Raw genomic sequence first — 65,115 nt, forward strand, 5'->3', positions numbered from 1 at the left:
GGGCAGGCAACGCATAAGATGGTTGATATCCCATCATGTTCGCATTGGTAAATATATCTACAAGGTGCCAGTGTCATATCATGACATGGTCGATCTGTAGTCACGATTTAGCTCTGAATTTGGGCTATGTACAGTCTGCTTTTAACCCCCCCGGCGAAATCGAGGCAATCAGTGGTCTACGTTTAACGGCTTGGCTATAGCCCTGATTTAGACCAGCGATTAGTATAGCCAAAATAAAATCTTAAAATTGTTTACTTGTTTTTCACCCACGCAGCTTCATGTTTGCTGTCACAGTCACACATTAATGAAAAAATCTACGGTTTTATTTGACTGTCTTTCATTTTAAATTAAATAAAAATGCAATTACATTTCTCAACCGCTAGATGGCAACATCCCTACTGAGACATGATGACAACGCGAGACTTGATAGCACAGATCACCGGTCACGCGATCGACCATTTTCAAATATTTTAAACGAGGCAGAGCATTGCATGCATTCAGCTGACGGTCGACAACAACAGGTAAAATACATTCCCACTTTTGTCTTGTAAGCATCTGTGTTTTCATTTTTGACGTGTTAATTTTTTAGATAAATTATTTGTTATCATGTTGTTGCAATCGTGACATTTTAGCGGGTAACAGTGTATCATGGTATGCACGTGTAACTTAGGCCTAACGTTAAGGCCAATTTATACTTCTGCGTCGAGGGTACGCCGTAGTGCACGGCGTTGGCTACGCACGTAGGCGACGCCGTTGTGAGCATTTATACTTCTGCGTTCAGGTCTTGGTTGCACTGCAGTACTGCTCCGAAACGCTAGTTGGCGGCGGAGGGTTTTAATGTTCCACTGTGTTTAGATTCCTCACGGCTAGGTTACTACAAGCAATATCGACTGAAAGAGAGCTGATCATGTTGGAGTTGGAGCTTATTGAGGTGGAAAAACAGTTCACTTTAGTGAAATTACTAAAACTGAAAGGCAGAAATGACAGAAGACGTCGGAGGAGATGGTACGTGTGGAAATCATAAACAGTGGTGGAAATGCGTGAGAAGGTACGTGCGGAAATGCGTAGGCGGAAATGCAATGCTACCAAGCCGACCAATCACCGATCTTGCGGCCCGCGTCGTCGCGACGTGTAGTTACATTTTTGAAGAGGTGCGCGTCAGGCGACGGCGAAGGGTACGCGGTATGGGACGCGTCTGTGCGTATGCTACGCCGTCCCTACTGCGCGCACCCTACGCAGAAGTATAAATTGGCCTTTACTGAATCCAAAGCTGTAGCTAAACATAAGACACATGCAACCTATTATAAAGTGTTATGAAAACCACAATTATATTTGACTCTTTTCTTTAGATCATTGTGATATGAAAATAGCATTTCCTCACTAAATCTCTCATCTTTGACAAAGTCCATCATTGATATAAATTATAAAATTGAATTTGTCTGAACATTGGCTTGTTAGAGAGCATAAGCTAATAGAGTAGAATAATGTTTGTTATTGTACAAGCCCAATAAGATGAGGTTTCATTCAAAATGCCCTCATTAATTCAAGTTTGAAACTTTCAAATTAATTTTATAATACAGCATAAAAATACAAATGATTGGCTATAAAATAAGCAAATCTAAAAAGTATCCGGCAGTATATCAATAATGCAAATAGCTCAGATGTGCATTAAAACCTAAACAGAACACACACACACACACACACACAAAAAAACGTACAGGTACTTTCAACAATGCTTTTCTTGTGCTAATTATTTTATTCTTATTTGGCAGATGCTGTGATGACCAACTTCCCAGCAGCAACAGAGTTTTCTATTTTATTATCTTAAGTTGTTCATGTTAAAATAATTTTATATTTTTAATTTTAATATTCGGTTTGGTAATTTTTATGTCTTGAAGTTACGTAATGTTGTTCTTTTGCTAAATAAAGCCTTTTATAGCCTATCATTTTATATATGTATATTTTTTTGGATGGCTTGTCATTTATGAGAATATTTGAGTGAAAAGAATCGTTTAATAGTTGTCTAAGTGATGACTAGTCTATTATTGGGCTATATTTAGACGTCTATTAGATTTTCACTGACAGCCCAAATTTAGCCTTGTTTTAGCCTAGACCCATATGCACTGTCTATTAGACGTATAAATGTAGTCGTTCAATAGCCGTCTAATTGTTGACTATAGTCTATTCTTGGGCTATGGTTAGACGTCTATTCTTGGGCTATGGTTAGACGTCTATTCTTGGGCTATGGTTAGACGTCTATTAGATTTTCACTGACAGCCCAAATTTTGACGCAAAATTGCTTGCTGGGAAGTTACTGAAAAACTAAGACGACCATATCGTTTAAACAGCCTGTGGATATAAAATTGTTCTAACAACCCCCCCCCCCCCCCCTATCTGCTGTCCTATCATCAAGTGTTTTATTTTGTGAAAACTGTACATCATGTCTAATATCAGCAGTGAATATGAACACATTTCTTTTTTCCTGACAAAAGTTATAGTGGGATACAGATTTTTTCAGACCGTATTTTCGACCTGTCAAAATATGTATCCCCCCCTAAAATCTACAGATGACGGCCTATCATCAAGTGTTTTATTTTGTGAATACTGTACATCATGTCTAATAACAGCAGTGAATATGGACACATTTCTTGTTTCCTGACAAAAGTTATAGTGGGATACAGATTTTTTCAGACCGTATTTTCGACCTGCCAAAATATGTATCCCCCCCTAAAATCTACAGATGATGGCCTATCATTAAGTGTTTTATTTTGTGAATACTGTACATCATGTCTAATAACAGCATTGAATATGGACACATTTCTTGTTTCCTGACAAAAGTTATAGTGGGATACAGATTTTTTCAGACCGTATTTTCGACCTGCCAAAATATGTATCCCCCCCCTAAAATCTACAGATGATGGCCTATCATTAAGTGTTTTATTTTGTGAATACTGTTCAAATATGTCTAATAACAGCATTGAATATGGACACATTTCTTGTTTCCTGACAAAAGTTATAGTGGGATACAGATTTTTTCAGACCGTATTTTCGACCTGCCAAAATATGTATCCCCTCCTAAAATCTACAGATGATGGCCTATCATTAAGTGTTTTATTTTGTGAATACTGTACATCATGTCTAATAACAGCAGTGAATATGGACACATTTCTTGTTTCCTGACAAAAGTTATAGTGGGATACAGATTTTTTCAGACCGTATTTTCGACCTGCCAAAATATGTATCCCCCCCTAAAATCTACAGATGATGGCCTATCATTAAGTGTTTTATTTTGTGAATACTGTTCAAATATGTCTAATAACAGCAGTGAATATGTACACATTTCTTGTTTCCTGACAAAAGTTATAGTGGGATACAGATTTTTTCAGACCGTATTTTCGACCTGCCAAAATATGTACCCCCCCCCTCCTAAAATCTACAAATGATGGCCTATCATTAAGTGTTTTATTTTGTGAATACTGTACATCAAGAAATGTGTTCATATTCACTGCTGTTATTACACATGACTTACAGTATTCTGTATACAGTATTCAAGTGGTGTTCAGTTATTGGACTTCTCTGCTAGTTACTAGGGATGTCCCGATCCGATCCACGGCATCGGTATCGCGCCGATACCGGCCCAGAACGCTAGATCGGAGATCGGAGGGGAGAAAAAAATATGAGCGATATCCAGTTTAGCGGCGCAGCCAGTCACGTGATGATTGTTGTGTTTACGCACACGCGCGCAGAGAATCACTCTCGCTTTGCGCACGGATTCTAATGTAATCGGATGATTCCACCCACAAAAGCTGCATTTCAGGCTTTTCAGAAATTCATTGGCTATCAGAAAATAGCGTCATTTCATTCTCTATTGCAACTGGATAGATAAACTGTCACTCAAAGAGAGGTAGGTACCGATCTTCACCAGGCACGCTCGTTGGCTGTTGGAGTTTAGAAGACACCCCTAACACTCGCCGATTGGCTAAAATTACCTGTCAATCAATAGTTCATGGGTCAGCGGCCATTTTGACATTCTTTTTTCTCCAATGTTTACGTTTCAACTGAAGTGACGGATCAATAGTGTTATGCTACGTTCACATCACACCGGACGCGAATCGCGCGTCAAATTCGCGCCTGACGCGTCTAGTTTGACGCTTGACCACTAGTGTTAATTCGCGTGTCAAGAGCGAAACTGGCGCGCGTAAAGTTTGAAGCGAAATTTACGCGCGTGACGCGCGTCAGAATCAAAATCCGTTGGCGGTCATTGTTTTTATGTCGACCGAGCATTCATCAAGAGAGTTACCGCTCTGTATTTACTCTGGATAGCAGAACAGCGGCGTGGGGATCATCGTCGCCGTATATTTGTGTCCACCGGACCCTTCGGAATCGAACCGTTTGGCGAGTTTCACCATTTGCTCGCTCCAGGAGCTGCGCTGGATGACGGCCGCTGTCAGCGGTACTTCCGCCTGTCACGCGCCCAGTTTGATGACCTGTTGTCCCGCATCTGAGCGAGGATCACCCTCGCCCGGCCCCTCATCCATCTAATCTAGCTGTCATTTATTTTTGTTTTGATAATAAATAGAGCCAGCCTTCAAAAGTTATTAACCTGTCCTGTGATTTTTTTCTCTCTCTCACGTCCAGACACGAATTTATGCACATATGTTGATTGTCTTTACAACATAATACTATTTCTAGATATGGAATGAATAACATTCAATACAAAATGAACATGTCTCCATATAGAGATAATGTTTTAAGTGATGAAACATTTGCTTTGTTGTGCATAATCCCACCATGCATTTAGTCATATTAACAAAATAATTTATTGAAGCATCCAGACACTTCACCACGTGAGCAAGCAGCTAGGCTCCTGATTGGTTAACGCGGCGCGATTTTTCAACTCGGGCGGCAGACGCGAATTCGCGTCAAACGCGTGAATGCACAACGCTCAATTCGCGCCAACTTGACGCGCGAATGAGGCGTATTCGCGTGTGTTGGTTTGTTTTGGCTGTTGGTGGTCTGACAAAGAGACAGATTGTGCCCGCTGTGTTGATTGTATCTTAAAATGGTTTACGTCGTGCGAATCACGAGTTTCTCAGCTTTCCAAAGATATGTATTATGTTTACTTTTGTGTTTGTTTTGTTTTGTCTTTCACAAAGTTAAACCTATAAACCACCCTGTGGGCCGTATACGGCACGTCGGACCACGAAAAAAAAAATATCGGACTAATATCGGTATCGGCAAAAGCCAAAGGTGCGGCATCGGTATCGGTATCGGAAGTGAAAAAGTGGTATCGGGACATCCCTACTAGTTACAGTTTGTCCATAACGAACACCTTGTTCAAGTATAAGGGTGTTCACCAGTGCACGTGGCACCAGGACACCCTAAGTCGTAGGTCGATTATCGACTTTGTGGTCGTTTCATCTGACCCGCGGCCGTATGTCTTGGACACTCGGGTGAAGAGAGCGGTGGAGCTGTCAACTGATCACAACCTGGTGGTGAGTTGGATCCGATGGCGGGGGAGGAGGCTGGACAGACTCGGCAGACCCAAGCGTACTGTAAGGGTTCGCTGGGAACGTTTGGCCGAATCTCCTGTCAGAAAGATCTTCAACTCTCACCTCCGGCAGAGCTACGACCAGATCCCGAGGGAGGCTGGAGATATTGAGTCTGAGTGGACTATGTTCTCCACCTCCATTGTCGAAGCAGCTGCTCGAAGCTGTGGCCGTAAGGTCTCCGGTGCCTGTCGAGGCGGCAATCCTCGAACCCGGTGGTGGACACCGGAAGTAAAGGATGCCGTCAAGCTGAAGAAGGAGTCCTATCGGGCCTGGTTGGCTTGTGGGACTCCGGAGGCAGCTGACAGGTACCGGCAGGCCAAGCGGACTGCGGCCCGGGTGGTCGTGGAGGCAAAAACTCGGGCCTGGGAGGAGTTCGGTGAGGCCATGGAGAAGGACTATCGGCTGGCCTCGAAGAGATTCTGGCAAACTGTCCGGCGCCTCAGGGGGGGAAGTAGTCCCCCACCAATGCTGTTTACAGTAGGGGTGGGCGGCTGTTGACCTCGACTGGGGATGTCGTCAGACGGTGGAAGGAATATTTCGAGGACCTCCTCAATCCCGCAGTCACGTCTTCCATTGAGGAAGCAGAGGCTGAGGGCTCAGGGGTGGACTCGTACATCACCCTAGCTGAGGTCACCGAGGTAGTCAAGAAACTCCTCGGTGGCAAGGCACCGGTGGTGGATGAGATCCGCCCCGAATACCTCAAGTCTCTGGATGTTGTGGGGCTGTCTTGGTTGACACGCCTCTGCAACATCGCGTGGACAGTGCCTCTGGGATGGCAGACCGGGGTGGTGGTTCCTCTTTTTAAGAAGGGGGACCGGAGGGTGTGTTCCAACTATAGGGGGATCACACTTCTCAGCCTCCCTGGGAAAGTCTATGCCAGGGTACTGGAGAGGAGAATACGGCCGATAGTGGAACCTCGGATTCAGGAGGTTTTCGTCCAGGCCGTGGAACACTGGACCAACTCTATACTCTCTACAGGGTGCTGGAGGGTTCATGGGAGTTTGCCCATCCAGTCCATATGTGTTTTGTGGATTTGGAGAGGGCATTCGACTGTGTCCCCCGAGGCGGCCTGTGGAGGGTGCTCCGGGAATATGGGGTCCGGGGTCCTTTGCTAAGGGCTGTCCGGTCCCTGTATGACCGAAGCAGGAGCTTGGTTCGCATTGCCGGTAGTAAGTCAGACTTCTTCCCGGTGCATGTTGGACTCCGGCAGGGCTGCCCTTTGTCGCCGGTTCTGTTGGAAGGATGGAACGGGAGATTGACAGACGGATCGGTAGAGCTTCAGCAGAATTGAACCACCAACCTTTCAGTTCGTAGACAACCCCCATGAACCACTGAGCCACTGCCGCCCAGTGGCTCGGTATCCCCCGATACTGGCCAAGAGCTGGAGGAAGTGTCTAGGGAGAGGGAAGCCTGGGCATCTCTGCTTAGACTGCTGACCCCCCGACCTGGCCCCGGATGAGCGGAAGAATACTGTAAGTCATGTGTAATAACAGCAGTGAATATGAACACATTTCTTGATGTACAGTATTCACAAAATAAAACACTTAATGATAGGCCATCATCTGAAGATTTTAGGGGGGGATACATATTTTGGCAGTTCGATACGGTCTGAAAAAATCTGTATCCCACTATAACTTTTGTCAGGAAACAAGAAATGTGTCCACATTCACTGCTGTTATTAGACATGATGTACAGTATTCACAAAATAAAACACTTAATGATAGGCCATCATCTGTAGATTTTAGGGGGGGGGGGGTACATATTTTGGCAGGTCGAAAATACGGTCTGAAAAAATCTGTATCCCACTATAACTTTTGTCAGGAAACAAGAAATGTGTCCATATTCACTGCTGTTATTAGACATGATGTACAGTATTCACAAAATAAAACACTTAATGATAGGCCATCATCTGTAGATTTTAGGGGGGGATACATATTTTGGCAGGTCGAAAATACGGTCTGAAAAAATCTGTATCCCACTATAACTTTTGTCAGGAAACAGGAAATGTGTCCATATTCACTGCTGTTATTAGACATGATGTACAGTATTCACAAAATAAAACACTTAATGATAGGCCATCATCTGTAGATTTGAGGGGGGGGGGGGGGGTACATATTTTGGCAGGTCGAAAATACGGTCTGAAAAAATCTGTATCCCACTATAACTTTTGTCAGGAAACAAGAAATGTGTCCATATTCACTGCTGTTATTAGACATATTTGAACAGTATTCACAAAATAAAACACTTAATGATAGGCCATCATCTGTAGATTTTAGGGGGGGGGGGGGGGGTACATATTTTGGCAGGTCGAAAATATGGTCTGAAAAAATCTGTATCCCACTATAACTTTTGTCAGGAAACAAGAAATGTGTCCATATTAAATGCTGTTATTAGACATATTTGAACAGTATTCACAAAATAAAACACTTAATGATAGGCCATCATCTGTAGATTTTAGGGGGGGGGATACATATTTTGGCAGGTCGAAAATACGGTCTGAAAAAATCTGTATCCCACTATAACTTTTGTCAGGAAACAATAAATGTGTCCATATTCAATGCTGTTATTAGACATGATGGACAGTATTCACAAAATAAAACACTTAATGGTAGGCCATCATCTGTAGATTTTAGGGGGGGATACATATTTTGGCAGGTCGAAAATACGGTCTGAAAAAATCTGTATCCCACTATAACTTTTGTCAGAAAACAAGAAATGTGTCCATATTCAATGCTGTTATTAGACATGATGTACAGTATTCACAAAATAAAAATAGAACAATTTTATATCCACAGGCTGTTTGCTATTCGTGAGAATTTTTCCATTCCGTGCATGAAGCTCGATCGTTTGCCCACAGAAGAATAAAATAATTTGTTTGTGATGGGCCACGTGATATCTGTCTTTGCTAAACCTCGTCGATTAAAAAAACAACAACAGTAAAACGATAACTTAAACAATTCACGTGTTATAGTTTAATTCACCTTGGACAAAGCAATGACACACCTCCTGCTGAATGCGAGCGCGCTCCCGCGACCGGGGATACACTTTCTATCAGGGGTAAGTACCTTGGCACGACCCTTGTCCTGTTAATAACAGCAGATTGTTGTTGATTGCCTGTCTACTTATGTCTGCTTCAAAAATACTTTCGATTTCACACATCACAAAAACAACAGCCTAACACGGAAGAGGAAATGGGAGAAAACTTTTTAGAAACATATTCGTGTTGAATAAACCTTTCTCAATAAAACATCTTGTGTTTTTACTTCAAAAGATTGTAATTTCTGGCAGATTCTTCTTCGATCTGTTCGGAGCTAGCAGAAGAACAGCCTTCTGTAACTTCACATGATTTTAATCTCGCTTAATACAATATGAAGTTAATAATACAAAATGACTGTAATGGAGAATGTAATAAACTTACTTGCAGTCTTGTCCACTAAGAAGAGAATTTATCAGTATTTTATACTCAGTAACGCTTGTTGTCAGTCCGCGCGCGTCGTTCTCAGAATCTCTTGCTGGTCTCGATGGATTGAGGATTAAACATGTCCGCGAGTGTTATTAGACTTGGTAGGCATTGTGCTAAATTGACATCAGTAGAAATGTTTTCTGAATCATAAATGAAATCAAATCCAGTGAGCGACAGGTTTAGGTGCGGACAGCTGTCCCTTTCGTTTTGCTGTTCTTCCTGTGTTGAGTTGTGACGTTCGCGAACGAACCGATTCTTTTGAACGGCTTATAAACATGAACGATGGGAGCCGAGTCGCGGCTGGAGGGGAGCCGTTCTTTCTGTCCTTCTTTTTTTCCTATGCGTGTTTTACACAGATGCACGCAAATTAGCTCCTCAGTTAAAGGCGAAGGGGCGCACCCAGCGCAGGGGTGATAGTTGTGATAGTTGTGCACGCGCGTGCATCATTACTCTTACGTTATCTTTTACCCTACGTGCCTATGTCATTGGGTAGGAGGAGCGGAGCCAAAACTCGTGGACGCTGCCATCAAAAGCCATAAAGTAAGGAACTGCTTGTATTTATTTACATTGCATTTTGTGTTCATGTTCATGTTATTTTGTATCTACAGTATATTTACAACTTTAAATATTTTTTGTTTTTTATCAAAATGTTCTTGTGGTATTGTATGAATAACATAAGTCAACAGTTTTACACATACACACACTTTGTACTAAAGGTAAATCCAAAATAGTGATGTCACTTTCTAAGCAGAGGGATGTTGTGCAACCCTATGGAATATAGTCCACACATGACAAATGAGGTAATAATCAATATTTCAGAATAATTCAAACTCAGATATTGATGTGTGATATCTGAGTTTGAATTATTTGACTACAAATCTCACCTCATCATTCCTCCCAGTGATTACACTAAATATTTAAAAAGAGCAAAAAGAGCCATTCTTTTGAACGGCTCTTTGAAAGGAACGGATCGCCGGCGGCGGCGGCTGGCAAACGGGCACGGTACGGTGAATGGAGGGACAAACAGGCTGATTCAATGGGAAGGAGGTAACCATGGGACAGAAGAACGTTGTGAGAGCTATTGAGTGATCTAAATCAATTTCCATCTTCCTCTCTGGTGACAGTGAGACCTTTGATGTGAGAGCCAGGTCAGAAGATGGGCAACGGCCATACATTGTGTATTTTCCACTGAGTGCTGAATTGTTGAGATGAAGTGATGTGATGCACTGTCTGCTGTGTGAAGTGTGAACCTAAACCCGCTGGATGTCCATGTCTTACCTGAGTTTTCTATCACATTCTGACTGCATGAGAAGAGGCTAACACTGTTGTATCCCACAGACCATTGAATGTGTTTGTCTGGCAGCCCACAGTGAAGAGAAGTACGTCTGCTTTGCAGTGAAACGCCAGCCGCTCTGTGCCTGCTGACCCCGCCAGTGAAGAGAAGTACGTACTTGCATGCTCACCTGTCTGCTTTGCAGTGAGACGCCAGCCGCTCTGTGCCTGCTGACCCCGCCAGTGAAGAGAAGTACGTACTTGCATGCTCACCTGTCTGCTTTGCAGTGAAACGCCAGCCGCTCTGTGCCTGCTGACCCCGCCAGTGAAGAGAAGTACGTACTTGCATGCTCACCTGTCTGCTTTGCAGTGAGACGCCAGCCGCTCTGTGCCTGCTGACCCCGCCAGTGAAGAGAAGTACATACTTGCATGCTCACCTGTCTGCTTTGCAGTGAAACGCCAGCCGCTCTGTGCCTGCTGACCCCGCCAGTGAAGAGAAGTACGTACTTGCATGCTCACCTGTCTGCTTTGCAGTGAGACGCCAGCCGCTCTGTGCCTGCTGACCCCGCCAGTGAAGAGAAGTACGTACTTGCATGCTCACCTGTCTGCTTTGCAGTGAAACGCCAGCCGCTCTGTGCCTGATGACCCCGCCAGTGAAGAGAAGTACGTACTTGCATGCTCACCTGTCTGCTTTGCAGTGAAACGCCAGCCGCTCTGTGCCTGCTGACCCCGCCAGTGAAGAGAAGTACGTACTTGCATGCTCACCTGTCTGCTTTGCAGTGAAACGCCAGCCGCTCTGTGCCTGCTGACCCCGCCAGTGAAGAGAAGTACGTACTTGCATGCTCACCTGTCTGCTTTGCAGTGAGACGCCAGCCGCTCTGTGCCTGCTGACCCCGCCAGTGAAGAGAAGTACGTACTTGCATGCTCACCTGTCTGCTTTGCAGTGAAACGCCAGCCGCTCTGTGCCTGCTGACCCCGCCAGTGAAGAGAAGTACGTACTTGCATGCTCACCTGTCTGCTTTGCAGTGAGACGCCAGCCGCTCTGTGCCTGCTGACCCCGCCAGTGAAGAGAAGTACGTACTTGCATGCTCACCTGTCTGCTTTGCAGTGAAACGCCAGCCGCTCTGTGCCTGCTGACCCCGCCAGTGAAGAGAAGTACATACTTGCATGCTCACCTGTCTGCTTTGCAGTGAAACGCCAGCCGCTCTGTGCCTGCTGACCCCGCCAGTGAAGAGAAGTACGTACTTGCATGCTCACCTGTCTGCTTTGCAGTGAGACGCCAGCCGCTCTGTGCCTGCTGACCCCGCCAGTGAAGAGAAGTACGTACTTGCATGCTCACCTGTCTGCTTTGCAGTGAGACGCCAGCCGCTCTGTGCCTGCTGACCCCGCCAGTGAGGAGAAGTACGTACTTGCATGCTCACCTGTCTGCTTTGCAGTGAGACGCCAGCCGCTCTGTGCCTGCTGACCCCGCCAGTGAAGAGAAGTACGTACTTGCATGCTCACCTGTCTGCTTTGCAGTGAAACGCCAGCCGCTCTGTGCCTGCTGACCCCGCCAGTGAAGAGAAGTACGTACTTGCATGCACACCTGTCTGCTTTGCAGTGAAACGCCAGCCGCTCTGTGCCTGCTGACCCCGCCAGTGAAGAGAAGCCCGAAGTTCCTGCACTTTTAAAGACTCTGCTTTTTCTAAATAAAAACTGGTTTTAAATTGATCCCCTCCCTGTCTGTCCTCCTTGCTCCGTCCTCCGTCAGGCTCCCCAGGGGTGGTGCGGGTCTCGAGGGGCGGGTGCAGGTCAGTTTTGGCCTACCCCGACCTGTGACATAAACAACACTGGTCCAGAATCTGTTTCCTGTTTCAGTTTGTAACTGTTTTCTTTATTTCACATGTAAAGAAAACATCTATAATATGTTTGTTTAACTTTTTGATTAAGTTTTATATGTTCTGTTGGTTGTATTTTATCCCAGTTTTTATGTAGTGTTAAACTGAAACAGGAAGTGCTTCTGGACCAGTGTTTACATCTTGCAAAATGGTCTTTGTAGGCTATTCCAGGGTACACCATACATCGATGGAGTTGCCCCTGCCGAACCCAGCAACATATCATTTTATGATTATGCAAAGCGACTTATAAATGAGTTTTTTAATGCAATTAAAGACGAAAAGTAAAGTCACGAACACAGCTTTTTTCTTCCTTTTTTTCTTTACAGCAAGATGATGTTTAGGTGATCATTAAATAAAGTACAGAATTGTTTATTATTGGTGTTTTGTCTATTCGGATTTGTTTTGCTTCGCATTCAAAATATATATATATAAAAAACGATTTTGTAATGTTAGCATGGTAATGTTAATTAGACCATTATAGGTTGAACTGAAAGAAAAATTGGAATTTGAATAAAAAAAATAAATAAATAAAAAACATTGTAATATAATATCACATACTATTTTTTAGAAGATAGTTCAATCTGTAATTGTATCCCCTCCATCAGTAACAATGAGGTTTTTTTGACACATGCATTAAGCAGGGAACGCAAATATTTATTGGATAATTTATTTGGAGACCGTAATATTGCATCCTATATTGTTTTCAATTGCATTTGGATAAGCGTGCTCTGTACTCTGTGTGCGGGTGTTTTACGATCTTTCGAACAGCAGGAGGCGCTGTGTTTGACAAACGAGGGGTCTGAGAATGCGGGACTCTTGGTGGGGGACTGTAGATGCAGGCTCCGAGTCTGCAGCTTCATAATATTATAATATTGGGGTTTTACAGGAGGGTTTGGAACAGCTGAACAGTGTCACACCGACACCTACTGCACTGGAGCGGGATATTATACCACATATATATCTAAATCCTGTTTAAAACCTCTTAAAGCTGCAGTAGGTAACTTTTGTAAACAAATATATTTTTTACATATTTGTTAAGTTTAATTATATCCAGAGTAGAATATGAGACAGATAATCTGTGAAAAAAATCAACCTCCTCTGGCTCCTCCCAGTGGTCCTATTGCCATTTGCAGAAATACACCACTTCCAGTCAGAAACAACCAATCAGAGCCAGGAGGAATGTCTCCAGTGTCAATCATGCTCGTGTACGCGCTGATCACACCCCTCTCTTGCGCAGTGCATACCGTCGTTCAATCCAAACTCAAGATTGCCAGTGTGCCGCAGCTGTGCTAATGGCGGAGAAACAACATAAACTGCCAATTTCTCGAGTGGCACCTGCTCATAAAACAAAGACAGGTAAAAGGAAAAAGACAGAGGACGATAAACAAGTGAAAAAGAAAGAATTAGATCCCATTGACTTGATGTCAAAACTCTAGTCATGTGACATGTAGATAGACATGATGTCAACCAAGGGGGTAATCCATCAACCGGAAGTTGAAGCCTCGCGGGAGCTGCCATCTTGTAGCAGAACTTCACTTGCGTTAGCATTTCCATTGACTCCCATTCATTTTGGCGTCACTTTGACAGCAAATAATTTTAAAATGAATCCGCCTTTGTAATTGTTATGCTTGAAGTTAACGCAAGCATTTCTATTTTTGTATTTTTTTTATCGAAGACATTAGCAAAGAAGAAAAGTCACAATATAGAACAAATAAATGGAAAGAAAAAAAGACACAATTACAGGGGTACATAACTTATCAGAAAAAATTACATATCAAACGAAAAGATTAAAAGACTTACATATTTCAATTGTTTTTAAAGCTTTCTTGGTATACGAGTTAGAGATAATCCGAAAGTAATAGGCTTGTTTGAGATGCGCCGCGCCTCGCCTGAAATGTATAGTCGAGAGTAGGCGGTTGCAGTGAGAGGAGGAGTGAAAAAAGCGCAGTCAAACCGGACAAATCTCGGTTCTCGCAGTGGATCAGACACCTGTGAGATCAAAGTCTGATATCGCGCGATTAACGGGATTCACGCACGTGCACGTGTTGCTAATAAACTGGGTGTGATTTAAGTTATGTTGTTCCTTTTATATGAAAATAAATATAGCTAATGAACAAGACACCCAAAGTACTTGTTTTAATTACATTCCAAATATGTGTTTATCAATCATTTTTTCTTTAATACAGATGAGTTTTTATATATTGTTTTAATAAAAATGACATCTCATAATAACCCATATGGCACTGTCAGAGATATGGATACACATAAAACATGATATCAGTTTTAAAATCAAACATTTTAAAAGAGAACGATTCATCACTGTTGTTTAAACCAATGAGCATTAAGCTGTTTGGTCAGCAAGTCGTTTCCCATCATGCTTTTGATCAGCGCTGTCGGTGCAGAACAACTGCGCGCGACTGCAGAATCCGACAGGTGCGCCTTGCGCTCGCGAGTTTTTTGACATACACTGTTAGACCATACCAGGTTTTTTTACAGTAAAATACTGGCAACACTGTTGCCAGTAATTTACTGTAAAAATGCACTAAAACTAATAAGTTGTATTGTTTAATTAACTTGAGTTTTAGTGCATTTTTACAGTAAATTACTGGCAACAGTGTTGTAAAAATGCACTAAAACTATTAAGTTGTATTTTTTAGTTAACTTGAGTTTTAGTGCATTTTTACAGTAAATTACTGGCAACAGTGTTGCCAGTATTTTACTGTAAAAAACCTGGTAAGGTCTAACAGTGTACGTCAGCATGACATCAGAGCCAGGCGGACCGCTCTGGGACACATTAGGCTTGTTTGAGATGAGCAAAATCTGCGCAGAATCGATCACCGCAAATAACAGATACAGTAACTCAAAATGTATCTCAGCCAAATATTCAGTTAGTTAGACCATAAAAATAAAATTCTCAATCTGACACAGCATGTTCAACATAAGTTAACCTGAATGTAAGAGCTAGTGGTGCACGTGTGTGTTAAACACACACTGTTTGTGCACTGATGTTACATTAGACACCGAAGCATATCGAGAAACACGTGATCAACGAGAAATGGCCTGCTTTCTTTCCAGTCACGTGAATGCTTCACTCTGCGTGTTGGAATGTTTGAACTCACTCTACAGGTTTTTGGAAGTTTAATAACATGTATACATAGGCTATATGCTTATTTATTTATGTTATGATATATATTCTGACACATAAACAGCATAGAAAGCATAAACTAATTAGACCAACATTTACATCAAGCGCAAGTCTGTTTGTATTTTTGTAATTAGTTTTTAAGTATTAAATTTAATTTATTGCCATACTTTAATATGTGAATTATTATCAGAAAACTGGACATTTAGCGTTGTCAGGCTTTTATTTGTGCTTAAAGTATAAAACAACGGCTCTGCGCGCGCTGCTCATAAACACGGCTGCTGTAACTTTAAACTGCCACAAGATGGCGCTGTTTTACATTTACATTTAGTCATTTAGCAGACGCTTTTATCCAAAGCGACAGACAACTGAGGACTAAGCAAGCGAGTCATCGTGAGGAGGCAAAAACAACGCCAGAAGTGGTAAAATACAAAGTTCAGGCATTGATTAAACAGCCAGACTGTTTTCGACACTCTTGATTTGTGTTTTATTCCAGATCACATTTGTTACAATTGAACTTGTCATAAAAAAATCATTTAGTTAACAGTTCACGCTTTCATAAAGAATAAAAAAAAAATACAAAGTAACAAATAATCTGTATAAAAATTATAAACAACATAAAAGTACACAGCCAGATCAGACAAATATCAGTTAAATTAATTATAAAGTTCAATTAGATCAATATTGCATACATTCTGATACTGGTTTAATCCAAAAACAGTTTATAATTTAAGTCAAGTTTAAAAACATTGAACAGAGGGTTGTTCTTCATAAATTTTGATTCATGAATAAAGAATTTTCCAAGCAAATGTTGACTATATATTGTACAGAGGAGTTAGAGTCAGAAAAGTGAAAGATGTCAAAACTATATAAATGTAAGTTTGAGGCAAAGTGTCCATTAATAAAACATTGTATATCATTCCCCAGAGAAGAGCATGTGAACAGCGGTAGAATAAATGCTCTAACGTTTCTGTTTCCAGAGAGCAAAAGCTGCATTTCTCGTCTACAGTTGGGATACATTTCCAAATAATCTTGTTACAGGGGTAATAGTGATGAAGAAGTTTAAATGATATTTCTTTTACTTTGTTAATTTCTTTTCCATGCTCTATTCCCATTAATATTTCCATACAAGGGGACCATTAATTTGTACCTGGAAGGAGGGATAGATTTCGAGATGGTTCTCACTGAAGAACATGAAATCCACGGGGAGGAGTCGGATCCAGATCCAGATCCAACTCCTCCCACCTTACATACGCCTAAACCTAACCAACTCCACCCCCTAATCCATGAACCCAACCCTTATCCTACCCATCTCCACCCCTTGGATCTTGATCCAACTCCTCCCCGTGGATCTCATGTACTGCATTGAGATGTTACTGTATAGATTTCGCACATAAAAGGTTTTTATTACTTTGTTGTTGATTTTTCTGTCTAGAAAATATAGACTATTTACTGAAACACTGCTGGAGAAAAATACATTAATTTGATCCAAATCTGTCCCATCTCTAAGTAGGGTGATGATCCCATGGGGTTTAGCTCTGGTTACAATATCAAACTCTTTTCTTGCAGGATGGAAATTAAGTTCATCATAAGTTCAAATTTGATTTGAGTTATTTAATAATTGGGATGCAGAATATAATGTTTAAAGCAGTTTTCTATAAAGAGAGTCTTGTTTCTACAGTATGTAAGATGTTCATGTTGGCAGTCTGTTGATGGAGGATGGGCACTGAAGCAAGAACGGGATTTTAACAATTTTTCCAAAGATAAAGTTTGGAATATTATTCCAGAAACTGTTTGGATTTTCCACAAATCTTTGAATCCAGTTGATTTTTAATATCTCGTTGAAAAGCGAGAAGTCAATTACCGATAAACCCGCCTCCTCAATTTTATTAGTCAAGATGTTTCTCCAGATTTTATGATTTTATGACTTCTTCCTCCATATAAAGTTATATAATAATTTGTCTAGATTGGCACATTGTAACTTATGAATTTCTATTGATGTAAATAAATCTGCAGCTCGTGAGAGACCTTCTGCTTTAGAAAGGAGAACGCTGCCATACGTGGACATATCTCTTGATCCAAGAGTCAAACTTTTTATGAATAGAATTGTGTAGTAAAGAGATATTACTCTCTGTCACTCTCTCTTTTGATTAGGACTGATTTTTTATTCCAAGATAAGTTACGGAATTCTTGAATGCCACATATTTGACCTAAATGCTTATTTTTAACAGAAAACTGCTCACATTTAGAAAGATTTAGATTTAAGCCTGAGCTTTCAGAAAATTGGTTGACAACATTTAGTGCAACTCCTATTTGGGATTCATTTTTTAGAAACAGAGTTGTATCATCAGCCAGCGGTCAGATTTGTATTTCTCTTTCATTTAATGTAATTCCTTTGAATGAACTCTTGTGAATTAAATTACAGAGTTTGAGCTACAATCCCCAATAGAAGAGGCAAGGTGGGGCAGTCTTGGCAGAGACCTTTGTGTGTGTGAAATCTAGATGAGCTTCCATTAGCCGATCTAACACAACTGTTTTCTCATGTACAGAGTTTATACAGCATTAATACAATTCTTACCAAAACTAAAACAGTTTAATGTGTCAAACTTGTGGCTTACCGTGTCAAATAGGGGTGTGCAAAAAAATCGATTCATATTTGAATCGCGATTCAATCTTTACCGATTCAGAATCGATTCATAGAATTTCAAAAATCGATTCTTATCCACAAGTTTCCGAGGGGCGCTCCTGTAAAAAATAAAGTGGGTGAAACTTCCGGTGACGCGGCGGAAGTAGCATTCCAATGGTATTTTGTGTGTTAGTTAGCGAAGAGGCTAGCTGTTTTTCGGAGAATTATTTTACTATTTAAAGACGCAAATCTTTATGAGAGATGTCGTTACGGAGCTCAGGGACAACATGTGCTGTTTGCGGTTGTATGTATAACCGGACTAAACTAATTTAGTGGCTTAAACGGGATTGTTTTGAACATAAGCTGAAAACGAAATCAGAGTGTTCCTGCCAACGACTGTAGTTTCCATCACCTCCCAAAAGACGACGAATCTTCCTGTGTACATTTGTTTAAATTCTTAATATTCTATAAACTCTCTCAGCACGTGTTTGCCTGTTTTCTACTGATGTTACAGCTAAACTCAGGATCAAAGCCTGTGTTGACAGAATACCAAATGTGCCAGTTAATGTATTCCAGTAGCACATTCATTTATAATTTTGAATAAACTCCAAAGCACAATGACTAAGTGTGTATTTTTTATTTTAATTGTTTGTCAGCTCACACAACTGTCTGTCACCATGCCTTGATGAGTATTGATTATTAATAATGTTATTATAATACTCCCAATCAACTACTGCGGAGGGTAAAGGTACTGTTATTTCACCCTTTTTAGTTTCGTTGAGGTTGTGTTCCCACATCGTTAGCTAGTTTGGATCGCTATAACTTGAATGACTGTCAACTGTTGAATGAACGAGTGTCAAGCATGTCAAATCGCGCTTTGTTTACTTCCAACCGGAAGTCGCGCCCACTTTTGACGCAAGGCCTCATGGGGCGTAGGAAACTTGTGGATAGGCTATATTTTTTAATGGCGTGCAGGGGCGGAGTGGCAATCGGGTGAGTCGGGACTTTTACCGGTGGTCCGGTAGTTTCTATGGTTTCGAGGCTGCGAGGGCCGGTCTGATAAATAGTTATTGCAAGTTCTTGCCGCCCGCTGGTCAAACTGTGCAGCCACTCTGCTCAACCCGTAAATAAATGCATCGATCCGCAGATCTTATGTTTGAGTTCTGTAGATCTTTTGCCAAGCGTGTCAGAGGTGACGGGTTCTAAACCGCACTCGTATAGTTTTTTCTCTCTCTCATCAAAACCGAATATGTTCATCACGTTTGTGTGCATTTCATTTTGTGATTTCACCGGAGTCTCCACAACGGCGATAGATTGAAGCGCGCGTCCGAGAGAAGACTGCGCGAGCCCCAGAGAACACTGTATCCATGACACTGATCGCAGCGGACACGAGCGCTCAGCTTGATTTCAAAAACGACAGGTCTCTTATTTAATAGCGACCTAAATGAATGCTCTGCTAGTTAACTGGAGATACCCGCAAATTACGCGCCTATGAACGACTTCACTGGATCTAAACAAATCAATCTAACCATGTTACCAGTAGCGGTGGCTTTTTAAAATCTGTTTAAAATATTTTCGCAAGGGTTCTATGAAATTAGTATATATTTTTAGGAAGTTCAATGTGCCCAGTCGAGTTCACATTTCAACAGTCAACCAGGTAGCTGAAGTAGGCCTACTCCTTAAACCACATTTAGCATAATTGTTTGTTTGATCTGACTACAGCACTTTAAAGCTAAATGTAAAAGCGTTTTATTTAAGTTTTATTTTAAACTTGAATTAAATGTATTTGAAAGCTGGCCAAAGCTTGGCACTTCGCACTTTTTAGTTGCAAAAGTTTTTATTTTTGTATGAAGACATATAAAGTAATATCAAACTTTTCTTTTAAATTATGTCTACTGCAATCACATAGGAAAAAGTAAACTACATTTATATAGACCTGCGAATCGTTTTTTGAATCGAGAATCGTTTTTGAATCGAAAATCGATTTTGAATCGAATCTCAAGACAAAAAATCGGTATCGAATCGAATCGTGACATTTTCTGAATCGTGCACCCCTAGTGTCAAAGGCTTTTTGAAAGTCTAAGAATAAAACAAGGTGTTGTTCATCATCTCTAGAAAGTCTTTGTATCCAATCAGATCCTAAACTATGTGAATGTTATTGGTTATGTGACGATCTTTCATGAAACCAGATCGGCATTCATCAATTAAAGTGTGTAATTTAGATTTGAGACGTTTAGCTAAGATAGATGCTAAAATATTACAGTCATTATTTAGCAATGTAATGGGTCGCCAATTGTCAATGAACAGGGAGTGTGTGTGAGGTTATGATGCCTCAAAGAAGGAGGAAGATCCCTCTGTCAAGAGATTCTCTGAAGACAGCCAGAAGAAATTTACCTCAGAGAAACATTTCTACATCTCAGAGCTCAGACCATCACAGCCTGGGGATTTATTGTTCTTTAATTGAGTTATTCCTCAAATAATCTCCTCAAGAGTTATGTCCTGACAGCAGATTTGATTATATTCTGCATCCACACAGTTAGGTGACTTAATCAAGCTAAAGATTTCCTTTGGATCTTTGAGATTAATATATTTTGAGTAAAGTTTTTCATAAAAAGCACTTTTATAGTTTGATATTTCTTTACTATCCTCACTAATCTTTTCCCCAATGTCAAGTTTTCTTATAGAATTGATTTAATTTCTTCTTTTTCCATGTTAAAGAAATAAAAGCTCCTTTTGCTTTGTTCTCATATAAAATCTTCTTGGCTCAAATGCTCTTTTTCAGCAAGTTTGTTAATATTGTTGATTAGTGTGTATGTTACACTTTTCTTTGTGTGCGCCAATATCTTGACATAACCTGAGCTGACGCCTCTAATTTTATATTTGAGAAGTTTATATCCACGATGTCCCAAAATGATTCCCTTTTCTCGGCGCCTCCCATTACACAGTCTCATCCCAAAACGTCAACTAACTGACGCTTTTGACCATACGTCAACATCCGCCGTTTTAGGGTACCCTTTAACGTCAGTTAGATGACGATCCTGGGGCGCTTTACCTTTAACGTCAGTTAGATGACGCGGGTAGGTTTGGGTCTGGGGTAGGGTTAGGATTAGATAGCATCATCTAACCGACGTTAAAGGGTACCCTAAAACGGCAGATGTTGACGTGGTCAAAAGCGTCAGTTGTATGATGTCTTGAGATGAGACTGCGCTGCTTCCCACTGAGTGTTGCAAACACATGTGAAGTGGCCCACATCCGTCTGCTATCTGAGGAGCGAGTGAAACACACACAAATGCTGTTAACTGGGGAAAATGTTTAGTCGGTCTGAAGAGGAGAAGAGACTTCATCCACAGAACAAACACAATATACTGTACATCTGTGCAACACACACACACACACACACACACACACACACACACACACACACACACACAAACTAACTTCATATACAATAAAACAATAACAATAAACATATTCTGTGTATAAAATGTTAGAGAGATAATGTAAATGTTTAAAAGTTCCATGTAAACTTTATATCTTTTGAAACATTATGTGCTATACTTGAGAATCACGTTCATGATTAGAAATATATGAATAATTATGAGTTTAGTCTAAACATTATTATATTTGCAGGCCTGAAGATTTCTGCTGACACTCATCTGAGCTTCTTCCTCTGTTCCACCTTTAATTACAACTAAACCATCATTTGGCTGAATAATAAACCAACATTAATCATTCAATATCACATGTTTCTAATACGCATGCTAACACACACGCTGCTTTATTTAATAGTGAAGTCTGAGTCTCTTCCACCTGTATGAAACACATTTACACATGTATTTCTCCTCATAGACAGCAGTGAGACTCTTCTGTGGATCACCTGATGGTTTCTGCTCTGCTCCTCTCATCTCCGTTTCACAGATTTAAACCATGATGTAAATTCACTGACGTTTGGTGATCGATCTTAATGTACACTGTGAAGTGGAACAGAAGAGAAAACAATCAGTGTTCAGAGGAACAAAGTGCAAATTATTATATTTCAATTATTGTTTTTTGAGTAAAAATAAGTTAAATTGAATTCACATGATCTTGGATAGAGATATTTGTGTTTTTAAATATAATAGATGTAAAGCCTGAATCATGTTCATATGTGTGTGTGTGTGTGTGTGTGTGTGTGTGTGTGTGTGTGCGACTCCTATTGAGTCTCTGTAAAGGAGAAACTAATGGAATAAACCACAGCGAGCAAATACTAATGTTATTTTGAGTTACACACAAACCTTTAGTTAAAGCCGTTTGTCCTCTAGTTTAAACATGTTTTTCGGCTCTTAGTAAATAACTGAGAGTAAAGTAAGTGTAGCGTAGTGTGACGTGTTGCTTGTCACAGTAAAAACACACTAGAGACAGAGACATTGCTCATGTGAGCTGGACGCTGTGAGCTGAAGCTGGAACTGCACTGATTTTAGCAGGAGTGCAGCGTTTCCTACAATCTGACCAAGTCTGTTTCACACTCAAATGATTCACTTCTACTGACACAGTTCATAAAGCAGGTGTTGATGTATAAAGCTGTGACGGTGAGCTTTTCTTCTCTTGTGTTCAACATTTCAATGACTTCACATTTTGTTCCCACACAAACCCTTTGCTGCAATAAATCTTAATGATAATTTCCTTTCACGAATGTTTGAAAGGTTTGTTCACATATCAGAGGTAAATGAAGATGTCTTTAATATCTCAGTGATGTTTCCTCACCTCAGGACACAGTTTGAGTCTCGTAGCTCGTCTCTGAGCCGCCGCTTTGAGTCTCCGATCTTATTGTCACTCAGATCAAGCTCTTTTAAAAACTGCAGTGCTTTTGAGTTAGTCAAAGACTGAGTTAAAGATGAAACATCTGTAATGCCACAGTACTGTAGACTAGAGAGACACAAACAGAGGAAGAGAGATTATCTTACAAACAAATCATTAATGTGAAGAATCTTACACAAATATAATGTGAACTCAGACTCACTGTCAGATATTGAGTATAACGTGTTTTCTTTTAAACAAATGAAGTGATTTTAAGCATTTTAATTCTTGTATGTGAATGTGACTGACCTCAATCTCTCCAGTTTACAGTGTGAATCCTTCAGTACGGCACATAAGTGCTTCACTCCTGTGTTTCCTAGATTATTCTCGCTCAGGTCCAGCTCTCTCAGGTGTGACAGGTTTGATTTCAGAGCTGAAGTCAGGATGAGACTCTGTTTCTCTGTAATTCTGCAATCACTCAGACTGAAGACAGAGAAATAACAATAGTTCACATCTATGATGGTCATCTTATTGAAGAGCTACAGCAGCATTTAGTTTCCAATAGTCTGTTTTAAAACCCAGTCACACTAGTTCTGTGCGCTGGAAGACACTGTTTCTTCTCTTTCATTTTTAAAAAGACGTCTCTCTTCTTTATTCTCTGTTGAAAAGACAGATTTCTGTGTGTACACAATCAGTACATTGTATCATTTGTTGGGAATTAAACAATTACTATCTACACTCTACTAACTAGATTAAAAACATAAAACGTGAGCAATTGGGAAACCCAGAAAGTGCACTGCTATAACCAATGAAACATAAGCCCTGCTGTCTTCAAATAAATAAACTTCAGTCACACTGTAATTGCTGTACAGTATAATGACACTAACTGTAGTTTCTCCAGCTTGAATTGTGGGTTCATCAGTAGATCATTGAGGTTTTTCACTCCAGAGTCTCCTAGATTATTCACGCTCAGGTCCAGCTCTCTCAGGTGTGACGGGTTTGATTTCAGAGCTGAAGTCACATCAGAACAACCTTCATCTGTCATATCACAGTATCTTAACCTACATTAGCAGAGAGAGAGAGAGAGAGAGAGAGAGAGAGAGAGAGAGAGAGAGAGAGAGAGATTTGATTTTTAGAAAAAACTTTATTTAACAAGACAGTTTAATCAAATCATCTATACAAACAACTTCAAATTAATAACATATAAAAAATAAGTTCTCCTTCAATTACAGTACAGATGGTATTATTATAACACCACTGTAATTTAAAAGACTCTATGTCATTCATTGCTTTATAATACTTATATTCAACACCAACCCTAACTTTTAAAAAAGCTTTAAAGAGAAGTACATCTTGACAACGACTATTCTCCATTCTATTTCTCCTTGTGATGTAGATTGCAAGTTTAGCTTGTCCAACAATAAAATTAATTAACTGCCATTTTATTCTCTGTTTTTGACCATATTTCGATCCCAAAATAAACACATTAAATGTGAAAACCTCCTGAAATCTTAAAAACAGATCCTTCAATAAAGCAAAAAGCATTTCCAATCTAATACATTCTGTAAAACAATGAAAGACCGTTTCTCTTGTGCCACAAAAAGAACATTTGTCAACAACATCTGCATTTATAACAAAAACAAAAGCATTAATAGCTATAGCCCCATGCAATATACGCCACTGCAAATCCCCGGTTTTCTTATTCAATGGTGGTTTGTATATCACCCTCCAAACTGGCTTATCCTCTTCTTGTAACCCAAACTTTTCTCGCCACACAGTGTCTTTCTTCTCATTTAATGCCACTTTATTTAAAATTTTAACAAAACATCTATACAACAATTTTCCTGCAACCAAACCCAACTCCAAATCATGCAACCCATCTAAATCCAGCAAAATACCAGACATACCCCTTAAATCTGGTGAAATAACAATTTTCGGAAATGGATCTCTCATATTTGGAACCAAGTTTCCATTACCAAAGTTTTGCAACATGATTAATTCTTCCTCTGTTAATCTTTCTTTCCATGTTTTTAAAATAATCTCAGTTTGACGGGAAGACCTCTGGCCTAATGCCATGGCCAATGCAGATACATCACTTAAGTCAGGTCCAACAACATCGATTAAGTTTTTTAATTTGACCATTCCAGAGTCACAAAGCCTTAGCGTAAGACCTGGAAAACACTCATTTGATAAAGCAAAACGAGCTCCTTTGACCAACGGCTCCTCGAGCAGCCAGAATAAGGAATTTGTCTCTCCATTCCTGGTAACAACAAAATGTCCCCACATTTTAAAAAGTCCATGGTAGAAAGAAGGTAAGTCCTTTAAGTTCAGCTGTTTATGATCCATAAGCATCAGAGTGCTGTCGAGACCAAGTCTATCAGTCTTCTGTAGGATAATCTGGGCAGCTTTTCTCCACATCAGATCTGCAGGACCAGTCTCTGGATAAATTGTAAGCGAAAAGTTGCTAGTCTACTTGGAAAGTGCATCATTCCTTGGCCGCCTACTTCTACAGGCAGAAAAAGTACGCTTTGAGGAACCCAATGAAGCCGATCCCCAAAAAAAATTAACAAACATTACTTGCAACCTGGAAAGCAAACCAGGAGGAGGGTCCACACATGACAGTCTATGCCACATTGATGAGGCAGTCAAATTATTAACTATCAAAACCCTTCCTCTAAAGGATAGTTGTGGATGTATCCACTTCCATCTCTTTAATCTACCCTCTATTTTTTCAACCACCCCATCCCAATTTTTTCCTTGTGTGACATTATCCCCGATATAGACTCCCAGGTATTTAATTCCTCCTTTTTTCCAAATTAACCCACCAGGTAATAATGGTGGACTCTTCTCCCATTTCCCAACAACCAATGCATCACTTTTACTCCAGTTTATTTTGGCAGCAGATATGTTCTTCTTCAACAATTCTTCAACAATTTTAACCAAAGTATTTATATCATTCTGTCCATTAACCATAATCATTACATCATCAGCATAAGCTGATATCTGATGCCTCAAGTTGTTGTGAGGTGATACTAAACCTTCTATTTTAAGGCGCAACTTATTCAACAATGGTTCAATTGCTAAAGAGTACAGCATTCCAGAAAGTGCACACCCCTGTCTAATTCCTCTATTAACTTTAAAAGGGGCGCTCAAACCACCATTGATTTTTAGCATACTTTCAATATCTCTGTACAGCACTTTAATTACTCCAATAAAACCTGGGCCAAAACCAAAAGCATCAAGAGTTTTCCAAAGGTACTGGTGCTCAACTCTATCAAATGCTTTTTCTTGATCAATGGAAATGAGTCCTAGATTGATACCCAAAAGACCAGCAACTTCCATTATGTCCCGAACAAGAAAAATATTATCTAACATAGACCTAGTAGGCACACAGTACGTTTGGTCAGGATGTATGACCTGCCCCATCACCTCTCTCAATCTATTGGCCAGAGCCTTAGAGAAGACTTTCAAATCAGAGCACAACAAGCTCACTGGTCTACAGTTTTTAATTTCTTGCAAATCGCCTTTCTTTGGTAGAAGAGTAATCACAGCTCTCCCACAACTCAAAGGTAGAGAACCCTCGGCTATGCTCTCATTGAGAACACCCAAGAAATCCTCACCCATCACGTCCCAAAAGGCTTTGTAAAATTCAACTGGAAGACCATCGATACCAGGCGCTTTTCCGCCCTCCATGTTCTGCATTGCATTCCAAAGCTCTTGTTCACACAAAGGTCTCTCAAGCGCTGCCTTTGACTTCTCCTGTAGCTTTGGTAGACCTGCATAAAAGCTAGCAGACATTTCTTCATCTTCCTCATATTCACTCTCATATAGTTCCTTATAAAACCTCACAGCCCGCTGTCTTATTTCAGACGGCGCTGTCAGCTCTTGACCATTTTCTGAACGTAGTGAGTGAATATATCGACTCTGGCCATTTTTTCTTTCTAAGTTAAAAAAGAATTTGGACGGGGCATCCATTTGCGTAAGATTTTGATAACGTGACCTGACCAAAGCTCCCTTTGCCTTCGTGCCTAAAAGGTCCGCAATACATAACTTTTTGGACTTCAGGTCATCAATACCACTCTGCTCTCCAGTGACCTCTATTAAAGATTGTAACTCCACAATTTCAGCTTCAAGTTTTTCCATTTTTTTGTGCTATATTTTTAGAGACATTAAAAGTATACTGTTGACATAACAATCTAATTTCAACTTTCCCATAATCCCACCACTGGCGTAAGTTTACAAAACAGTCTTTTTTGATTTTAACCACTTAACTGTCACTGTCCCACAGGTGGGACGTTTGCCACTATATTTTTAAAACAATAATATCTTAGTAAATACCTTAAATAATATTGACAAACTATATATCATTTGAAAGCTTACAATCTCTAGTTTCCATATTTGGTGACTGATTTTCAAAATATATTACAGAGGAGCCATAATTTATCAATATAAAACAAGACTATTGTCATACTCATAAGGCGTGTTCAGACCTTTATTTTAAAATAGCAGTAAACATGAAAAATCATGAAAAAATGGTAGATACCTCAGTTTGTTTTCATGCCAAAAGTTCAAAAGATAGAATCCATTCAATTATTTTGGAAAAAAAAGGTCTGAAAAGTTTGAAATATCAAGAAAAAAATAATAAATTCACCATTTGTGACGTGGCAGCTAGCTATGACTTTCATGCGTGTTCTTTGTATGCGTTTCTTAGAGGTTCAATTCATATCAAAATCTGCCAAACTTCCCATGCTACTTCTGAATAGGATCTCTACTTCAGAAATTGTATGAAAATTGTGAAAATAATGGTTCATATCAATCAAAACACGAATAGAAATGCAGGCGCCCTTATATGGGCAGTAATGGAGTCTGATTGTGCCCTAGTGAAAAAGTTTGGTACTGCGCTCAAACAAAATCTCACTGAAAGCTCATTTTTTGAGATATCAACCTAAAATTTGAAACACAACTTGTTCAGATTTTTGGCTTTGATCTTTCTGACATTTTAGAGTAGCCCAGGTTTTGAAAATATATATTTTATGTAAAATATGAATAATTAATATTTTTGCATTGTACATTTCCATAAACTCAAACTTCTATAACTTTTTTTCTGTTTTACTTTCTTAATTTATTTCACTTCTACAAAAATCTGCCAAATGTCTTCTTTAAAACAAGACCAATCATATGTCTATATTCCAAAGCATTCTTGAATTACAACCATTTAAGCTCGAAATGTGCATTTTCATGTCTATTCAAAAAAGGGGGGGTGACAGTTAACAGGTTAAATTCTTTCCAAAAAAAGACAAAAACCTCTTTAAACTTTAAATCACACAGCAGAGAAACATTAAAATGCCAATAGGCACTCTTTGACCTAATGTTTGCTATAAAGAAATTACATATAACAAAAGCATGATCAGGCGTAAAAAAAAAAAATTGTTTGTTTCCGGTTTCCGACCGACCCTGTCAATTTATGTGCGACCCAAAATTATTTTATGAGCTTGGGGAAGAAATAATAAAAATTAAAAATAAAAATAAAAACACAAATAAAAAACTCTGAGGCGAACTATTAATTTACGTTTTTGTACAGCTCCGTCTTTTTATAGCACGCGATGTAAGATGCATCTTGTCCTCCAGCAATCTATTAACAAACGGCAGATATCGTTCGTCAAACTGAACTATAATACATTATACAAGTCTTTTTTTGTAATTTAGGATATTTTATTCATATTCGCACACATACAACTACATGCATTCATAGGCATGCACACACCACATACTAATACCTCCATCCGCCTAGTTTTATTAAAAAATCATCCTATCATGATCCCAATCCCATCTTCTGCTGTCTAGCACTTCTTTCGCCATGTATTTGTTCGTTTCTTTCATTATTTTATGCAATCCAAAACACTCTAACCTGCCGCGGTTCGTATCTCTAGAGCCCGTCTAACTGTCCGCTTTTCCGGGACAAATGGATTTTTGAAGGATTTTACTCGCCCCAACGGACAAGTAGCCTGATTAGAACATCAATAACAAACAAAAAAATAACTAGGGAATCACTAAACCGAGAGAATGATTCTGATTTTATTACATTTATTGCAAGTTGCGATCGATTGTGGATAATAAATGTAGCAGGCCTACTGTATTACTGATGGTAAGGTTGCGCTGTTGACGCTCGCGCAGAGAAATCTACACACATGAGCGGAGCACACACACACACACACAGTTAACAACATACTCTGCCTATAAAAAATCTAAATGTGGAGTTTTTATATTTTAACATATGTTAAGCACTAAGCAGCCTCAATTATGTTTCCTGAATACCATCACGATTGAAAAAGTGACATTGATTTCCTACAACAGTTCAATAAACAGTTAAGATTAAGTCACTTACTGTTTATAAGCAATATTGGGTGTTTTTGTTCCATTTCAGCAGCGAAAATAGTTCCAAAGAAAAGTCACAGCAGAACCACGACGCATCTCACAGGAACTCATCCTGTTTTTACTGAATGATTCAGCATTTTGAACGAATCGGTTGAGTCAAGGATTCAATGACCCATTCATAAACATCAACATCTGTCTCATTCTTGAATGAATCAACCGTTTGAACGAATCGTTTGAATTAATGAATCAATAACTCACTCATTTATACGGCCGCCTGCCGCCACCTATTGGCAGTTTAGTGTTATGTTTATAAGTAGCCTAGTATAATTATTTCCAATATTTCTTATTTGCACATTTAAATCAATTTCATAACATTATTTTATGAAATTGTAATTTTTCAGTGTAAATGATTTAATTTGATCAGCCCTATGCTTCATCTTTCATTTTAAATTCCTAAATTTGATCAATAAATTCAATTATTTAGAATAATAAGACACTATAGGGCATTTAATAATATTGGTGGAGGGGATGCCCTTAAAGGTGCAGATATTACAATTTGCCTTTTTAAATATCAAAGCTGATTGAACACTGATGAGAATATTGCTTCAGAATAAAAAATAAATAAATTTTAAAAATCCGGACAAGCAACTTTTTTACTCGGACAAGTGATTGACAGATTTACTTACTTGTCCGGAGGACAAGCACGTGAAAAGGCTTAAGGGGATAGTTCACTTTGAAATTAATTTTTGATATGTTTTAGCTTAACTCAAGGGCATCCAAGATGTAGGTGTCTTTGTTTCCACAGTAGTTTCAATTTTGATATTTTTAGGTTTGACTATCCCTTTAATGTCGAGCCCTGAATAATTTCCTACCCATCCCTTGCTGCCACTGAAAAAAAAAAAAAAAAAAAATTCCCTACCGACCCATGACCTCAACTGACAACCAACCGGAACCAAACTTTTTTTTTTTTTAGGCCTCAGAAAAACCAGATGGAATAATTACACAACTTTTCATAACATTAAAATGGTGTTTAAAACAGTATAATCTATCTAATCTGGCCAAAGAAATTAGATTATCTCGAGTATGTGCCCACGTATATTGTTTCTCATTTTTATTCAAACGTCTCCATATATCACACAATTTATGAGTCTCAATCAATGTTCGCATAGCATGGCTTGAGGCTCCATGAGGCTCAACATGATTTCGATCTAGTACATAATTCTCTGTGCAGTTGAAATCACCACCTAAAAACAAATACTCATCTGAATTACAGTTCTGCAAGACTCCATTGAGATTGTGAAAAAACAAACTCTCTCAGGGCCATTTGTAGGGGCGTACACATTAATAAACACAACATTGAATTTTTCAAATTGTGCCCATATCGCAATAAGTCTACCAGGAACTTCTTGTTTCACCTCAAATAAAACAGGAGTAAAATGCTTAGCAAATAAAACAGCCACCCCTCCTCTAGTAGAACTCATATGAGAGCACAACACCACTCCTTCCCATTCTTTTCTCCATTCAATTTCATTTAGAGCATCACTGTGTGTCTTCTGAATGAACACAACATCTAATTGTTTTTGTTTTATTAATTCGAATAACAGTGCTCTTTTATACGGATCTCGTGCTCCATTCACATTAAGAGTGGCTACCCTCACTATACTCATTAAAAAAATAAATGAGAGAAGGACTCGAAATAAGACACACTTCAGTGTATAGGAGCACACACAAAAAAAAAAAAAAAAAACTACATTGTTTCAAACCTATCCTCTGCTTGAAGCTCTGATCTCAACTTTGCAACAAATTTCTTTAATCTATATATTTCTTGCACAGTAAACTGTTCTTCACCCTCACCTCGCATTAACATCCCCACAGAGTCAATGAACATTTTTCGGTCTGGGAAGAAATCTGTCACTTGCACATTTTTCATGTTTTTTGTATTTTGTAAAAAGGACCTAACTTTTCCAAAAGAGTAAGCACTACGCTTACTCCTTTTGTTCAAAGTATCACCATCAGACTCCTCAGCAGTACTACTTTCAATATCCGTATGTGCCTCAACTTGAGTTTCTGGCAGTTGTTTTGACTTTGCATCCCCTTTTTTCGTTTTGTTCCTTTTCCTCTTAATAGAAGAAGGCTTCTTAAAAATTGCACCATCACTCACACACTCGTCACTAGCCCCATCATCCATCACCAGATCAACTGTTTTGTCAATAACATTTGATGTTTCCCCCTCTATCATTTATAAACCTCCCATCCCTGCATCACTTGTTTCAGCCTCTGCTGTATCCCTCAAAGCTCCAGTTTGCTCGTGCTCGTCTGTTCTGACAGCATTATTCTCCATGTTCACCACTGCATCTACAATGTTCTCAGTCTGTCCCGGGCACAAACTTCTAATATGCCCCTCCCCTCCACATTTAAAACATTTCATTGTCTCAGAGCTTGCAAACACAACATAATTAACGCCATCGAGTCTAAATTTGAATGCCACATTTATTTCCTCGACTTCACTTTTTAGAACCATATAAACTTGCCGTCTGAATGACACTACATGTTTAAGTAAGGGGGATTTACAGCCCAACGGGACTTTTCTCATCGGTGACACAATTTTTCCATGCCTAGACAATTCTGTGATCAGCAGATCATCTTTTATAAATGGGGGGACATTGGACAAAATAATCTTTTTTGCCGGTTGAACTAAAGGCATTACTGGCGTAAAAGTCTCCTGTACAACAATTCCTTTTTGCACCACGCTATTCACTTTCTCAACGTTGTCTAAAAAAATCACTACCGCACTGTTCATATGAGACGCTGACATTATGCTATCGTGACCGACAACATTCCCAACCGCCAAACTACATTCTTCTACCGAACAATTCATTGCAGGTGCAATCTTAATACCATTCCGGCGTGAAAGCCGATCATAACTGAGGCGTTCAGAGGACGCCATCGCCAAACAGCAGTTTGCTGGAAAATTGCGCTCCTCTGTTTACCTCAGTCAGAAAAAAAAAAGGTGTCGCAGGTGTCGCTCATTATCAATCACGACCCCTCGCCCTCGTCCTGCTCGCCACAATAATGTGAATGTGTTTTAGTTTAAACAGTTGAAGTGATTTTAAGTATTTTGATTCTTGTATGTGAATGTGACTGACCTCAATCTCTCCAGTTTACAGTGTGAATCCTTCAGTACGGCACATAAGTGCTTCACTCCTGTGTTTCCTAGATTATTCTCGCTCAGGTCCAGCTCTCTCAGGTGTGACGGGTTTGATTTCAGAGCTGAAGTCAGGATAAGACTCTGTTTCTCTGTAATACTGCAATCACTCAGACTGAAGACAGAGAAATAACAATAGTTCACATCTATGATGGTCATCTTATTGAAGAGCTACAGCAGCATTTAGTTTCCAATAGTCTGTTTTAAAACCCAGTCACACTAGTTCTGTGCGCTGGAAGACACTGTTTCTTCTCTTTCATTTTTAAAAAGACGTCTCTTATTTTTTTTCTGTTGAAAAGGCAGATTTCTGTGTGTACACATTCAGTACATTGTATCATTTGTTGGGAATTAAACAATTACTATCTACACTCTACTAACTAGATTAAAACACATAAAAATGTGAGAAATAGGAAACCCAGAAAGTGCACTGCTATAACCAATGAAACATAAGCCCTGCTGTCTTCAAATAAATAAACTTCAGTCACACTGTAATTGCTGTACAGTATAATGACACTAACTGTAGTTTCTCCAGGTTGAATTGTGGGTTCATCAGTAGATCACTGAGGTTTTTCACTCCAGAGTCTCCTAGTTTATTCCCGCTCAGGTTCAGCTCTCTCAGGTGTGACGGGTTTGATTTCAGAGCTGAAGTCACATCAGAACAACCTTCATCTGTCATATCACACGAGCTTAACCTACATTAGCAGAGAGAGAGAGAGAGAGAGAGAGAGAGAGAGAGAGAATGAAGAAAATAAGAGACTCTTTATTCTGTAAAGTCACATCATCTTCATCAGCAAATAAAACAGACAGAGGAAGAGAGATCTTCATCTTTATTTCACCAGATCACTAAATACTAAGGTGAAAATGTTTGTACAAATATAATTGTGGCGAGTAGGACGAGGCAGAGGGACGTAAGATATATACGAGACCGGTGAGTCGTGCAGGTGTCGCTCATTATCTTATATCATATAAGACATATCTTATCTTATATCTTTTTAATGACGTATAGTTTGTCAAGAAAATAACATCAAATATGACAGTAACTTTTAACTATTTGGAAAAAAACGCTTCAGTGCGCGGGCACTCTGGCAATGGTTAAGAGGTTAATATGCTGGACATGTTGCTTGCAAATAAATACACAGATATTGTTGTTAAATATAGTTTAATAAGTAATGCTACATGATAAATAGAAGTCTTCAAATAAACCCTGTAATCGGTGATCGGTATCTGGTGATCCAGCTTCAAGGAATCGGGGATCGGCCACAAAAATCCTGATCGGAGCACCCCTACACCTCACTCTAGTCATGTGACTCCTGTGGCTCAACTTACCTCAGTATCTCCAATTTACACTTTATATTCTTCAGTCCAGAGCAGAGCAGCTTCACTCCTGAATCCTGCAGATTATTATTGTTCATGTTCAGCTCTTTCAGATTGGTGTCTGATCCAAGAACTGCAGCCAGAGCTGAACAGCTTTTGTCTGTTAAGTTACAATCATTTAACCTACAATAAAGTCACAACACAGAATTAGATGGAACACATACAATACATTTTCTATGTACTAATATTCCTTACATTTTCCGTTTTTTATTTTTTACATAAACAGCATGTACAGCAAAGAGGCCGAGTTAAACTAACATTTATCTTCAAAAACTACTATTTCCTCTACAATAGTGTTTTTATTCAGTGACAAATTTCTTCATTTTGTGTCACCTGATGGAGTTTAGGTTCTTGCCAGTGTTGTCTTTCTAAACCCTCTGGGGTCCAATCTGTTTTTGGGGTCCTTGAGATGTTTTGAGATGCCCTAACATTTGTGTTTTTTTTCAGTTGCTTATTAACATATTAATGGCATAGGTGAAAATACACTATATTTAGCACAAACAGGGCAACAATAATATGTGAGCAACATGTATGTACATGTTTGTATTTTTGAGAGAATAATGTTTATGCGTGGTTATTGAAAAAATTAAAAATGAAAGTTTCTGAAATAAGGCCACAAAACACATACGAAATATGCGTCCACGTTACTTTTGACTAATGGATGTTGTTGCCCAGAATTTTTTTCTTCACAATGATCTGAAAATCATCCTCCTCATCGTTCACATAAAACTGTGAATTGGGTTATATTGTAAAAAAACATTTTTTGTTTGCCAAGGCAATATGCGAATGGGCGTGAACAGACCAGCCCTGAGTATTATCATGTATAACTAGGTGATTCTCACATGAGAGAGACAAAGACATGCATAATAATGAGCCTTTCATTCAGGTGAGTCGGACAAGAAAAAAATTTAAAGGACAACATATACATACATATATATATATATATACATACACACACACACACACACTAGCGGTCAAAAGTTTTTGATCCTTGAGAAATCACTCTAATATTATTATTATCAATGTTGAAAACAGTTTTTTACATTTTTATTTCAGGATTCTTTGATGAATAGAACGTTCAAAAGAACAGCATTTTTCTGAAATCTAAAGCTTTTGTAACATTAAACACTACCCTTTAAAAAGTTTGGGGTCAGTAAGAATTTTTATTTTATTTTTTTGGGGGAAAATAAGAAACTAATACTTCTATTCATCAAGGATGAGTTACATTGATCAAAAAGTTAAAGTAAAAACATTTATAATGTTAGAAAAGATTATATTTTAAATAAATGCTGTTCTTTGAACTTTATATTCATCAAAGAATTTTGAAAAAAAATGTGCACAACTGTTCCCTATCGAGGGAACTCAAACTGTGTCCAAGTAACACTTTGGGGGACGCCCCTCAGCGTAGCGTCTCTGAAGCATGAATGAAACTAAGCCAATCTCCGATTGGATCAACGTGATGACGTGATGTGTGACGACACATAGGCGGAAGCATATATAAGGAACCGGCACACACAACATGTCAGCTAGACGGCGCTCTCAATCTAAGCTGCAAGCCAAGCAGGGCGACCTGAGGGCCGTCCTGCAGGCTAAGAAAACATCTAAGAGGTCCTAGCAGTGCTAGGATCTCTGCGGGCGGCCCCACCCGTGATGGAGCGACTGAGGAAATCGATGTTGTTCTCCCGCCGTCAAGTACGTTTCGGGACGCATCGGTTTCCAGCGATCGCAAGCTGCCTTGTCCGCCCCACGAGCCTGTGGACAGGCAGCGATTGCGTTCGCCCATCAAGAATCGTTTTCGGTCCAGTCCTGCCAGAGATCCGTTTCAGGCGGTCGAGAACGAATCCCGATTAATACCCGAAACCAGGCTCGAGAGCCTGGTTCCCTTGGCGAATTTATTTCGATGCAATCTAACAAATATTTCCCCGTGGGCGCTGCGCACGATACAATACGGGTACAGGCTGCAGTTCGGGTTCCACCCACCCAGATTCAACGGGGTGGTCTGGACTGTAGTCAACCCGACGCAGGGTCGGGTATTGGAACAGGAAGTAAACTCCCTGCTGGCAAAAGGGGGCTATAGAGCGTATTCCTCCACTAGACAGGGAGTCCGGGTTTTACAGCCGCTACTTCATAGTTCCCAAGAAAGATGGGGGGTTGCGTCCGATCATAGATCTCAGATATCTGAACCACTCTCTGAGGAGATTCAGGTTCAAGATGCTCACTATTCCCATGATCGTGAGTCAGATCCAATCCGAGGATTGGTTCGTCACGATAGATCTGAAGGACGCATACTTTCATATATCCATCCTTCCATCCCACAGGAAGTTCCTGAGGTTCGCTTTCGGGGGCGAAGCGTACCAATATCGGGTTCTTCCGTTCGGCCTAGCTCTCTCTCACCGCACATTCACCAAATGTATGGATGTAGCTCTAGCACCTCTGAGGCTCCAGGGCATCAGGGTGCTCAACTATATAGACGACTGGCTGATTCTGGCCCAGTCTCAAGAGCTGGCAGTTCAGCATCGAGATGTTGTTCTTGCCCACATCCAGAAGCTGGGGTTGAGATATAAACACGAAGAAGAGTGTGTTGATACCAGCCCAAAGGACTACGTTCCTGGGAGTGGTATGGGATTCGGTCGTAATGCGGGCACGATTGTCTCCCGCGTGAGTCGAGTCCATTCTGGCCACAGTGGCTGGGATAAAGCTAGGCCAAGCCGTCACTGTCAAGCATTTCCAGAGAGTGCTGGGACTCATGGCAGCAGCATCCAACATCATTCCATTTGGCCTGCTGCACATGAGGGCCCTCCAGTGGTGGTTGAAAATCAAGGGGTTCTCCCCGAGGGGAAACCCGTTCCGCACAATCAGAGTTACGCGCAGATGCCTTCGTTCTCTGGTTATGTGGAAGAAAGCTTGGTTTTTGTCCCAAGGTCCAGTGTTGGGAGCGCCATGTCGCCGGAAAACCGTTTCGACAGACGCTTCCCTCACGGGCTGGGGCGCGGTCATGGGCGGCCGCTTCACGACAGACCTATGGCGGGACCATCATTCCTCCTGGCACATAAACTGCCTGGAAATGTTGGCAGTCTCCCGGGCTCTGAGGAGCTTCCTGCCGGACCTCAGAGGTCATCACGTCCTCGTGAGGTCAGACAGCATGTCAGTAGTGGCCTATATAAACCATCAGGGGGGCCTGAGGTCTCGCCCTCTATGCAGACTGGCGCATCAGATCCTCCTGTGGTCCCAGGGGAAACTGTTGTCTCTGAGAGCAACATATATCCCGGGAAGTCTAAATCAGGGAGCAGACGTCCTGTCGAGACAGGGGCTGAGGCCCGGGGATTGGAGACTTCACCTCGAGGCTGTGGAGTCGATATGTCAGAGGTTCGGCCCAGTGGAAGTGGACCTGTTTGCGTCTCGAGAGATGACCCACTGTCCGCTGTGGTTTTCCCTCACCCCTCCAGCCCCGCTGGGGCTGGATGCTATGGTGCAGACGTGGCCGCGGCTGCGTCTGTATGCATTTCCCCCGATCGCTTTGCTCCCGGGAGTTCTGGAAAGGGTCCGTCGCGACGGGATCAGTCTACTGTTGGTAGCGCCGTTGTGGCCGGCCCGAGTATGGTTCTCGGACATAATATTGCTCCTAGATGGCCCTCTGTGGGAGATTCCCCTCAATATTTCACCCTCGGCCAGAGTTATGGAAACTGTGGGTCTGGCCCCTGAGGGGGCACAGTACCTAGAGGCCGGCCTGTCAGCTGGAGTAGTGGAGACCATACTCAGCTCTAGAGCTCCCTCCACGAGGAAACTGTATGGTTTAAAGTGGAATGTGTTTATTGATTGGTGTAGAAGGCGTGTGGTTGACCCAGTTAACTGCCCAGTGGCTTCAGTGCTGGAGTTCCTCCAAGATCGCTTCTCCTCTGGTCTTACCCCGTCCACGCTCAAGGTGTATGTGGCTGCTATTGCGGCTTTCCACACTCCGTTGGGTGATGGGTCACTGGGGAGACACCAATTGATCGTACGTTTCCTCCATGGAGCTTGGAGGATGAGACCTGCGGCTCGTACCAGGGTTCCCTCTCGGGACCTGGCAGTAGTTCTAGAAGGATTGGCTGAGGCCCCCTTCGAGCCACTGGAGTCAGCTGAGGCCAAGAACCTAACGCTGAAGGTCGCTTTTCTGTTGGCCATCACTTCTCTGAGGAGGGTGGGAGATCTTCAGGCGCTCTCTATATCTAACGAGTGCCTGGAGTTTGCTCCAAGCAACATTAAGGCCATCCTTCACCCTAGGCCTGGCTATCTGCCTAAGGTGCCATCTAATGTGGCACGGCCTATGGTTCTGCAGGCATTTCATCCTCCACCTCACCTGACGGCGGATGAGGAGAGACTTCATAGGCTCTGCCCTGTCAGAGCACTAAGGATATATATTCAGAGGTCCTCTTCATGGCGGAAGGCGGACCAGTTGCTGGTATGTTTCGGGTCACCCAAAAAGAGGCTTCCGGCCTCAAAACAAACCATCAGCAACTGGATTGTCAATGCGATTTCCACAGCTTATCAGGTGCGTGGTATGCCTTCACATTTGGCTGTGAGGGCCCATTCCACTAGAGGCATAGCATCCTCTAGGGCCCTTCTCGAAGGGGCCCCCATCCAGGAAGTCTGCGATGCAGCTGGATGGGCTACCCCACATACCTTCATTAGGTTTTACAGCTTAGACATTCCGTCGACACCCGGCTCTCTTGTGCTCGCGTCCTGAGTGTGCCTGTGAGCAGATTCACACCAGGACAGGCAGGGCGCGTTGTGGCGTAGTGGGTACTCGTTGCCCCAAAGTGTCACTTGGACGCAGTTTGAGTTCCCTCGATAGGGAACGTCCTCGGGTTACGACTGTAACCCTTGTTCCCTGAGAAGGGAACGAGAACTGCGTCTCGTGGCCACGCCTTCCCCTGCCTGGGAGCGCTTGCTTCATCACAGAAGCTGACATGTTGTGTGTGCCGGTTCCTTATGCTGAGGGGCGTCCCCCAAAGTGTCACTTGGTCGCAGTTCTCGTTCCCTTCTCAGGGAACAAGGGTTACAGTCGTAAACCGAGGACGTTTTCAACATTGAAAGTAATAATGAATGTTTCTTGAGCATAAAATCAGCATATTAGAATGATTTCAGCAGGATCATGTGACAAAGAAGACTGGAGTAATGATGATGAAAATTCAACTTTGATCACCGGAATAAATTACATTTTAAATATATTCAAATAGAAAAGAGTCATTTTAAATTGTCATAATATTTCACAATATTTGACCGGTAGTGTATACATAAAAATGTATGTATAAAATCAAAATATAAATGAAATTCAAAAACCCATTTTTAGTCATACCTGGAAACAAATCCTGGTCAAATAGGTTATGGGTCATTGTATAGAATTAGTTTAAAGTTAGAGTTGGAAACATCTTGAAAAGAAAAATCTTTTTCCATATAAATATATTCCATATTATTTTTAAAGTAGGCCAATACATTATAATACATATTTAAAAGTTAAGGATTCATTATTTTGAATTATTATTATTTATTATTATATGTGCATTGCATTAGCTTGCATTGGATAACAGTTGATTAGTTTATTTTTGCCAAAACACACTATATATTTAACATATGAGCAGAAACTGTCTAACTAAAGGCCATTGCACAGTGAGTCCGAAATTCGCATCCGAAATTTTCGCACATAAAAAAAAAAGGAAAAAAAAAAAAAAAAAAAAAAAAAAATCGACCTCATGTTATGTAAATCACGCTTGCACACGCGTCCGAAACTTTCGTCCGTCAAAAAAAAAATTCGGAGCGGGTTCGATTTTCTGCGTTTTTCGCATCCACAGCCAGCATTTTGAGAGTTTTTTTGACAATTCAGGGCCGGGGGGAGCTCGTTTACTGTCTATGGAGCTCGTTCCGCACATCATTGCACATATGCACAGTGCTTTCAGTTTCGGTTTTCAATTCGATCAAGTATGTTCTCTTCTCTCAATTGGATTATGAAAGGAATAAACCTCCCCTTTCAATCAGATTGAAATTTCGGATCGATTAAGGTGTGATTGAGCAGCCAATTCGATAATGTATTATTTGGGCACAATATACAGTATAATAGCCTATACAGCTGTTCCGGGCCGCGCGTGTGTGTGTCCTGTCCATACTTTAGACACACTGCCAGTCTCTGTTCAGGATCGATTGGTTCACGGAAATTGGTGGTCTTGTTTTTAAAATGTGGCTCCAGAATCGCAAGCAAAGCATCAAACTGCTCCACTGACATTCTGAGGTAAATTTTGAATCGCTCGGGATAAATTCGCAACTCATTGATAAGGAGATGGACGTAATATTTTCTCTTCTCTTTTCAATAAGAGAGAGGACAACAAAATCATCCTCACTGCTTGACAAATCCATTTTGTATTTATGCGTTTTTTCCCGCAAAGGTTCAATAAATACGCATCGGACTCAGTGTGCAAGGTTTCTGTGCGTGACGAATTTTTAGGCTGACGGACACGAAAAAACGCGTACGAAAATTTCGTACTCAGTGTGCAATGGCCTTAAAGCTTATTTGATGTCTATTTTATAGTAAAAACTTTATAATATATGTATTATAACATATATTTCGTCTGTAACAGTAGGCTATGCATCTGTGCGTTTGTTCGTTCACACACCCACATTCCCGATTCATATTTAAAGAGTCTTTTTGGTTTTACAGATCAGTATAGAACAAATCTCAGTAGTCTATAGGCAGTGGCGCAAAAAGTGGGTATGCGCTATATGCGGCCCATAGGGGCGCAGCACAATGGGGGGCGCCAAAGCGATGGTAAAAAAAATAAAAAATAAAAAAAAATTATATATAGGCTATATTGTATTTCTATATGTTGTGCGTTTCTAAATCATTTCTGCATTCCTTCAATGTTATATAAAATTTTAGAGGACTAACAGCCAGGCTAGAGTAGGCGCCCTCATGGAGAAGGGGGGCGGGTAATATCGCGAGCGGGCGGGGGCGTCGTGAGCTCTGAGCGAGCAGGTACAAGTAGTGAGTTATCGTCGAAAAAGATGGATAAAACAAAATGCTGTGGGGCTAAAAATAGAAAAAGAAAGAGAGAAAATGAGATGGCATGTCAATTGATGCGACAGCAGCTAAATAACTGCATGCATTGCTGAAAGCCAACAGGTAGGATTTAAAATGTGACATCCAGGCATGGCCATCGGGACTACCGGGAGATTCCCGCTGGGCCGACGTGCTTTTCAGTCAATACATTTAATCCTTTTTTTAATTTATCTGTCTTAACGGCCCACAAAACTCATACATCGGCGGCCCATGTGGTTGTTTTTGTTTTGTTTTTTGCTTAATTGGCGGCACTGTGCTGGTGTAATGCATTGGTCAAAAAAAGTCAGCTTTATTTATTTTTTTTCTGACACACTGGCCCATGAAATATGTCATTATGCACTTAAATCTTTCAAGTATAGAAATTAGTGCAAAACTAATTATGAAAGTTTCCTTTATTTTTCTGTGCATTTGTTTTACAATAGCCTTTATGGCTATTACTATCATGGGATTAATATTATAACTATTATTATGTAGGCCTAGTAGTGTAATGTAGACAGACACTAACTAAAAGAGGTTCAAATTTTTCTCTGTTCACCCTGAATATGGGTTGGAGCTTTTAATTTTGAACTCTCAAAGTGCACCAGACTGCTGAATTTAACATTACAGAACACAAAATTTTCTTACGGGGGGGAGCATGCCCCCGAACCCCCCTAGAGAAACAGAGGTCCACCTACCACAGTTTTACCTAAAATCCTGTGAGAAACACTGGTATTGCTGTTCCAATGGAGCTTATAGTTTTCTTGGGGGGGTTCATCAAGGTGGAGTAGCTATAGTATAATTGTGTTAATAAACGACAATTTTGCACTTATTTTTTTCTGTTAGCTCTCATTTCTTCCTACTCACTTATTACACAGCACACTTAAATTACATTTATTTTTCGCTAAAATTGTTGCTGCATACCCCTCTGAAACTGGGTAGTTGCGCCCCTGTCTATAGGCCTATAGGTCTTATTAATGTAGGAGCGAAAGTGAATGAACACAGTGCGCGAGCGTCTGTCTGTGCATGCATTTAATATTTAAACAGTCTTTGTGCAGTTTACAGACACTATTCATAACGCGATTAGAACAAAGCACTTAAGAATAAATGACTTACATCAGCTGAGTCAAGTCAAGTCACATTTATTTATATAGCGCTTTTCACAATACAGATTGTATCAAAGCAGCTTCACACTGATAACATGAAAGTAGCACAACACAGGATCAACAACATTGCTAAACACTAAATAATCCCAACTGAGCAAGCTCAAAGCAAGCCAAAAGCAAGGCGACAAAGCTGAATCCGTGCTCCTCAAAATGAAACAGGTAACTGAGGTAACTTTTCCAGGATTATTATGACAGTTTTATTCCTCACAGTGCAGAAAGATGAGGTAAAGGTTAGATTTGTGATAAACTGGATGTTTTATCTCCAGCTGATGTGGGCGTTTTCATGGCTTGCCTCAACATTAGCGTTTGATTAGTGCGCGCTCTCAGTGGGCGGGGTCACATCAACACGTCATACGCTATAATTAGGTGAAAGGAAAAAGACCGACATCTCTCTCTTTTCATACAAATTACATCAACTGAGAATAGTTGCTTTTTTATATAAATTGCTTTATTTAAAATAAGAGAATTTCAGCTTCATAAAGAGAAATCTTTCGTGTCTCTGTGACATGTATTTACTGAGTTACAGTTTTTTGCGGAGACAGAGTGAGATGAAAGCGCACCCTGTTTATTTTACAAAAACACAATGTTTTGGTGAGTGTGCAAAAAAATAAGATCCTCAATAGTTTAGAATAATGTATTGATTTTATTTATATGACCATTAATGACGGAGTATTTTAAAGTCTAAGCAGTAGCTATGTGAAAAAAAAAAAAACAGCAAAACGTGGCGGCGCGTGAGCCGTCCTCAGAGGGTTAACAGGGGACACTAAATATAAGGGGTGTTAACAAAAATGTATTCACATTTGTATCGCGATTCAAGCTTTACCAATTCAAAATTGATTCATATAATTCCAAAAATCAAGGGGGAGCGTTGACACAGCCGGTGCCGGAAGTAAAAATTTTGACATTTGAGATATAAACCATAAAAACGTAACCATGGTAGACTTAAAACCAGCTACGGCTGTACTAAGCGATTGTATATGCTCATATATACGGCAAAAGTTCATGGGGCACTAACCTCGTTTTAAGATAAATGCCTTTTATTCGCGATGTATTGGATAAGTACTTCATTACTAGGGCTGGGCAAAAAAATCGATTTTTCGATTAATCGTTTTTAAAAATCTGGTCGATTCAAAATCGATTCTCAAAGGCCAAGAATCGATTTTTTCATATTTATTTCCGCAAACATTAAAGATTAACGTTAATGTAATTACTAGTCTTCTCCACTAGATGTCACCCTCTTATTTGCCTTGCGTGTTGTTACAGAGGAGCGAGAGGCGAGCCAGCCTGTCAGTCATTCATTCATTCATTCAATCGGTGCTTAAAATGGCGGTTTCAGGTGCGTTGTCGACGTTAATTCCTTCACATAAAAAGTCAGAGGTATGGAAGCATTTTAGATTTCGCAAGCAAACCGGTGAGGATAGTGTGGTGGACAAGAACAAAGCCATATTCCTGATGTGTAATGCTGAGGTGAAATGCTACAAATCTGCGGAACCATTTGATGAGACATCACCCAGACAGGTTGCAACACCCACACACCCACAGCCACAGCAGAGCACACAACCGAAGATTTCAAATGCATTCACAAGCAAAATTCCTCACAATTCTCCTTGTGCACAAAAGATCACTGAATCAATTGCATTTTTTATTTGCAAAGATATAAGGCCATAACGACGGATTCCGATACATGTTGAATGTCCTGGATCCACGTTATTCCATTCCTAGTCGCAAACGGATGAGCGAAGAGATTATCCCAAAACTGTACAATGAAGTGAAGCAAAAGATTACTCTGTCCCTAAAGACAGCGGACAGAGTAGCTCTCACATGCGATGGTTGGACGTCAAGACATCAAGACACATATGTCACAATTACCTGCCACTATTTAGATGACTGGGTTCTCATTTCAAACGTGTTGCAGACCAGAGCTATGCAGGATAGTCACACAGGAGCAAATATATGTGCATTGCTTTCAGATGCGTAGGAAGAGTGGGGGCTTACTAAGAAAGACCCGATCATTGTGACCGACAACGCTACCAATATGATACGTGCCGTGGAGATGATGGAGCTGCTCCATATTGGCTGCTTTGCTCATACAATAAATCTAGCATCGCAAGCTGCGCTGAAACTTCCGGCCATCTCTCGCTTGCTAGGCCGAGTTAGGCGCATAGCAGGGGCGGTTTCTTCATTGGGGCGATTGGGCGACGCACCACCAAAGTGTGAATCATCACACTCACAATCTCATTCAACCAGAGAGTTAAGGCCAATTTATACTTCTGCGTAGGTACGGCGTAGCATACGCACAGACGCGTCCCATAACGCGTACCCTTCGCCGTCGCCTGACGCGCACCTCCTCAAAAATGTAACTACACGTCGCGACGACGCGGACCGCAAGATCGGTGATTGGTCGGCTTGGTAGCATCGCATTTTCTCCTACGCATTTCCGCACGTACCTTCTCACGCATTTTCACCACTGTCTATGATTTCCACAAGTTTCATCTCCTCTTCTCCTCTTCTTGGTCTTCTCTCATTTCTGCCTTTCAGTTTTAGTAATTTCACTAAAGTGAACTGTTTTTCCACCTTAATAAGCTCCAATTCCAACATGATCAGCTCTCTTTCACTCGTAGTAACCTAGCCGCGAGGAATCTAAACACAGTGGAACATTAAAACTCTCCGCCGCCAACTAGCGTTTCGGAGCAGTACTGCAGAGCAACCAAGACCTGAACGCAGAAGTATAAATGCTCATAACGGCGTCGCCTACGTGCGTAGCCAACGCTGTACACTACGGCGTACCCTCGACGCAGAAGTATAAATTGGCCTTTACGCTAGCCATCACTATATAGTCCAATCAGTGTCATGTCACGTTCTGTGGAGTACCGCCTCTTTTTGGGCGATTTCACTCTGGCTGAAAATCGCCCAGAGTGTTCCCATAGACTTGCATTCAAAGATGTTTTTTTTCGAACTGCAGGCACTGCAACGCATTCTCTATGGGTTCCGGGAGGGCTCGCACTCACGTGCTTACATCATCATACGTATCCTTAACTTGTGCAGCGATTGGTGGGAACAAACATCCACTATTAAAAATCTTTAATATTAAGTGACAAATAATATTTTAAAACAATTTTGAATTCAAACAGCAACAATAAAAAATGAAACACTACTTAATTATCTTTATCAAATTGATTTAAAAAAAAAAGCGAGAGCGAGAGAGACTGTTGGGACATCTCGCGAGTTGTGGCTACAGACAGTTGAACTTGAACAACGCCATGGCGAACACAGTCCTTTAGATGCCTACACAGCAAATTTCAGGAGTTGAAAAATCATGAGTTAGGCAAAAAAGAGTTACTTTTGAGTTATTTTTTTTAACTCTGACTACACTTTGTGTTATTGGATACTCCCCGGCTGTGTTGTATTTTGGAGTTCATTCATTGGTGTTCAGACGTTTGGGACGTCCAGAACCCCTAGAGCTGGCCGTCTGACCAAACTGAGCTATCGGGGGAGAAGAGCCTTGGTGAGAGAGGTAAAGAAGAACCCAAAGATCATTGTGGCTGAGCTCTAGAGATGCAGTCGGGAGATGGGAGAAAGTTGTAGTAAGTCAACCATCATTGCAACAATCCACCAGTCGGGGCTTTATGGCAAAGTGGCCCGACGGAAGCCTCTCCTCAGTCAAAGTTTGCTAAAAAAACACCTGAAAGACTCCAAGATGGTGATAAATAAGATCCTCTGGTCTGATGAGACTAAGATAGAAATTTTTGGCCTTAATTCTAAGCGGTATGTGTGGAGAAAACCAGGCACTGCTCATCACCTGTCCAATACAGTCTCAACAGTGAAGCATGGTGGTGGCAGCATGATGCTGTGGGGGTGTTTTCCAGCTGCAGGGACAGGACGACTGGTTGCAATCAAGGGAAAGATGAATGCGCCCAAGTACAGGGATATCCTGGACGAAAACCTTTTCCAGAGTGCACTGGACCTCAGACTGGGCTGAAGGTTCACCTTCCAACAAGACAATGACCCTAAGCACACTGCTAAAATAATGAAGGAGTGGCTTCACAACAACACTGTGGCTGTTCTTGAATGGCCCAGCCAGAGCCCTGACTTAAACCCAATTGAGCATCTCTGGAGAGACCTGAAAATGGCTGTCCACCAACGTTTATCATCCAACCTGACAGAACTGGAGAGGAACTGCAAGGAGGAATGGCAGAGGATACTCCAGTTGTGAAAAACTTGTTGTATCTTTCCCAAAAAGACTCATGGCTGTATTAGATCAAAATTGTGCTTCGACTAAATACTGAGCAAAGGGTCTGAATACTTAGGACCACGTGATATTTCAGTTTTTCTTTTTTAATAACTGTGCAGTGGTGGAATGTAACAAAGTACAAATACTTCGTTACTTTACTTAAGTACATTTTTCACGTATTTTTACTTTACTTAAGTAGAATAAATGGTGCATACTTTTTACTTTTACTTCGTTACATTTTGCAGCAATTATTATACTTTCTACTCCACTACATTTCTACAACTTCTGATACATTTTCGTTACATTTTCTGATCAGTTTTTCTCCCCTGCCAAAACGTAATCTGACCATCCGTTCGTTGCACGTTTGTCTCACCAGTGACGTTTGGTTGCCATAGATACAGTATATCAACCCGGTCACACTAAATGCGTCTCGCACGCAGTGTGTTTATCATGCAACTCATACGCGAAAATTTGTTTTTACGTGCATAGGAAACACACCGTGTGTAATATGTTTGGTTCAGTTAGGATTATGGCAAGCCAAGAGGTTCAGAATTACACCATAAATGAATCGCGTTTACTGCCAAACATAGTTATAAACATATAGTAAGGATAAGCACGATATTGCCTAATTGCAAGCTTGTTTCAGAAATGGTGACATTTTTTTCCATCATTATTGAACATCATTATAGGAGTATTAGGTTGAATGAGTTAGAATTAAATGTTTTATTAATCATTAGAAAATAGTCATTAAGAGAATCAATTGTTATGCAAGTACTTTTACTTTTAATACTTAAAGTACATTTAAAATAAAGTACTTTTTACTTTTTACTTAAGTATGGTTGTCATTGTGTTACTTCTACTTTTACTAAAGTAAATATTTATCTGGGTATTTGTACTTTTACTTAAGTACTGAGATTCAGTACTTCCTCCACCACTGTAACTGTGCAAAAATGACAACAGTTCTGTGTTTTTCTGTCAATACTTAAATGATTTTAGCAAATGGCTGCAATATAACAAAGAGTGAACAATTTAAGGGGGTCTGAATACTTTCTGTACCCACTGTATATATATATAATTCTATATAAGTCATTCAAGTCTGGTGTATTATATGATACAAAACAAACGCACAAACATTTTTACATGGTATTTTATATTTTGTCTTAAGTTGTGATGAACTTTCTCCACACACACACACACACACACACACAGCTTTACAGGTATAGCTTCATGTTTATGATGGGAAATCACTATAATATAAAGTAGATAAATGCATTTTTCAGTTGAGAGCTAAACATGACAAAATACATTAAAAGACTTACAGTGCTCTTCTGGAGGTTTTGATGACTGCCGATAATCTAATGAGGCACTCGTCTGATTTCTTGAATTTCTGAAGCTCAAACTCCTCCAGCTCTTCCTCTGATGTCAACAACACAAAGGCTAAAGCAGACCACTGGGCAGGTGAAAGGTCACCAGATGAGAGACTTCCTTTGCTAAGGTGGGTCTGAATCTCGTTCACCAGAGTTTGGTCGTTCAGTTCATTCAGACAGTAGAACAGATTGATGGATCTCTCTGCAGGAAGATCAGCTTCTAATTTCTGCTTGATGTACTGAACTATCTCCTTGTTGCTCTGGTCAGTGCCGTCTTGCTGTGTCAACAGACCTCGTAAGAGTCGTCGATTGGACTGGAGTGACAGACCGAGGAGGAAGCGAAGGAAAAGGTCCAGGTGTCCATTGTCACTCTCCAGCGCCTTGTCCACTGCAGTCTTGAGAAAATCAATCATGGTTTCATTTCTGTTTTCCTGTTCTGTAGACTCATGATCAAACACACTTGTCTTGTTGATGTCTAGAAACAGATGTGCATAAAGGGCTGCAATAAACTCTTGAATGCTCAAGTGAACAAAGCAGTACATGGTACCAAGAACGATCCCTGTTTCCTCCTTAAAGATCTGGGTACACATGCCTGAGTACACTGATGCCTTATAGACGTCAAGACCACAGGCTTCCAGGTCTGTGTCATAGAAGATCAGGTTGTTTTTTTCCAGCTGATGAAATGCCAGTTTCCCCAGTGAAAGGATGGCATCTTTATCCCAGGAAACATCTGGTGTGTATTCTCCATCATATTTCCGGCGGCTCTGCTGGATCTGAAAGTGGAGAAAGTGTGTGTACATTTGTGTCAGAGTCTTGGGAGTGTCTTCAGTGTTTGATTCCTGCAGTGTTTTAGAGATCTCATCAGTGTTTCTCACATCATTATTTCTCTTCTCCTCCAGAATGTTCTGGAGAACAGTGGCTGAAATCCAGCAGAAGACTGGGATGTGGCACATGATAAAGAGACTCTTTGATTGTTTAACATGATCTATGATTGTGTTGGCTTGATTCTCATCCTTGAATCTCTTTTTGAAGTACTCTTGCTTTTGTGCGTCGCTGAATCCTCGTATCTCTGTCAGCCGGTCGATACAGTCAGGAGGAATCTTACTGGCAGCTGCTGGTCTGCTGGTGATCCAGACGAGAGCAGAAGGAAGCAGATTTCCCTTCATGAGGTTCGTTAGGAGAACATCCAGAGAGGCTGGTGACGATACATCACGCCACGTCTCATTACAATCAAACTTCAGAGGAAGGCGACATTCGTCCAGTCCATCAAGGATGAACAGCACTTTGAACTGATTCCTTCTTGTAAGGTTCAGTCCTTTTGTCTCTGGGAAAAACTGAGTTATAAGGTCCATCAAACTTAGTTTTTCTTTCTCCTTTAAGTTCATCTCTCTGAATGGAAGAGGAAATATGAAGCTGATATCTTGATTTTCTTTTCCTTCAGCCCAGTCCAGAACAAACTTTTGCACAGAGACTGATTTCCCGATGCCAGCGACTCCTTTTGTCAGTACAGTTCGGATCTCCTCGTCTTGTTCAGGCGCTTCAAACAAATGTGTGCATTTAACCTGGATCTCTTGTGCTTCATGACGTCTGGAAGCAACTTCAATCTGTCTGACCTCATGTTCAGTATTGACCTGTTCACTGCCACCCTGAGTGATGTAGAGATCTGTGTAGATGTTATTCAGGAGTGTGGAGTCACCTTGCTTCACCATTCCTTCAAACACACATTGATATTTCTTCTTTAGGCCAGATTTCAGCTGATGAATGAAGATTAGCTCACCTAAACACGGGAACAGAAAATAGATAGTTTTAGTCTTTATTTTCTCTCCTACATTTATAAGAGACAATCAGACAGATGATGACGAGTCTCTTGCCTTCTAGAGCATCAGCAGCTTCATCTTGCTTCATCTCTCTCAGGTAATGTAGTGTGAGATCAAGAGCTGCTGATTTGATACTGGATCTGTTCTCATTAAAGTCCTTCACAAAGTGTTGTGTGTTCTCATGTTGTAATATTTTCTTTAACTTCTCCAGCTCACTATTCAGAAATGTGATTATTTTGCTCTCAAGATCCTATACACAAAAGTAAGAGAAAAGACAGAATAACACAATTTAAGCCAAATTGTTCATCTATTTTTGATCAACACTATTCATTAAATAATTATAATACATGTACATAAAAGTTGTGATAAAATGTGTTTAAAAGGAAAAAAGAAGATGAAGGAAAAATGTAACTAAATTTTTTTGTTCAATAACATTTATTTATTAGAAATATTAAACATTCATAAAAATCTGTTTTCCTACCTGGAAGATCCCAAGAAGATTGTCTTTGAAATTCTCGTGTTTCCTGTGAGTCTGAAGGTCTGAGTCTAATGTCTCATATTGAAGCCTGTAATCACATTAGTAAAATAAAATACTAACTGATATTTTACAGAAAGAGAGAAAAGCATTAGCTGTGAATACTCTGACAAATATTTGATCTAAACATGTTTTATGATTGGTATTCACTGATACATCTTAATGCATGACAAAAAAAATGAGTAACACAAAATACCTTTTATAAGATGATGGTGTTTTCTCACTGAACTTTGGTAAATCTCCATGTTTAGACTGATCACTCTTCAGAGACACAGAGCTGGACACATGTGAGCCTGATCTTACACTGATGACACAATGAACAGAGAGAGAGAGAGAGAGAGAGAGAGAGAGAGAGAGAGAGAGAGAGAGAGAGAGAGAGAGAGAGAGAGAGAGAGAGAGAGAGAGAGAGAGAGAGAGAGAGAGAGAGAGAGAAAACACTTTACTACAGGAGATACTTTGTCTCATTTGTAAAGGTTTCATGTTGCAAATAGTAATTAAAGGGGTGATGAACTAAGAAATCATATTTTCCTTGAGCTTTTGACATCTAAGAGGTCATCATATTATAATAATATCCTGTAAGTTTCAGAACTGAAAATGTCCTTGTTAGTCCAATAAAAGCTTTTATTGACACCAGTCTCAGCAAACGACTCGTTTTTAAAAGTGGGGAACTATGATGACAAAGAGGATAAAACACCACCCCCCCCACAGAAGAAGATCAACACCTACTTCAACACAGCCGGTTTAGCCCCACCCACCGATTAGCGCATTACATGCATAGCTAAATAACATAGATGCCTACCTCGTGATGATAAACCGAATCGAGCTACCGAGCAATACAGAATATTGTGCAGTTCCTGGTTGTGGAAGAAGACAGTCGCTGCATAAGCTTCCTCTGGATTCCAATAGGACTGCATGGATAAACTTTATTTTTAATGATGTTCCAGCAGATGAGGTAAAACATCGTCGTCTGTTCGCTTCATTTCACTGAGGATAGTTTTGTAAACAAGACTGGATTTGCAGACGATTAAGAGTAAAGAACGGTGCTGTGCCGTCTATATTGGATCTGACAGGAATTGTGTAACACACGGACTCTGGGTCGAACATGTATGGGCGAATCATTCCGGTTGCCATTTTGCAACATTGGACGTTTTCAGAACAATTTCCCCCAAGTGCATCGACGGGTGAGTTGAAACTCATTATAATGCAAAACTGTTATCCACTCACAGCAGTGGGCGTTTACTTCCAAGTCTTCAGTGCGAGACACCCATAAAAAGAAAGGCTCAAAACTAGGCTAGAGATAGCCTATTACATATTCATTTTGATGTTTTTGAATGCAAAAACCAAGTGAACGTCATAAGTTGACCTCAGACAACAATATAATAAAATTTTAAAAAGCCAGTTCATGACCCCTTTAAATGCAGTATAGCCGTGCATTCGTTCATTTATAACTACGGCTGGATGGATGGACATGATTTATTTTCCATAGTGAATGTATGTCTCCTTGTGTCTGCCTGTGTAACTGTGTTTCATAAATCCCCCTACACAGTCAAGTTCAATCACATACACCACTGTGGACAAATAATACAAGCCTATAATTAGAGCTGCACGATGTATCAATTTAGCATCGATATCGAGATGTTCGCATCCACGATAGTCACATCTCAAGGATGTGCGATGTCACTTATAGGGATCGTAGTTGCTCCGTGATTACTAGGCTCCGTGACAGCAGCTCCCCGGCCCGTAACGCTTGTGATTCGCGGATTAAATGCAAAGTTTAACCATCATAGTGTGAGATTTTATCAATTTGCAAGTATTGTCAGTTTAAACATCAAGCGCAAGAAGACTGGAACTTCTGAACTACCACTGGTTGTGAATTGTACTATAATAACATTGCCTTATCTTCTCTAAAAAGCGTTCCACACATTCAGATGACATAAACCATACTTTCAATAAAAATAAAAAAAAATCTATGTAGTGATGAAATGTTTTCTGTGTTGAGACAAATCTTGTGTGATGTCCTAAACTGCCTGGATAATCACACAGTGGCCCTCATTTATCAAAAGTGCGTACACCACATTTTCAGCGTACACCTTGCGTACACTCAAAACCACGGTGAGTTTGAGATTTATCAATATGGACGTTGGCGTACGGCACGCTCGAATCCTACACCAGCTCAGGAGGTGGTGTACGCACGTTTTGAGTTAGTGAGGAAACGCGCAGAAAAATTCCTAACACCACAAAACGCACTGACAAACTAAAAGATATGATATATTATGACCCACTGTAAAACAAACAAACAAACAAAAAAAACAACAACATAGAAATGATAAACTTCAGTATTTATTTTTGTGTAACGTGGACTTCAATGTTTAATTTGTGTGACTTTACCAAAGCATTTGATTTGTAGCCTAAGCATATATTCCTTCAGTTGCGAGCCCACTTTACCCTGACGTTTCAGGATTATCCCCGGCAGGTGCGCACGGACTGGGTTTGGTAGCCTAATGAAAGGCTTTCAATGACCAAAAAATAATTCAGACTAACAAAATAATAAAAAATACATTCTTCTTCTTTTAAATGATGATAATAATAGAAATAATAATAACGACATCCTTCTTCTAAATAACAATAAGCATCATTAATGCAAATCATAATAATAAGAAGAATACTATTACAAATTGTCATGCAATTATTAATGTGAATGAATGGTACTTCACATCATCATCATCACTATTATACATGTGACGTGATTCAAAATTGAATGCTAATTTCAAAAGACGTGCTGTAAAATAATGCATTGTGATAGGTCATTTCGGCTCCACGTCGGAGAAGTTTCTCTTCTTTGCCGTCTTCCGTGTGTCCATGGCGTAAAATAAGGGCGTGGGGGGAGCGGAGACTTGAATATTTAGGGGCGTGTTATTCTAATGATGATCGTTTTCGGCCGCGGGATTTATCAAGGGCAGGCATTGCGTACACCTGGATTTCAAAGGTACGCACATCTTCATAAATCAGGCGATGAGAGGAGTGTAAGCATAATCTTACACCAAAATATACACCCGTTTCTACGCAAGATTGATAAATGAGGGCCAATGTGTGCCGTGGTCCATTAATGACACGTCCGATTCACGAACTAATGACTCCTTTGAACCGATTCACTTTAATGAATGGTTAAAACAACTGATCTATCCAACACTGAACTCAAGAGACATTCGGAAACACTTTACAATAAGGTACCATTTATTAAAGTCTAGTTCAAAGGCGGACAGAGTACACAGCTTTATTACTTGAGTAAAAGTACAGATACCTCTGGCTAAATTTTACTCAAGTACAAGTAAAAGTACTACAGTCAGACGTCTACTTGAGTAAAAGTACTGAAGTACTTGTTTTTAAAAGTACTTGAGTATCAAGAGTACATTTTCTAAATATTGCATTACTACTGCCACAGTGCTTACATTTATGAACAGAAACGTCCTACTTGGAGTTATGAAAATGTTAAAGTTAATACCTTGGAGAATGTAAAAGGAATTGAAAGTAAAATCAAGTCATATTCATTTTTTTTTTTTACCATGTTGCTTTATTTAACATTTAAATTCAGAAAATTGAAATAGTCTGGCGAGGTGGGGTCACAGGCTGGCACATTCGCGGGATGGACCTGCTGCATCTTTATCCATGGTTTCGTCCATAGTTTGGTCTCTTATCTACTGTAAATCTGACCATGGAGTTGACTTTGGCGGAAAGCTGAAGATTGCTGATTGGTTGTCCCAATCAGTGGCACCTGCACAATCCAATCACGTTTGAGAGGGAAACAACAATTTGAGGGTTTCTGAGATTTTTCTTATTACCATTTTTTTTAGTTTTTTTTTTTTTAGAAGTAGTTACTTTTTACTCACGCTAATGGATAGAAATGTATTGGAGTAAAGAGTACGATATTTCCCTCTCAAATGTACTTGAGTAAAGTCATGAGTACTCCCCAAAAAATGATACTCGAGTAAAGTACAGATCCCTCAAAATTGTACTTAAGAACTGTACTCAAGTAAATGTACTCCGATACTGTCCGGCTCTAGTCTAGTTAACTACATTAGTTAACATTCTATTAATATTAGTTTCTATGTGGTTTTACTCCATGATTAAACCAGTCATTCTAGAATTATTCATTCTTTCCAAATAGAGCTATTCAAGTCATCTGGAGAAATTGTTTTAAATCACAAATATATATTGTGGAAAAAGAAAATATCGCAATGCCATTTTTACCAATATCGTGCACACAAATACCTTTTCTTAGATGATGGTGTTTTCTCACTGAAGTTTGGTCCTTCATCATTAGACTGATCACTCTTCAGAGACACAGAGCTGGACACATGTGAGCCTGATCTTACACTGATGACACAAAGAACAGAGAGAGAGAGAAAACACTTTAGTAAAGCAGGATCAACTGTGTCTGAAACACACCTGTGTCTTTATCTAATCCTCCGCAGAAACACACACACTCACACAATTTACAGTTCCCTTTCGTAGTCACTTCGAGTTACGTCAGAAGTGACGGAGATTGGGGGTTTCGCATAGAAAGCCAATCCTCTTCGAGTATTTAAACACGAGCCAATGGCATGCAATGCCTTGGGGCTGCGGAAATTTGCATAGCGTACTCCGCCCTACTCCGTGAGTATAAAAGGAGGAAGTGAACGCAACCGCAGTATGTTTTCGCTTCGGAGCCAAGAGAACCTCTTCACTCCTAAAAGCTGATTCAAGACTCTTCGAGAACGAGCGTCCTCTTCAGTGTTGGTGTGACGGCGGTACCCAGCGAGATTTTGCATTGCCTGCGATCTGAGCAGTGGTCTGCCAGACTTTGCACTTCTCCCTGGCAGCTTCAGCGCTGAAAGAGTGAATTTCTCCTTTCTCATAAAAGTGAAAGTGAAAGAGCTGCACGCGGCACGTCTTTTTAAAGATGGTTCGCCCGTGCCCTTCTGGATGTGGTAGATTTCTGTCGTCATCTGATGGTCACGAACGCTGCTTTGTATGCCTGGGCATTCAGCATGCAGCAGCAGCGTTCGTGGATGACTCATGTTCCTTCTGTGGGAGCATGACCATCTCCACACTGAGGTCGAGGCTCAATGATCTCACTAGAGTGAGAGCCCCGGTCCCCCCTACTCGATCGGCTTCCTTCACGGAAGGGGGCCCGTCGACTCGGGGACCCGGCGATCTAACGGTGACGGTGTGGGATAAAGCCCCGACGATTCCTCGGGCCACACCTCCCGCCTCAGTGCGTGAGCCAGCGAGCGCTAGCGCGACTCGGTCGGTTGTCTCTTCGGCGGCACCGGCTGCTTCGAGCAGCGCTCCAGATGATGATGTGATGTCTATCACAGCATCACTAGGCGGGCTTGAGTCCTCGGGAGAGGAAGATGCGGCTGCGTTGCCCCCTTCGGGAGTGCCAGCGTTGCCCGTGTCAGATCCCGAGCTGACGGCCATGCTGTCTCGAGCCGCTGGGAGTATCGGGCTAGAATGGAAACCTCCATCCTGCCCCGATCTCTCGCGGATGGATAACTGGTATCTGGACAAAGCTGCCGCCGCAAGGCCACGGCCAACTCCAATACCTTTTTTCCCCGAGCTGCATGCGGAGTTATCGCGCTCTTGGGGGGCTCCTTTGTCCACTCGAGAGCGCGATCTCTCCCCCGCCTTTCCCCCCCTCGACGGTGGGGCCGCCCGTGGGTACACTGGGATGCCCCCGGTGGAGCGCTCTGTTGCGATGCAGCTGTGTCCACAGAGCGCCTCCACCCGTGGTCCTCCTAAGCACCCATCCAAAGCCTGTGGGTTCTCGTCTGCTATGGCGGCGCGAGCCTATAGAGCGGCGGGACAGGCGGCTTCCGCTTTGCATGCCATGAGCACTTTGCAGGTCTTCCAAGCGAAGATGCTCAGAGACATGCACGAGGGCGGGACTGACTCGACGGCATTTAAAGATCTGCGGTCCGCCACTGACCTTGCTCTCCGGGCAACGAAAGTGGCCGCTCGCGCCGTCGGTCAGGTGATGGCCACTTCGGTGGTTCAGGAGCGCCATCTCTGGCTCAACCTGGCGGACACGCGGAGCGCTGAGCGGACTCGTCTGCTCGACGCTCCGCTCTCCCAGGTTGGCCTTTTCGGCGGTGCGGTCGAGGACTTCGCCCAGCAGTTCTCCACCGCCCAGAAGCAGACGGAGGCCATTAAACACATCCTGCCCCGACGACCAGCTGCTGCCTCCACCCAGTCATCGGCGCAGGTGCCTCCCTCTGCTCGCCGCCGAGGACGCCCCCCTGCGGCTCCCCTCCCTCCCGCCCGGCCCCAGCAGCAGCCTTCACCCGGGCCCCGGCGTCGAGGAGGCCGCAGGCCGGCGTCTCAGCCCCCTCAGGCCGCTCGCCCCGCTAAACGCCAGGCCAAGCGAAGATCCTGACACGGGCCGCTCAGTGACGATCTCGAGTCTTTCTCAGGAGGCGGTAGCAGGCCCCCTCCTTCCCCCGGTGGAGGGCCGGGGGAGAATCTTTTGTTCTCAGCTCCCCGCTGCTCACCCACGGGTGGGCAGCACCCTGAACTGGTTAAAGAAAGACTTGACATCCTCACTGAGCTCACAGACTGGAGTGGGTGCGCTCGATGCCCCCGTGCGTCAGCCCACACACTCCTCTCTGTCTCTGAGGGCGCGGAAGGGTGCGTGTGTCGTCCCCGGGCTACACCAATCCCTTCCCCCTCTGTCGCCAGACCCCCGGCAGAACAGACCCCCGTGGAACGCTCCGCTTTCCCTGGTCCCTTCTGTCGGGGAGCGGGCTTCGACGCATCCGAGCGGGGTAACCCCTGCACGCGTGCCAGTCGACCCGCACCGCTGCCCCTCCGGGGGGACGTCTGTGGTTCGCATGACCCCGTTGGCTCATTTCCTGGAAGCCTGGCTAGCGCTTCCCGGGATATCCCGCTGGGTCATCAGAACGATCAGATTCGGCTACGCGATTCAGTTCGCACGGTCTCCTCCCCGCTTCAGGGGAGTTCGCTCCACGATAGTTGGTGGCAATGCCCCAGTCCTGAGAGCGGAGATTGCGACCCTGCTGGCGAAGGGTGCAATCGAGACGGTCCCTCCAGCCGAGGTGAAGTCCGGGTTTTACAGCCCCTACTTCATTGTCCCCAAGAAGACCGGTGGGTTACGACCGATCCTGGACCTGCGCATTTTGAACCGTTCTCTCCATCGACTACCGTTCAAAATGCTCACGGCCAAACGCATTTTCGAATGTGTTCGGTATCAGGATTGGTTTGCAGCGATCGACCTGAAGGACGCGTACTTCCATGTGTCCATCTTACCTCGACACAGACCGTTTCTTCGGTTTGCCTTCGAGGGCCAGGCATATCAGTACGCCGTTCTCCCATTCGGGTTAGCTCTGTCCCCTCGCGTCTTCACGAAGATCGTCGAGGCAGCCCTTGTTCCCCTTCGCGAACACGGGGTTCGCATCCTGAATTATCTCGACGACTGGCTGATACTAGCACACTCTCGAGCTCAGCTTTGCGAACACAGAGACTTGGTGCTCCGGCACCTAGCCCGTTTGGGCCTTCGGGTCAACCGGGAGAAGAGCAAACTTTGCCCCGTGCAGAGGATCTCTTTTCTCGGCATGGAGATAGACTCGGTCGCCATGTCCGCGCAGCTCACGAACGAGCGCGCGCACTCACTGCTGACTTGTCTTCGACAGTTCGAGGGCAAGAGTGCGGTTCCACTGAAACTATTTCAGAGGCTCCTGGGGCATATGGCATCCGCGGCCGCGGCAACGCCGCTCGGTTTGCTTCATATGAGACCGCTTCAGCTGTGGCTTCGCGATCGAGTCCCGAGGTGGGCATGGCATCGCGGCTCGCTCCGAGTTCCAGTAACTCCAGCGTGCCGCCGAACCTTCTTCCCGTGGTCGAACCTCAGCTTTTTACGGACCGGCGTCCCTATTCAGCGAGTTTCCAGGCATCTCGTTGTCTCCACGGATGCATCTACCACGGGTTGGGGTGCCATGTGCAATGGGCATGCAGCCGCCGGTTCCTGGACAGGAGCCCAGCGCCTCATGCACATCAATTGCCTCGAGCTGTTGGCAGTACGGCTCGCCCTTCGCCGCTTCCGAGCGTTGCTCAAGGGCCAGCATGTGCTTGTCCGCTCAGACAACACTACGGCAGTAGCGTACATCAACCACCAGGGGGGTCTACGCTCACGCCAGTTGTCGCAGCTCGCCCGCCACCTCTTGATATGGAGTCAGAAGCACCTGAGGTCCCTTCGTGCAGTTTACATTCCTGGAGACCGGAACTGGGCAGCCGACGAGCTGTCCCGGGTCCGCCCCATCTCCGGCGAGTGGCGACTCCATCCCCAGTCGGTCCAGCTGATTTGGGACGAGTTCGGGGAGGCACAGATAGACCTGTTCGCCTCTCGGGACTCGTCCCACTGCGCCCAGTTTTATTCTCTGACCCGCGGCACTCTCGGCTCGGATGCGCTGGCGCACAGCTGGCCACGGGGCCCACGCAAGTATGCGTTTCCCCCAGTGAGCCTCCTTGCACGGGTGTTGTGCAAGATCAAGGAGGACGAGGAGCAGGTCTTGCTGGTAGCCCCCTACTGGCCCACCAAGACGTGGTTCTCCGATCTCATGCTCCTCGCGACAGCACCTCCTTGGCCTATTCCTCTGAGACCAGACCTACTCTCTCAGAGACGGGGCACTCTGTGGCACCCTCGTCCCGATCTTTGGAGGCTGCACGTGTGGCTCCTGGACGGGACGAGGCAGGTTTGAGTTCGCTGCCACCTGCGGTGGCGGCAACCATCACTTCCGCAAGAGCGTCGTCCACGAGACACCTTTATGCGTTGAAGTGGAACCTCTTCGTCAATTGGTGCTCTTCTCGCGGAGAAGACCCCCGGAGATGTTCGATCAGTGTCGTGCTTTCCTTCCTGCAAGAAGGGTTGGAGCGCAGGCTGTCGCCCTCCACCCTTAAGGTTTACGTCGCGGCCATTGCCGCTTCTCATGAAGCAGTGGAAGGTAAGTCCTTAGGGAAGCACGACCTGGTCATCAGGTTCCTGAGGGGAGCGAGGAGGCTGCATCCGCCTCGTCCTCCCCTCGTACCCTCTTGGGACCTCTCGGTAGTTTTAAGTGCTCTGCAGAGGCATCCCTTTGAGCCTTTGCAATCGGTAGAGTTAAAGTTTCTGTCCATGAAGACAGCGCTCCTGGTTGCATTGGCCTCCATCAAGAGGGTGGGGGACCTGCACGCATTCTCCGTTGACGAAGCGTGCCTGGAGTTCGGGCCGGCTTACTCTCACGTGATCCTGAGACCCCGGCCTGGATATGTGCCCAAGGTTCCCACCACTCCCTTCCGGGACCAGGTGGTGAACCTGCAAGCGCTGCCCCCGGAGGAGGCAGACCCAGCCTTGGCACTGCTCTGTCCGGTACGTGCTCTCCGCACCTATGTCGACAGAACGCAGTGTTTCAGGACCTCAGACCAGCTCTTTGTCTGTCATGGAGGGAGCCAGAAGGGAAGAGCTCTCTCAAAGCAACGGCTGTCCCACTGGATTGTGGATGCCATTGCTTTGTCTTACCAGCAGCAAGGCCTTCCGTGCCCCCTTGGTGTGACGGCCCATTCCACTCGGAGTGTGGCCTCCTCTTGGGCTTTAGCGCACGGCGCCTCGCTAACAGACATCTGCAGAGCTGCAGGCTGGGCGACACCCAACACCTTCGCCAGATTCTATAATCTGCGAATTGAGCCGGTATCCTCTCACGTACTCGTTTCGGCCAGTTCTGGATCCGCTCAGGTGTCTTCGCTTGCTCGCCACTCCACTCCCCGGACTGGATAAGTGCGATATTTCCTCAGTTCTTCCATTGAAGCCTTGAGTCCTCCAGCACCGACGATGCGGGCACCACTGCTGTGGCTCTGGATGCTGGCTAGGTGCCTCCATGCGTACGGTTCCCCCTTGGTAACCGTCTCATGTGTATTATCCACTGTAAGCCTCTCTGAGCATGTGTCTTCCCTTGGCAAGCCATCTGCCACCCCTGGAGCTGAAATTAGTAGCCACCTGCGGTTGGTGCTCCAGTGATTCCATATGTGTTCCTATGTGGCCATATGTGTATTCGTAAGTCCTCCCTTCGGTAGGCAGCTGGTAGCATGTCCCCTTCGGGATATGTTTCCCAGTGTACCTTGGTAATCCTGTGTTAAGTCGGATCCCCTAAGGAAAACAGGTAAGGCTCGGGGGTTCAGACTTTCGCAGGGCACTGGAAGACAGCCTGAAGTTGGCGTGATGGCACAGACCCCCAATCTCCGTCACTTCTGACGTAACTCGAAGTGACTACGAAAGGGAACGTCTCGGTTACGTATGTAACCCTCGTTCCCTGAGTAGGGAACGGAGACGTTACGTCTCCCTGCCACTTCTGCTGTATCGCTGGGTAGATGCCGAGTTCAGTCTTGGCTCCTCAGCGAAGACATACTGCGGTTGCGTTCACTTCCTCCTTTTATACTCACGGAGTAGGGCGGAGTACGCTATGCAAATTTCCGCAGCCCCAAGGCATTGCATGCCATTGGCTCGTGTTTAAATACTCGAAGAGGATTGGCTTTCTATGCGAAACCCCCCAATCTCCGTCACTTCTGACGTAACGTCTCCGTTCCCTACTCAGGGAACGAGGGTTACATACGTAACCGAGACGTTTCTCCAATCTTCCCAAATTCTGATAGAGGGCCATGAGACTTAGACCTGAGTGCAAAAATGGAGGTTCTAGCCCCTTCCAGAGCTGAGATATCGAAACTCAAAAATTCGGCCGGAAAAAAAAACGACAGTGGTACCCCTTACGTTTTTTTTTTTTGGGCGAAAAATTAAGTTTCTCCAATCTTCCCAAATTCTGATAGAGGGCCATGAGACTTAGACCTGAGTGCAAAAATGGAGGTTCTAGCCCCTTCCAGAGCTGAGATATCGAAACTCAAAAATTCGGCCCGAAAAAAAAACGACAGTGGTACCCCTTACGTTTTTTTTTTTTGGGCGAAAAATTAAGTTTCTCCAATCTTCCCAAATTCTGATAGAGGGCCATGAGACTTAGACCTGAGTGCAAAAATGGAGGTTCTAGCCCCTTCCAGAGCTGAGATATCGAAACTCAAAAATTCGGCCCGAAAAAAAAAACGACAGTGGTACCCCTTACGTTTTTTTTTTTGGGCGAAAAATTAAGTTTCTCCAATCTTCCCAAATTCTGATAGAGGGCCATGAGACTTAGACCTGAGTGCAAAAATGGAGGTTCTAGCCCCTTCCAGAGCTGAGATATCGAAACTCAAAAATTCGGCCCGAAAAAAAAACGACAGTGGTACCCCTTACGTTTTTTTTTTTGGGCGAAAAATTAAGTTTTTCCAATCTTCCCAAATTCTGATAGAGGGCCATGAGACTTAGACCTGAGTGCAAAAATGGAGGTTCTAGCCCCTTCCAGAGCTGAGATATCGAAACTCAAAAATTCGGCCCGAAAAAAAAACGACAGTGGTACCCCTTACGTTTTTTTTTTTTGGGCGAAAAATTAAGTTTCTCCAATCTTCCCAAATTCTGATAGAGGGCCATGAGACTTATACCTGAGTGCAAAAATGGAGGTTCTAGCCCCTTCCAGAGCTGAGATATCGAAACTCAAAAATTCGGCCCGAAAAAAAAACGACAGTGGTACCCCTTACGTTTTTTTTTTGGGCGAAAAATTAAGTTTCTCCAATCTTCCCAAATTCTGATAGAGGGCCATGAGACTTAGACCTGAGTGCAAAAATGGAGGTTCTAGCCCCTTCCAGAGCTGAGATATCGAAACTCAAAAATTCGGCCCGAAAAAAAAACGACAGTGGTACCCCTTACGTTTTTTTTTTTGGGCGAAAAATTAAGTTTCTCCAATCTTCCCAAATTCTGATAGAGGGCCATGAGACTTAGACCTGAGTGCAAAAATGGAGGTTCTAGCCCCTTCCAGAGCTGAGATATCGAAACTCAAAAATTCGGCCCGAAAAAAAAACGACAGTGGTACCCCTTACGTTTTTTTTTTGGGCGAAAAATTAAGTTTCTCCAATCTTCCCAAATTCTGATAGAGGGCCATGAGACTTAGACCTGAGTGCAAAAATGGAGGTTCTAGCCCCTTCCAGAGCTGAGATATCGAAACTCAAAAATTCGGCCCGAAAAAAAAACGACAGTGGTACCCCTTACGGTTTTTTTTTTGGGCGAAAATTTAAGTTTCTCCAATCTTCCCAAATTCTGATAGAGGGCCATGAGACTTAGACCTGAGTGCAAAAATGGAGGTTCTAGCCCCTTCCAGAGCTGAGATATCGAAACTCAAAAATTCGGCCCGAAAAAAAAACGACAGTGGTACCCCTTACGTTTTTTTTTTTGGGCGAAAAATTAAGTTTCTCCAATCTTCCCAAATTCTGATAGAGGGCCATAAGACTTAGACCTGAGTGCAAAAATGGAGGTTCTAGCCCCTTCCAGAGCTGAGATATCGAAACTCAAAAATTCGGCCCGAAAAAAAAACGACAGTGGTACCCCTTACGTTTTTTTTTTTGGGCGAAAAATTAAGTTTCTCCAATCTTCCCAAATTCTGATAGAGGGCCATGAGACTTAGACCTGAGTGCAAAAATGGAGGTTCTAGCCCCTTCCAGAGCTGAGATATCGAAACTCAAAAATTCGGCCCGAAAAAAAAACGACAGTGGTACCCCTTACGTTTTTTTTTTTGGGCGAAAAATTAAGTTTCTCCAATCTTCCCAAATTCTGATAGAGGGCCATGAGACTTAGACCTGAGTGCAAAAATGGAGGTTCTAGCCCCTTCCAGAGCTGAGATATCGAAACTCAAAAATTCGGCCCGAAAAAAAAACGACAGTGGTACCCCTTACGTTTTTTTTTTTGGGCGAAAAATTAAGTTTCTCCAATCTTCCCAAATTCTGATAGAGGGCCATGAGACTTAGACCTGAGTGCAAAAATGGAGGTTCTAGCCCCTTCCAGAGCTGAGATATCGAAACTCAAAAATTCGGCCCGAAAAAAAAACGACAGTGGTACCCCTTACGTTTTTTTTTTTGGGCGAAAAATTAAGTTTCTCCAATCTTCCCAAATTCTGATAGAGGGCCATGAGACTTAGACCTGAGTGCAAAAATGGAGGTTCTAGCCCCTTCCAGAGCTGAGATATCGAAACTCAAAAATTCGGCCCGAAAAAAAAACGACAGTGGTACCCCTTACGTTTTTTTTTTTGGGCGAAAAATTAAGTTTCTCCAATCTTCCCAAATTCTGATAGAGGGCCATGAGACTTAGACCTGAGTGCAAAAATGGAGGTTCTAGCCCCTTCCAGAGCTGAGATATCGAAACTCAAAAATTCGGCCCGAAAAAAAAACGACAGTGGTACCCCTTACGTTTTTTTTTTTGGGCGAAAAATTAAGTTTCTCCAATCTTCCCAAATTCTGATAGAGGGCCATGAGACTTAGACCTGAGTGCAAAAATGGAGGTTCTAGCCCCTTCCAGAGCTGAGATATCGAAACTCAAAAATTCGGCCCGAAAAAAAAACGACAGTGGTACCCCTTACGTTTTTTTTTTTGGGCGAAAAATTAAGTTTCTCCAATCTTCCCAAATTCTGATAGAGGGCCATGAGACTTAGACCTGAGTGCAAAAATGGAGGTTCTAGCCCCTTCCAGAGCTGAGATATCGAAACTCAAAAATTCGGCCCGAAAAAAAAACGACAGTGGTACCCCTTACGTTTTTTTTTTTGGGCGAAAAATTAAGTTTCTCCAATCTTCCCAAATTCTGATAGAGGGCCATGAGACTTAGACCTGAGTGCAAAAATGGAGGTTCTAGCCCCTTCCAGAGCTGAGATATCGAAACTCAAAAATTCGGCCCGAAAAAAAAACGACAGTGGTACCCCTTACGTTTTTTTTTTTGGGCGAAAAATTAAGTTTCTCCAATCTTCCCAAATTCTGATAGAGGGCCATGAGACTTAGACCTGAGTGCAAAAATGGAGGTTCTAGCCCCTTCCAGAGCTGAGATATCGAAACTCAAAAATTCGGCCCGAAAAAAAAACGACAGTGGTACCCCTTACGTTTTTTTTTTTGGGCGAAAAATTAAGTTTCTCCAATCTTCCCAAATTCTGATAGAGGGCCATGAGACTTAGACCTGAGTGCAAAAATGGAGGTTCTAGCCCCTTCCAGAGCTGAGATATCGAAACTCAAAAATTCGGCCCGAAAAAAAAACGACAGTGGTACCCCTTACGTTTTTTTTTTTGGGCGAAAAATTAAGTTTCTCCAATCTTCCCAAATTCTGATAGAGGGCCATGAGACTTAGACCTGAGTGCAAAAATGGAGGTTCTAGCCCCTTCCAGAGCTGAGATATCGAAACTCAAAAATTCGGCCCGAAAAAAAAACGACAGTGGTACCCCTTACGTTTTTTTTTTTGGGCGAAAAATTAAGTTTCTCCAATCTTCCCAAATTCTGATAGAGGGCCATGAGACTTAGACCTGAGTGCAAAAATGGAGGTTCTAGCCCCTTCCAGAGCTGAGATATCGAAACTCAAAAATTCGGCCCGAAAAAAAAACGACAGTGGTACCCCTTACGTTTTTTTTTTTGGGCGAAAAATTAAGTTTCTCCAATCTTCCCAAATTCTGATAGAGGGCCATGAGACTTAGACCTGAGTGCAAAAATGGAGGTTCTAGCCCCTTCCAGAGCTGAGATATCGAAACTCAAAAATTCGGCCCGAAAAAAAAACGACAGTGGTACCCCTTACGTTTTTTTTTTTGGGCGAAAAATTAAGTTTCTCCAATCTTCCCAAATTCTGATAGAGGGCCATGAGACTTAGACCTGAGTGCAAAAATGGAGGTTCTAGCCCCTTCCAGAGCTGAGATATCGAAACTCAAAAATTCGGCCCGAAAAAAAAACGACAGTGGTACCCCTTACGTTTTTTTTTTTGGGCGAAAAATTAAGTTTCTCCAATCTTCCCAAATTCTGATAGAGGGCCATGAGACTTAGACCTGAGTGCAAAAATGGAGGTTCTAGCCCCTTCCAGAGCTGAGATATCGAAACTCAAAAATTCGGCCCGAAAAAAAAACGACAGTGGTACCCCTTACGTTTTTTTTTTTGGGCGAAAAATTAAGTTTCTCCAATCTTCCCAAATTCTGATAGAGGGCCATGAGACTTAGACCTGAGTGCAAAAATGGAGGTTCTAGCCCCTTCCAGAGCTAGATCGAAACTCAAAAATTCGGCCCGAAAAAAAAACGACAGTGGTACCCCTTACGTTTTTTTTTTTGGGCGAAAAATTAAGTTTCTCCAATCTTCCCAAATTCTGATAGAGGGCCAT

The 65,115-nt window shown here is 42.2% G+C and overlaps 2 protein-coding genes across 5 annotated transcripts; both read right to left on the reverse strand.

Annotated features, from left to right (window-relative positions):
• Window positions 1–22,577: 22,577 nt before the first annotated feature.
• LOC148960840 (ribonuclease inhibitor-like) lies at window positions 22,578–23,235 on the reverse strand. The gene is made up of 2 exons (XM_089128186.1): window positions 23,018–23,235; window positions 22,578–22,837 (listed from the first exon to the last, which is right to left on the reverse strand). The coding sequence occupies exons 1-2, from the start codon at window positions 23,233–23,235 to the stop codon at window positions 22,672–22,674; spliced, it is 384 nt and encodes a 127-aa protein (XP_088984312.1). The 3' UTR covers window positions 22,578–22,671.
• Window positions 23,236–23,558: 323 nt separating this feature from the next.
• LOC120486909 (protein NLRC3) lies at window positions 23,559–54,214 on the reverse strand. 4 transcript variants are annotated; one of them, XM_089128182.1, is made up of 6 exons: window positions 49,361–49,504; window positions 47,442–49,266; window positions 33,615–33,785; window positions 32,807–32,980; window positions 32,230–32,403; window positions 23,559–23,769 (listed from the first exon to the last, which is right to left on the reverse strand). In XM_089128182.1, the coding sequence occupies exons 1-6, from the start codon at window positions 49,392–49,394 to the stop codon at window positions 23,559–23,561; spliced, it is 2,589 nt and encodes an 862-aa protein (XP_088984308.1). In that variant the 5' UTR covers window positions 49,395–49,504. The 4 variants fall into 4 exon arrangements, with proteins under 4 accessions (XP_088984308.1, XP_088984309.1, XP_088984310.1 ...); XM_089128183.1 differs by lacking the exons at window positions 23,559–23,769; window positions 32,230–32,403; window positions 32,807–32,980 and adding exons at window positions 49,788–49,872; window positions 50,038–50,145; window positions 54,111–54,214 and having other exon boundaries at window positions 33,611–33,785; window positions 49,361–49,556; XM_089128184.1 differs by lacking the exons at window positions 23,559–23,769; window positions 32,230–32,403; window positions 32,807–32,980; window positions 33,615–33,785 and adding exons at window positions 49,788–49,872; window positions 50,038–50,145; window positions 54,111–54,214 and having other exon boundaries at window positions 47,438–49,266; window positions 49,361–49,556.
• Window positions 54,215–65,115: the final 10,901 nt, after the last annotated feature.

The sequence above is a fragment of the Pimephales promelas genome, unplaced genomic scaffold (genome assembly GCF_988280905.1).
Source record: "Pimephales promelas unplaced genomic scaffold, fPimPro1.hap1.1 HAP1_SCAFFOLD_80, whole genome shotgun sequence".
Lineage (NCBI taxonomy): Eukaryota > Metazoa > Chordata > Actinopteri > Cypriniformes > Leuciscidae > Pimephales > Pimephales promelas.

Bases quoted from the DNA above. Each gene is read 5' to 3' on its own strand.
- LOC148960840 (XM_089128186.1), bottom strand. From the start codon at position 23,235: ATGACCATCATAGATGTGAACTATTGTTATTTCTCTGTCTTCAGTCTG. The intron at 22,838-23,017 runs GTCAGTCACATT...GTGTCTCTCTAG, and splicing joins TGTAAACTGGAGAGATTGAG to TCTACAGTACTGTGGCATTA.
- LOC120486909 (XM_089128182.1), bottom strand. From the start codon at position 49,394: ATGAAGCAAGATGAAGCTGCTGATGCTCTAGAAG. The intron at 49,267-49,360 runs GCAAGAGACTCG...TCCCGTGTTTAG, and splicing joins AGCTGCTGATGCTCTAGAAG to GTGAGCTAATCTTCATTCAT. The intron at 23,770-32,229 runs GTCAGTCACATT...CTGCTAATGTAG, and splicing joins TGTAAACTGGAGAGATTGAG to GTTAAGATACTGTGATATGA.